The 72,089-nt window shown below is 37.0% G+C and overlaps 1 long non-coding RNA gene across 2 annotated transcripts; it reads right to left on the bottom strand.

Annotated features, from left to right (window-relative positions):
• Positions 1-50,745: 50,745 nt before the first annotated feature.
• LOC118642214 lies at positions 50,746-69,065 on the bottom strand. 2 transcript variants are annotated; one of them, XR_004961680.1, is made up of 4 exons: positions 68,622-69,065; positions 53,038-53,131; positions 52,023-52,125; positions 50,746-51,116 (listed from the first exon to the last, which is right to left on the bottom strand). It is a non-coding gene; the product is annotated as an uncharacterized LOC118642214 (long non-coding RNA). The 2 variants fall into 2 exon arrangements; XR_004961679.1 differs by lacking the exon at positions 50,746-51,116 and having other exon boundaries at positions 51,569-52,125.
• Positions 69,066-72,089: the final 3,024 nt, after the last annotated feature.

Genomic DNA, 72,089 nt, shown 5'->3' with positions numbered 1-72,089 from the left:
AAAACCTGAAGCAGGATCCAGGACCGGCCAATCCTATGGTTAAGCAAGTGGCAACAGCTTGGGTGGGCTTGAAAGTTGTGTGGGGCGGGGTGGGGCCTCAGGGAGTCAGTAGGGCGGGGCTACCAGTGTGAGCCAGGTTGCTGGAGTCCCAGATATGGCGGCTGTCTGCCGCCCCAGAGAAGGGCTCACCAAAGGAACAAAGGCCTCTTACAGCACGTTTGTCCCCGAGAAAGCCCCCTCTCCAGCCCTCGCTCCAGTGCCAAACAGCTCAGTTCTTCCCTGTATGTCTCTGGTGCCCCTCGAGCTGCCTCCCCTCCAAGCTTAGAGGGAGAGAGTCCCATAAGTCCGTGTGCGGGCCCTTTAAGGAGCTGCCTGGGGCTCCAGCCGCGTCAGCTTCCCTGAGCCTCAGTGCCCGCTGATTTTTCCAGCCAGAAGTTATGGGGACTTCTCTTCCTGGCACTGGAACCCTGAGCGGGGCACCTGGTGTGGGACAGGGACCCCTGAGTCCTCAGGAAGGACCTTCCCAGCCGCGGTAGCCTCCTGATTTTTATCCGCCATTGGTGTGGGACCAGCCTGTGCCGCCGCCTCACCGCCACCGCCACCCCTCCTGCCGCCGCCCCTCCTACCAGTCTGGATGTAGCTGCTTTTTTTCTTTTTAATTTCGTAGTTGTAGGACTTCCATTCAGCTTGATTTCAGGTGGTTTTGAATGATGGTTGTTCTGTAGTTTAGTTGTAACTTTGATGTGGTTGTGGGAGGACGGACACCGCGTTTACCTACCCGCCGTCTTGACCGGAAGTCCAACTATTGAATCTTAAAAAAACACAACAAAATAAACAAATAAGCAGAACAGAAAACAGACTCATAGATACAGAGAACATTTTGATGGTTGGCAGATGGGAGGGTGGTTGGGGAGATGGGTGAAGAAGGTGAAAGGATTAGGAAGTACAAATTGGTAGACATAGAATAGTCACGGGGATGTAAAGTACAGCATAGGGAATATGGTCAATAATATTCTAATAACTATGTATGGTGTCAGATGGGTATGCGATTTGTCAAAATGATCACTTAGTGAGTTATATAATTTCTAATCACTGGGGTGTACAGCTGAACTAATATAATGTTGTATGTCAACTGTAACTGGGGGGGGGGGGTAGATCCAAAAGGACTGTCTTATGAGGTTCTAACACCAGAAAAATTCCAGGTAGTTTGATATGAAGATAGAAACAGTGGGTATTAAATACTAAAGCTAAGAATTGAAGATGCAGAAAGAATATTAGTTGTAACTAGGTGCAAATACATTTTTCTTTTGTTTAATATCCTTTTAAAATACAGTGTCTATTAATAAACATATCACTATTTTAGAAAAAAGCTATTTTTAATAGAGAAAATGAATTGTGGAAAAACATGTACTCAAACCCTGTGGTAGGCCATGATAGGAGAAGCAATATCTGCCAGCTGGTTAGGTGTTCTAATACTGCCCACTAGAAAAGAAGTGGCCCTAATAGTACACCCAGACACACACAGTGACATATGATGGAGAGAAAGTATTTAAGCTGATATGCTTACAAAATTTGATGTCATGGTTTAGGAAAAAATACGTTGTGGGAGAAGTAGACTAAAAGGAAATAAACAATTTGGGAGAAGAGCTGTTGCTGCGTGAGTCTTTCTCTAGGAGGGGAAAACATGTACCCAAATTGAGACTTGGGATTTTGGTAGCACCTGTAAATTAAAAATCCATTGATGCCCATTGTATTGCTCTCCAACTCCCTTTTATTTATTTATTTTTAATTTTTTTCTTTATTGATGTTAGAGAGAGAGAGAGGAAGGGAGAGAAAGAGAGAGAGATAGAAACATCAATGAGAGAGGACATCAATTGGCCACCTATTGCATGCCTTCCACTGGAGATGGGGCCGACAACTTGGGCATGTGCCCTGAATGGGAATTGAACCAGTGGCCTCTTGGTGTATAGGTTGACGCTCAACCACTGAGCCACACCGACCAGGCAATCTCCAACTCTCTTTTAATTAATTCCCCATTAACTTTCCTCATCTCTGTTCCAGGGTCTTACTTGAATAAACATGTCTGTTGCACTATTGAAATATATTTATCTGTAGAGTCTTTAAACAGAAATCATTTCAGAGGGTTACAAATCTCAATCATATTAGTATATACAGTGCAGTAACGTGTACAAGAGGGGGTATGTGGTTTACAGACCTTTAGATATAGTTTTCCAGTTGACAGGCCCAGCCGACAGCATTAGTACTCCACATCTGCACATTTCCAAGCGGAGCTTCTCTGAGCTATTGCCTGCTGATACGTGCTACTTCCCTACACCTCGGCACTATTTCCTCTTCTCATTGGCATTTATAACTCCCAGGTTTGTATCACTTATGGATTTCATTCATGTGCCATTTACCTTTTTTCCAAATAATTAAGCCCAAAATTACATTAGAGCTTGCTCAAGCTGCTTGCCACTGGGATAAATCATCCATCATGACTTCTCCAGTCAATCACCATCTAGCATTTGCAACATTCTGCATGTTGCTTAGCTTTATTAGTTGTCTTCTCTGGCAGTCCTTGAGAAAATGAGGCTTACCCAGGGAATTAGAACAAAAAATGTGCATCAGTTGGTTTTTGTTTTCTTTTAATATTTCAACATGAATGTTCTTTCAGTGTGTAAAAACAATATTATCTTCTTATCCTATACTGGTCAACACTACCATTTTGGAAATCAGTAAGATGGAAAATCCTTTCACTAATACTTGGCGAATTTCAATAAATAAATTTGGAAATTATTTTCTTATATATTGCACCTTTATGAACAGTTCAAGTTTTAAAATTCAGGTAGATTACAGTTCTATTAATTATGTGCAAATTATTTTTTCTTCTTATTTGAAACTTGCCTAAATTGTGGTAAATGTGGGAGCATTTGTTTACTGCTATATTCTCATTACCTAAAATGTTATCTAACATAGAGGCACTCCATAAATACTTGTTGAATGAATGTTAATAAATTACTGAATAACAAATTTAAAAACTTTATCATCCTCTAATAACAAAAATTGGAATACAAGTTTTATGAATATAGAAGCCCTGGCTATATTGTCTACTGATGTCTATTCCTTAGCAAAGTACTTTGGCAATCCAGTGTGTGTGCTCAATAAATGAGTCTTGTCCACTATTCCAGTAGAAATCAACAATTACAACATGTCTGTCAATCTTCGTATGAGCTCCATAGCAATTTACATGGTCAGTTATCTGATCACTGTCATTGTTTCTCCAAATATTCCAGTGTATTTAATATTAAAGGAAAGGTGGGCAACATGTCTCCTATGACTTCAGACCTTGGCACACCCACCACTTCAGAGTACTTAAGTTTGAAACCATAATTTTGTCAGTGCAAAGACTCTTAAATAATCTTTTAAAATTAGTTGTTTCCATATTACAAAGTAGTACTTATTTATAGAAAATGTTATTTTCTTATTATAGAAAACTTACAAATTAGTAATAAATAAAAAGAAAATAGAGACTTCCGGTCAAGATGGCGGCGTAGGTAAACGCGGTATTGCGTCCTCCCACAACCATATCAAAGTTACAACTAAATTACAGAACAACCATCATTCAAAACCACCTGAAATCAAGCTGAATGGAAGTCCTACAACTACGGAATTAAAGCAGCAGCCACATCCAGACTGATAGGAAAGGCGCAGGCGTGAGGGGCGGGGCGGCAGCGGAGGCGCTAAGGACTGGTCCCACACCCACATGTGGCGGATAAAAATCAGGAGGCTCCCACTGCTGGGAAGGTCCTTCCTGAGGACTCAGGGGTCCCCATCCCACACCAGGTGCCCCGCTCAGGGTTCCAGTGCCAGGAAGAGAAGTCCCCATAACTTCTGGCTGGAAAAACCAGTGGGCACTGAGGCTCAGGGAGGCTGACGCGGCTGGAGCCACAGGCAGCTCCCTAAAGGGCCCGCACACGGACTTATCGGACTCTCTCCCTCTAAGCTCGGAGGGGAGGCAGCTCCAGGGGCGCCAGAGACATACAGGGAAGAACTGAGCTGTTTGGCACTGGAGTGAGGGCTGGAGAGGGGGCTTTCTCGGGGACAAACGTGCTGTAAGAGGCCTTTGTTCCTTTGGTGAGCCCTTCTCTGGGGCGGCAGACAGTCTCCATATCTGGGACTCCAGCAACCTGGCTCACACTGGTAGCCCCGCCCTGCTGACTCCCTGAGGCCCCGCGCCGCCCCACCCAAGCTGTTGCCACTTGCTTAACCATAGGATTGGCCGGTCCTGGATCCTGCTTCAGGTTTTTCCTAAATTCTTTCAAACGAGCAGCATCGGGGCTCAGCGAGCCCCATACCTCTCATTAAGTAATACACTGAAACAAACACAGGGAGGCAGCCAAAATGAGGAGACAAAGAAACAGGTCCCAAATGAAAGAACAGAACAAAACCCCAATAAAAGAACTAAGCGAAAGGGAGATAAGCAACCTAACAGATACTGAGATCAAAATACTGCTTATAAGGATGCTCAATGAACTTAGTGAGAACCTCAGTGAACTTAGGGAGGGCCTCAAGAGCATAAAAAAGGACCAGTTAGAAATCATGAATACACAGTTAGAATTGAAGGAGGCATTAACTGAAATAAAGAATAATTTACACAGCTTCAATAATAGAGTACGTAAATCCAAGGAGCAAACCATCGATTTGGAATATAAGGAAGCAAAAAATCCCCAATCAGAACAGCAAAAAGAAAAAGGAATCCAAAAAAATGAGGATAGTGTAAGGAGCCTCTGGGACAATTTCAAGCGTGCCAACATTCGCATCTTGGGGGTGCCGGAAGGAGAAGAGCGAGAACAAGAAATCGAAAACCTGTTTGAAACAATAATGGCAGAAAACTTTCCTAACTTGGTGAAGGAAACAGACATACAAGTCCAGGAAGCACAGAGAGTCCCAAACAAGATGAACCCCAAGAGGCCCACACCAAGACATATCATCATCAAAATGCAAAAGGTTCAAGACAAAGAGAGAATCTTAAAAGCAGCAAGAGAAAGGCAGCTAGTTACCTACAAGGGAGTTCCCATTAGGCTGTCAGCTGATTTCTCAAAAGAAACTTTGCAGGCCAGAAGGGAGTGGCAAGAAATATTCAGAGTGATGAAAACCAAGAACCTACCACCAGAATTACTCTATCCTGCAAAGCTGTCATTTAGAATCGATGGACATATAAAAACTTTCCCAGACAAGAAAAAGTTAAAGGAGTTCATCACTACCAAACCGTTATTATATGAAATGATGAAGGGTCTTTTTGAAGAAAAAGATAAAATGTATGAACAAACAAAATGGCAATGAATACATATCTATCAACAATGGAATCTACAAACAAAATGAACAAGTAGAACAGAAGCATTCTCATAGATACAGAGAACATTTTGTAGGTTGCCAGTTGGGAGGAGGGTTGGGGGAAGGGGTGTAAAAGGTGAAGGGGTCAAGAAGCACAAATTCATTGCTAGACTGACAAACCTCAAAGGGAAAGGGGTTGGGGGGGAGTGGGGGTGGGAAGAAATAAACCAAAGAACTTACATTCATAACCAATGGACACAGACAATAGTGTGGGAAAAGGTGGGAGGGGGGCGGGAGTGGGGAGGAGGGGGTCAATGGGGGAAAAAATGTGGAACATCTGTAATACATTTTACATCCAACAATAAAGATAAAAAAAAAGAAAAGAAAAACTACTAACATTCTTACCATTCAAAATAGCCACTGTTAAAATTTTGTTGTCTGTCCTTCTAATTATATGTGATGTACATATTTCTAGGTATTTTTGTATTACATATAATTTTGACACTTGTTTATTTCCCAATTAATTTGACATGAACATTTTTCATTGTTTTAGATATTCTTTACGGAATTATTTTAATGTTGGAATCCTCTTTCCCCAGTCATTGCATGACAGATTTCTTCTTATTTTTCAAGTCTCACCTTTTCTATTTCCCAGAGTGGCTTCCTTGATTACTGTAGCAAGTGGCTACCATTCCCCACCCCCAACTTTTCCCTATCATATGATCCTCCTTGAAGCATGGAATGTTTCTTTTTTTTTTTTTTTTTATTTTTTTTTTTATTGAATAATTTTTGTTACAAATGATTCTCCTTTTTTCCCCCAGTGGTTCCCCCCTCCCCCTTCCCTCCCCGCCCCTTCCCCCGATTGTTGTCCATGTCCACTGTTCATGCCTATATGCATATAAATTCTGTTGTTCATCCCTCTCTCAGCTCCCCACTCCTTAGGGGATTGTCCTCAAACTGTTATGTTCATTATATTCCAGAAATCAGTGAGATCATATGAAATTTGTCTTTCTCTGCTTGGCTTGTTTCACTCAGGATGATACTTTCCAGGTCCCTCCATGTAGTCTCAAAGGACAAGAGATCTTTCTTTCTTACCGCTGCGTAGTACTCCATTGTGTATATGTACCACAGCTTTTTAATCCATTCGTCTACTGATGGGCACTTGGGCTGTTTCCAGATCTTAGCGATTGTAAATAGTGCTGCTACAAAGATGGGGGTACATATATTCTTTCTGATTGGTGTTTCAGGCTTCTTAGGGTATATTCCTAGAAGTGGGATCACTGGGTCAAATGGGAGTTCAATTTTTAATTTTTTGAGGTGACACCATATTGTTTTCCATAGTGGCTGCACCAGTCTGCATTCCCACCAACAGTGTACTAGAGTCCCCTTTTCTCCACACCCTCGCCAACACTTGTTGTTTGATGATTTGTTGATGGCGGCCATTCTGACCGGTGTGAGGTGATACCTCATTGTTGTTTTGATTTGCATCTCTCTGATGATTAGTGATGATGAACATTTCTTCATATGTCTCTTAGCCATTTGTATGTCCTGTTTGGAGAGGTGTCTATTTAGTTCCTCTGCCCATTTTTTAATTGGATTCTTTGTCTTCCTTTTGTGGAGTTGTGTGAGCACTCTATATGTATTGGAAATTAACCCCTTATCTGATATATCATTGGCAATTATGCTCTCCCATACAGTGGGTAGCCTTTCCGTTTTGATGATTGTATCTTTCGCTGTGCAGAAGCTTTTGAGTTTGATGTAGTCCCATGTGTTCATTTTCTCCTTTGTTTCTATTGCCTTAGGTGATGTGTCAGTAAAAATTCTGCTGCGTATGATGTCTGAGATTTTGTTGCCCACAGTCTCCTCTAGGATTTTTATGGATTCATGGGTTACATTTAAGTCTTTTATCCATTTTGAGTTTATTTTGGTGTAGGGTGTAAGTTGATGGTCTAGTTTCATTTTTCGGCAAGTAGCTGTCCAATTTTCCCAGCACCATTTATTAAAGAGGCTGTCCTTACTCCACTGTATGCTCTTGCCACCTTTGTCAAATATTAATTGAGCATATTGCCTAGGGTCCATTTCTGGGTTCTCTATTCTGTTCCACTGGTCTATATACCTGTTCTTGTGCCAGTACCAGGCTGTTTTGATTATGGTGGCTTTGTAGTATAACCTGAAATCTGGTATTGTGATCCCTCCAACTTTGTTCTTCCTTTTCAAGATTGCTGTGGCTATTCGAGGCCTTTTTTGGTTCCATATGAACTTTTGAAGTAATTGTTCTAATTCTTTGAAGTATGCCGTTGGTATTTTGATGGGGATTGCGTTGAATCTATAGATTGCTTTGGGTAATATGGACATTTTAATGATGTTAATTCTCCCAATCCATGAACAGGGTATGTTCTTCCACTTTTTTACATCTTGCTCTATTTCATTTTTCAAAGATCTGTAGTTTTCTGCGAATAGGTCCTTTATCTCTTTGGTTAAGTTTATTCCTAGGTATCTTAATTTTTTTGCCGCAATGGTAAATGGGATTGTTTGCCTAGTTTCTCTTTCTGTGAGTTCATCATTGGTGTATAAGAATGCCATCGATTTCTTGACGTTAATTTTGTATCCTGCTACTTTGCCAAATTCATTTATTAAGTCTAGTAAGCTTTTGGTGGAGTCTTTGGGATTTTCTATGTACAGTATCATGTCATCTGCAAATAATGACACTTTCACTTCCTCCTTTCCAATTTGGATCCCTTTTATTTTTTCTTCCTGTCTGATTGCTGTGGCTAAGACTTCCAGTACTATGTTAAATAGGAGTGGCGAAAGTGGGCATCCTTGCCTTGTTCCTGTTCTTAAGGGAAATGCTTTTAGTTTTTGCCCATTGAGTATGATGTTGGCTGTAGGTCTTTCATATATGGCCTTTATTATGTCTAGGTATGATCCCTCAATTCCCACACTGGTGAGCGTTTTTATCAGAAATGGATGCTGGATTTTGTCAAAGGCTTTTTCAGCATCTATTGATATGATCATGTGGTTTTTATTCTTCAATTTATTTATGTGGTGTATCACATTTATGGATTTGCGAATATTGTACCAGCCTTGCATCCCTGGGATGAATCCCACCTGGTCATGGTGGATAATTTTTCTGGTGTATTGCTGGATTCGATTTGCTAGTATTTTGTTCAGGATTTTGGCATCTATGTTCATCAGGGATATTGGCCTGATGGAATGTTTCTTTATGTGTTAATGTATTCCCAGTGCCTCAGCAACATCTGACACTTGATCAAATATTTTTTAAAAAAAAGAAAAACATGATGAAGAAAATTTTATTTATAAATTCACCATAGTGACTTAATGCTCCTATTTTTATACACTTAGGATATTTACATCTTTTTTATTATTATAAACATTATTTTGATATATTTCTTTGAGTAAATTCTTGTGCACATCCATGATTATTTTATTAGTTTATGTTCCTAGAAGTAAAATTGCTGGGTCTAAGGATAACTAAAATGTTAAGATTTTTAATGCATATTACCAGAAATTTTGTGACAATGTACATACTTATCAACAATATTTTAATATTTCAATATTTGTAATTTTAAAACATTATTATTAGCTGAGAATCTCATTTAAATAAAATTTCTTTGTTAGGTATATTTAATATATTATTATTTAAGTATACAATTATTTACATATGCTTATTGGTTATTGTCATTTCTTCTTTTCTTTTCGGGAATTGTCTGTTAATGTATTTTGCCAATTTAATATTTTAATTGATTTATAAGTTCATTACACACTAAGAATTTATTTGATTTCTTGTTATTTATTTTGCAAATATTTTCCATAGTTCATAAATTCTCTATCAGTATTGTTTATTGTATTAACAGTATATGATGTAACTCTAAAACATACACAAAAACATAGAGATAACACACATATAAAACTCATTTGTTCATCATCCAGCTTCAACAAGTATCAACTCATGACTAATTTTCTTGTAATTCCTTCCACACAATTCCCCTACTTAATCTCTGCTCAACTCTTGATTATGTTGAAGAAAATCCCATACATTGTATTATTCAATATGTAAATATTTTAATATGTGTCTCTAAAAGACAAAGACCCTCCTTTTTCAACATAGCCTCAAAACTAAAATTATAGTTTATGATATAAAACAGAGAAAATTTAAATTTTTATGTAACTTTAATCTTTTCCTTAAAGGTTTTTGCTTTTATTGTTATTCTTAGAAAAACTTTCCTTACTTTATAAGAAAAATTAACTTATTTTGTTATAGGATTTTAATATGCAGACTTTGTCGAAAGTTTTGAAAATACAGTTGAATAGAAAAAAGATTTGAATCTCATAAACTCATACATATCACTCTCAATGTTATAGTATAGAATATGTTCTGGAAATATTTGAAAATGTATTTTTACAAAATTAAACTATATTCTTTTGTAACTTGATACTTAATTTATTATAAATATCATTCAATGTAAAGAAATATTGACTGATGTTATTTTCTAAATAAGTATAATACTCTATTGTAAAACCAGATCATAATTTATTTTACTTAATGCCTTAATACTAGATATTTAAATAGAATAAAATCATAATAGAGTAAAATCATTTCACAATATAAGTAATTAATTAAACAAATATTGAATTCTTATAGTAGGGAGACAGTATATTTGGCACTGAAAATACAAAAGTGAGAAAAAACAAACAGGCAGTTTCCTGTTCAGTGTATAGCTTAATGCAGTCATGAACAGTTTCATTCAAATAATTTTGCACAAATTTTAATTGTTTCCTTTGGATAAATTTTTTTTTTTTTTTATCCTCACCCGAGGACATTTTTCCATTTTTTGTTCAGGTAGAGTGGGAGGGAGAGAGAGGAACAGAGACAGAGAGAAAGATCGATGTGAAAGGAACACATCGAGTGGCTGCCACCCGCACAACTGACCAGGGCCGGGGACAAACTGCAACCGAGGTATGTGCCCTTAGCGGGAACCGAACCCGGGTCTCTCAGGACCGCAGGTCGACGCTCTAACCGCTGAACCAAACTGGCCAGGGCTGGATAAATTTTTAAAAGTGAGAAATACTTTTTAAAAAGTTATTTTTATATATACTGCTAAATTTTCCTACAGAATTATTGAGATATTTGACATTTCTATTTGCACTATACTAGTGTTAATATTAGGAATCATTACTTTTTTCCATCTCCGGAAAGCTGATAGGTGAAAAATGTTTTGTCATTGTTGTTTTATTTAGTATTTTATATATTACTAGTGACATTAACTACTTATTTGTATGCTTGTTGAGTCTTTATACTTCTTTTGTAAATTACCTGTTCATGTTCTTTGCACATTTTTTTTCTCATTGAGGTGTCCACCTTTTCATTTTTTACAATTTTGTTTTTAAAATTTAAACACTACGTGTCAAAACAATGGTTACATGTAGAGGACACATGTGTAAAACTACTAAAATTTTTGGCCAATTAAAATAATTGTAACCCCGTAAATTTGAAGTCTTCTACAATAATAGTATCAATACAATTTGGAGACTTTCCTAAATTGCTCAACAGGGCCTATATAAATATTCTTACACTGGAAGATTAAATTTAAGGCACCAATCCATGAAGAGGTCAAATTCTTCTTTAGAAGTAAATGTAAAACAACTATAGTTTTGTGTTGAAAGAAAAAAACAACGGGTCTTGAGTGGTTGTGGAATTGCTAATGGGTTATAGAGTCTTCTGGTTCAAAAATGGTAGTACTGGCAGTGATAAAAAGTCATTGCTATTTGCCAGCTGTTTGATTATACAAAATGATGTTGAAAACTCAAAAAAATTATTAATGTGAGTATAACAAAAGTCACCAATGCAATTAGCACCCTTGTGGGTAATCTCAAGAGAAAAACTAGGGATTGAATTATTGTGGAGTATAAAATACATTCTCACCTATGAGACAAATTGGTATGGAAACATAAACTTCCTTAGATTAGACTCTCTTTAGTTGGTGAACAGGGAACTGATTTCAATTTCTAGGACCATTAATCTCCTACCTTTTATGAGTAGTAAATTATCTTTAAATTAAAACAAACAAACAGTCTACCTGTCAGACTGTGTGTCAGAATAAACACAGGCTGCCAACAACTTGTAATTAGGACCTCTAACCTGATCTACCTAAATGGCTTTGACAAGGAGAACAACATAAAACCAATTTTCATTTTCAAAGAGGAAAATAACTTTTAATCAAAAATTTGAAAAAAAAATGACATACTTTCAATTTTTGTCTGCCAGTAGTGTATCACATTGAGTTTCTTTAACCACAACATTTTAAAACATAAGCTGAGTGATAACTCTTATGCTCACGCCACATCGTTTGTTGCTTTCATTTATATTTTTGTTTGAATGTCTCATACCCCAGTGAAGAGTAGTGGTTTGAAGGTAAAAGCACTGTCACTTTTGATTTTCAGCACAAGCAGGGTCAATAATACCACATTTAAAATCATATTAATTATCAACTTGAATGAACAATGTCATGAGAATATTCTGCTTGTCCCCTACCCAGCAAACTCTGGTGAAAAAGATCTCTAACCTGTGGGAAGTCGCCAGCCAAAAATGGCTAATACGAAAGAGTGGCAGAAATAATTTTTGCTATTATGGAAAACTAGATTTATTATTGTTGTTGTTCTGACTTTGCAGAGGATGGCCATTTTTATTTTTCCTGTGCTGTTATTTAAAAATTTAAGGAAATAAAGACTAGGGTAGAGAGTCAGTTAAGATCATTCATGGAACATGTGCTGGGATGAAAAACTTGCTTTAAGTTCAGGTCACATAACACAAAATTCCAGGAGTACTCTGGCTGCAAGTACAACTGGATTTAGGGATCAAAATTATTTCATTAAGGTTCTGTTTCTTTTTCTCAGGCTTTTATCTTCTTTTAGCTGTATTCACAGGCTAAGATACCTATTTCCTTTCAAAATTTTGGTCTTTGCTCTGAAAAGCCTGGCTTAAATCAGATGCTCATTATTGAATCAACATTGTGGTTAAGGAAATACTTTTCTGAACCTGGGCATGGATTCCAGGCACAGAATCAGAGGCTGAAACCCCTTTCAGTCCACATGGAACCAGAGTAGGGGAAAGGAGAATTTCCAAATCAGTAGATGTAGGAGGAAAGGGGAATCAATGATGTAGAGGCAAACCACACAGTATGGGGGTGGAATTTTCCACTGTTGGGCTCCTGTTCTTTTACATTTTGGGTGCGCCCCAAACAAACAGACATGCCCATAAGATTAAATTTACAGAAGCTTTCTTGTCATGAACCCACAAAGGAGGAGTCAGAGATATAGTGGCAACACTAAGGCAACACTAGAAAGAATTTCACTCGTATTGATGATGTCTAGGTCACCTTAATGTTCAACAATCCTTTGTAAAAATTTTTCTATTCAGTAACTTCGGTAAAATATTTTACTCTTCTGAAAGAGTCCTGAAACAAGTCTTGATTAGACACGAATATTACTATTTTGCAGAATCATCTTCAATCAATTAGCTTTCCTAGAAAAACTGCATAAATTTTTGTCCATGTCATGTATTTAAGGAGGATTACATTTATAAATGAGAGTATTTTTTTTTAAATTTCCTGAAAAATACCCAATTGTAGGTATAGTATTACTTAATTATAGGAATAAGAAACCATTTTATAATTTATGCAAGAAGTACCCCAAAATATTGACTATATCCTCTTTAAAACAATAGGAGACCTTTAAGATTTATTAGTTTCTTACAAAATGGAGATTAATTCTAAAAAATATGTGACCTCTGGTCAAGAAATATTGGGGTTAGAAATATTATCTGCAAACTGGTCTGAAATGACCAAATACTTAAGTGTTTATATTTCAGTACTTTTAGCAACTCCTACTTACTTGCCTGTACTGATTTTTCAGTTTAATGTAATCTTCAGGGCAAGAGTTCTGCAAGATTGTAGTAGTCCAAGACACAGAATGTTCACTATGAGCAAGAGAAGTCAACTAAACATACAGGCACAGTAGAAGATGTGGGGGCTTTCTGCTGTGATTACTTCTATTCTTAGTGAGAATTGAAGAAAAAAAGACAGTTAAAGGAGAGCTGTCCTTTGAAAACTAATCTTTAAAAAAAAAAAAAAGAGTCAGGATTTTAACATTGTTTCTTAAGTCACAAAGAGCTCTGGGTGGGTGAAGTAGGTGCCTATGCATTCCTGGAGAACGAAGAGAGAAAACAGAAAGACTTTCAAAAGGAAAACAAGAGTTAGATTCCTTTCACATTAGTATTTAAATATAAAACGATTATTTTGGATAACTAAAAATAACTGTTTTGACTACTCATTGCACCAAAGTATAACAAAAGTTAAAATTATACTTCAAAGTGATTTTTCCTATCCAGCAGATATGTGTTACACTTTTTCAGGAGAAATTTATTGGTTCCTTATAGAGACCAGGATAAGTTTTGTGATGCTTCAATATGACATAAAAACACAAATATTACCTTAGCAGTTATTTTTAGTTATTTTTTAGCAAAATCATGGTATAGTGAGCAATCAATCCATTTTTTATTCTTTTCTAGGATAAGTGTTAATATATTTTTTTGGATTGTCAGTAGCTTTTATAATATATGCTTATCAATGACTTACTAAATCTGAGGATTCCATCATGAAATTGGTTACCGTGATTTTAAAAATCAAACGCAAATATAAAAAATATATTTGAAAGAATTTTAATAATTTACTTTATTTTCCTCTTTTTTGGGGGGCCATGATTCAAGTAATGTGTTTTGGACACCTTTTCTCTTTAAGGACATGGCATAATTTGGGGCCTTAGGTAAGGAAGAGAAGAGGAGTTATCACGGTGTAGTGGGAAGGGCTGGAAGCCAGACAGACATGGTGTGGATATCAGCTCTGCCTCTTGGTAGCTTTGGTTAATTTAACTTCGTTGTTTTTTGGTTTGCTCATCTTGTAGGGTACACTGATCATGTCCAACTAAAAGTGTAGTGAGAAAATTAAATATGTTATCCTATATAGAGTGCCTAGCAGACTGATTGGCATATCACTGCCTGTGATTGTTGCTAGAACAATTAACAAATGTTAATTATATTATTTTATCATAATGCTTATTTAAAAAAAAAATACCAACTCAGTAACTAAATAAAACTTTGTTTAACCACACTAAAAGACACTTGATCTCTAATGTGTATAAAATATATAATGGATCTAAATGTACAATGGTTTATACACAGGAGACATTTATTTTGCACTCATGTAAGTCATGAATTTTCCTATTGATGGGCTACGTGATTCAGAAGCCTGGGCTCCTTCTATCTTCTGGATTCTACTGTCTCTAAGGCATGACTTCTGAGTATGTCATACTCATCTGTATAAATTCAATAGAATACAAGAACATGGAAGATAGTACTTGAAAAGTCTCTATGGGCCAAATCTGGAAGTGCACATCTACCCATCACATACCACTGGCTAGAATTCCATCACATGACCTCAGCTAGCTACAAGGCAAGAACAGGAATGGAGTCAAAATCTGTGCCCAAAAAGTAGGTGAGATATGTTTGAGGAACAGTTAACCAGTTTCTGTTACATCAAGAATTTAACAATAGCCGGTGTGGCTCAGTGGTTGAGCATAGACCCTTGCACTAAGAGGTTGCCAGTTTGATTCCTGGTCAGGGTACATGCCCAAGTTGTGGGCCAAATCCCCAGTGTGGAGCATGTAGGAGGCGGCCAATTGATGTTTTTTTCTCTCTCCCTTCTCTCCCTAGAATCAATAAAGAAAAAACAAAACAAAACAAAAAAAACAATGTGAGGATTAACATGAATAAAATATAATGAATTATATTATAAATAGATGAGTACATTTAAATGCTATATTTATAATTTTATAATGGGTTATATTACATAATTGGGCTGGTAAAAGAAAAGATGAACTTATTTTTAAAATAACTAAATTTTAGTGGAAAATGGTGTATGTGAGGAGGTTTATAAAAGGGGAGTGCACAAGAGATGGATCGATATCGATAGGAAGATAACGTTTTATTCTGGAAAATAGTTTGGGAATATCCTTGAAGTTGAAACGATCCAGTAATATCTTATGAGTGGAGTGATCAGAAAGTAGGGAGATATAAAGGAGATTAAATAAACAGCAATCAATTAGCTTTCATTCCAGTAGGTCACTTGAAGTCAAAGCAATCATTTTGAAGCACTTAAGATCTAGTTACAATGGTTCAATTGTTGAAATTACAAGGGTTTACTTTATGTTACTTTATTGCACATATAAAGTACATCAAAATTATGCACACAAAGTGAGTCTTTTTAAGGAACTTTATAACCTTAATTCTTCACTCAGGTATAGCTCTCTAAACTATATATAAAAAACAATTATAGAATTGTGGTCAACTAATTCCTTTAACCTCTTGTATATACAAAAATATTGATTTAAGTGGAGGAAGCAATTGAAATTTCACCTATACAACAAGGTAGACAACTCAATTTGTTGTTTCTCTGCAAGGCAATCTGTATCTACCAATGTATATGTTTAGGACCCCAGGGTTGTTATGATAAACTGAGTTATTGCAAAGAGAAATTTTCATTGAAAAGATGGTTTTTATTTTATTTTCTTATATATTTGTAAATTACTATTACCAAAATAAAATTTTTGTGCTTTTGTAACATGACCATTTGGGTCATATTTATGTGTGTTCCATTTTTATATGAATGGCTTCTGTTCAGAGAAACATTTTAGGCACATTAATGATTAAGAGCTTAATCTGTAGAGTAATACAGACTTGAGTCTGAAACTTAGAGAAGTCATTTACCAGTGTTGTAACCTTGGGCAAACTACTGAACCTTTCTAAGCCTTAGTTTGCTCAATTGTAAAATGGGGATAATGCTACTCACTTCAAGGGATGTTGTGAATATTAACTAAAAGTGATACGTAAGTAAAGCAAAGTGTCTGGCATATAACAAACCCCCAAGAAAGAATAGAAAATATTAAGTTTATAAACTTTATGAGAATTATATGGAGAGTAAATTTTAGTCCTCTATAACATGCACAGCTTACATGAAATAAAAGTTTCAATGGCTACTGTTTTATGGAGTCTACAATGATAGAGGTTATCAGATATTATATAATCCACTGATTCCCTTCCCCTCTCCTCTCTTTCCTTCCCTTTCCTTTCTTTCTGTTAACTTTTAGAAGTTCTTGTTTTACTTAAAACAACAACAACAACAACAAAACAAACAGACTGTTATATGCAGCGCGTCATTTAGATGTGTCCGGAGTCTTGAAAACCTGACTACTCTGCATTCTCCTTCAAATGGACTTTGTGGGCTTGTTTGGCGGTTCTAGCAGGGAAGTGCCTCTGTTCATGTACCCTCGACAAAACAAGAGCCCTTCTCTATTCAGGAAGGTTGTCCTCTTGACCCAGCGCACAGCTTGGGGAAGGATACACATGGAGCAGTGAGGGAGGAAAGGGACAACACCTAGCTGGCAAGATCAGTGGAATCAAGATTGGATCAATGGAGTGACAGATGTTGTAGTCGGAATGCCCTTACATTCAGAAATTTTTGTTTTAAATAGTCTTGGGAGAAAGTCAACTACGTAAAACAGGTGAAAGCAGAAGTGCTGTGGTTGAAGGGAGGGTATGGTGCCCAGAACTCCACCAACGCAATCACTCTTCTTCATCTTCATTTCCTGTCAGCCTGTGAAAGGGCACCAAAGAAATCCCAGCAAGTGGCTGGAAGACTTTGAAAGCCAGTTGCCAGTTCTCTACTTTACAGCAGAAGAAACTAAATCCAAAAGCCTGAGTTTTCCAATCATTAAGGTGGGAGCTCCAAGTGTATTTGCTATAGGCCAAACTGCCCGATTACTCCCCTACTTAAAATACCCGAGCGGAAAAAGAAGAATCTGAAATGTTGAGATACTCATCCTAGAATGACCACTAAAGTTGTTTACATGGACAAGAGAAAATCCACAGCTTGCACCTCAACATCATCAAGCAGTTCTGGAAACTTCATTGTCCATAGGACTGCTTTTAGTATTTGCATCAAGCCCTAGACATAAGCATAGAGATAACACAGGGTCTAAAAAAAGAGATTTTGGAGGGGAGTTAAGGTACGCAGAGTTGGGTTGTTTGGGGGAAACCAATGCAATAGTTCTCACTAAATTGCAGGTGAAGAGAAGGAACTAAGTTCAATCTAGACTTCTTGGCACTCCCAACACTAGTTAGAACCTGTTAAGAAAATTTATTCAACATAAAAATTGAAAAACAAATTTCCAATTCAGGTCACTTTTTATAATGAAAAGAACAAAGAAACAAGAGAATATAATAGTACGTGTCTTCAGATTGAAAAAGCAAAGATTAAGAGCTGAAATTGCAAAGGATATAGACAGAGTGAACACAGATTGCACACTAAATTCAAACATGTCAGAAACAGGTGGAAACTCTTAAAACTTGAACCAGGTAAATTTAAGACTGATAAAGGTATAGTTCATTATATTCCACAAATAAGTGAGATCATGTGATATTTGTTTTTCTCTGCTTGGCTTGTTTCACTTTGCATAATACTCTCCAGGTACCTTCATGTCATCTCAAAGGATAAGAGATCTTTCTTTCTTACAACTGCATAGTACTCCATTGTGTAATTGTTTCACTGCTTTTTTATCCACTCATCTACTGATGGACACTTGGGTTGTTTCCAGATCTTAGCTATTGTAAATAGTGCTGCTATGAACATAGGGGTAATAGAGGTAGGGTATAGACTGACAAACCACAGAAGAGGAGGTGTTGGGGGGGGGAGATAAACCACATAACTTATATGCATGTATGCATAACCAATGAACATAAACAGCAAAGCTGGGAATGGGACAGGGAGGGGAGATGGGGAGGAAGGTGTCAGTGGGGGAAAAAGGAGAAACATCTGTAACAAAAACAAAATAATAATAAAAAACAAAAAAACTGATAAAAGTAAAACCAGTACACCTTTCTTAGTTGTAGTTTGACTAAAATATTTTGAGAAAGTGCCCAGGTTTTATGGCATAGTGAAATGTTCTCATTTTCTACTTGTAAATGAATGTTTCTGTTTTATACTCACAGAACAGACAGCATTGTAATTTGGATCTCCCAACTAGCATAAATGATTTAAGGTTCTTGGACAATTAGAACGATTTTTCTGGAAATTTGGGAGCACACTAATCTGGTTGTTGTACTCCTGTACACTATGCTTAGTTATTTGGAGAGGCGTTACACCCTATATAAAATACTTCCAGTAAGTGCTGACTTTCAAAGCTAATTCCTTTAAAATACTTACTCAATCCTTTTGATTATGCCAGGAAGAAAATCTCATTTTGGTGTTAATATGTTTTTAACACCTAACACTTGCTAATATCCCTTTTAACAGAGAAAGGATTTCAGTTATCAGTTGAATCTATGATAGACCTGGGGTGGGTTTACAAGCCTCAAGAACAGGAATCAGTTGCCCTTTGGTTAGAGAACACCATAGATATTTGCAGTAGTAGGTCTGGAACCATAAATCCAAGGTGTTTCTCATGTTAGTTTACTCAAAAGGTAGTGTATACATGGAAATTTATATCATGAAAATCTAAAATATAGGCTTCAAGAAAGATTCATCTAAATTCACAGAAGTCAGAAAAATATCAAGAAGTCTTGAGGTGTATCCCTAACCTTTGAGTTTCACATGACAGAAGACCACTATCACATGGCATGCCCCTTTGTGCTCCGGGAAAAGACAGAATACTGGATGGACCATGGTTCAGACCCACTACACTAATTCTTGTGCTTTTAAGTAAAATCCTCTGTTTCTTTGAAAAGACCTCTTTTAAATTGTAGATGAAGCTGGTCTGGGGAAAGGTGTCCCTAAAGAGAAAGTAGCATTAAGTGCCCATGTTAGTACTATCTTACTGCATGCACAGGATAAATCTAATGCAGATTGAACTAATCTAAAGTTCAACATCTGTTTCATTCAAAGTAGAACATTTGAAATTCAATGCAAAGAAGGACTTTCAAGCCTGGCTTTTATTCTGAACAACTAATTGCTGTAGTCATTTTCCAGTTTTTGAGTCCATAAAGCATCTTAACTAGCCCTGGTACCAGTCTCATAAAGTAGCATCATAGTTTGACTAATGTTTTATAAGTTTCATTCTTTTTTTAAAAAAAGAATTATTTTATAATTTGATAAAATTTTTAATTTTGCTACATTGAACACCATGGTTAAGAACCTGTACTTTGGAGCTGGACAGCTGTGGGATAGAATTCACATCTGTTACTGAGTGACTTTGGGCAAGTTATTTAGCCTCTCTAAGTTTCAGATACTTTTTTTTTTTTTAAAGTAGGGATATAAATAATATGTATCTCACAGGTAGAATTAATGAACTACTCTTGTTGCACACATTAAAATAATTTAAGTAAGCTTAGTACAATACCTGGCAAAGAATAAGGAGTCAAATATATAAACTATAATTAATAATCATCATAGTAGTAGCTTTATTCAGCATTAACCTTTGATTTAATAACTTTGTTTATAGAACACAAACAGGTTAAAAAACATATTTGAAAAGTATCTTGATGTTTTCAAACATGCAAATGGTTAGCACAATGAATATAAGAAGAGTAAGAGAAATAAAAGCAAAGAATTTTTACTTTTTTCTGGAAAATTTGATTTTTCAACATCCACAATGGCAGTAAGTTCATCTTATTCTTTATTTACTCACATTTTCTGTGACACCTTCTTCAACTACCTTTGCTCTGGGCTGCGTTCTGTTCCCCATGCCCCTAAGAAGTAGAATGTTTAGAACTGGAGGGTGAAATCTTTAGCTGCACAAGTCCAACTGAATCCGAATTTAAACTCTGCTCATACTCATTTGATTGCATTATACTGGTTCTCAAAACTGAGAAGACTCAGCATTTTTTGATATCATTGTGGCCTATTTAAGAAAGGAAAATAAGCTTGAAGAAAAATGCTGCAAATAATTAAGAAATAGGAGCTTATTTTGGTTTTCTAGAGTCAGTAAATTATTATTTTTTTCCTTTATTGATTTTAGAGAGAGAGGAAGAGAGGGAGAGAGAGATAGAAACATCGGTGAGAGAGAACATCGATTGGCCACCTCCTTCAAGCCCCACACTGAGGATCGGGCCCACAACCTGGACATGTGCCCTGACTGGGAATGCAATGGGCGACCTCTTGGTGCATGGGTCGACGCTCAACCACTGAGTCACACCAGCCGAACAGTAAATTATTTTTTAAGCCATGTTCCTAAGGTTATATCCAGAATATCTATATCTATATCTATATCTATATCTATATCTATATCTATATACAATGATAATATACTAATATTTATTTAATATATTCATTAATAATATAATTAGCAAGAATAAAATAGCATAGTAATCATCGTTAATATATTAACATTTATTATATATTTTAATATTAATTTTAATATATAATTTTTCTTTCTATCTAAAGAATTATTGTAATGGTACAAAAGGCTCACCATTTTTATGAAATTTCCAATTAATATTTAGTTGGGAAAATATCTCTTTATAATGGCATACTAAACTTAAAAAAACAAACAAAAAAACAGCTCAACCCCCAAATTGTGTGGGGAAAAAATCCCGTTCTGTAATTCTGCGTATGATGCTGGGATTAGGCAAGCAGCTGATGGCTTGATCAGTCAGCAGCTAACCCGAAAACTGCCGACTTCCTGGATGTGAGCCAAGGGTTGCCCTTGGGGTTGAGATAAACCAGTTAATCTCCTGACTGAAACAACTAGTCTGGACATTGAATTGCTCTGGCACAGTACTTGTCAGTGATGTTGTGGATGACTACATTCTCCTTTTGCCCACTATGCCCTGGAGTTACAAAGGTGTTTTGGGCAAGAGTATGGCATAGTAGCTATAAACTTAATTAATTCAGCTGCCAAGAGGTTATCTAAGGTAGGGTGTTGGGTTTACATAAATTTTTTTAGGTCAGTTCCCAGTCACCAAAGGAGAGAAAACAGCTGCATAATAGGTTTAGCTTGTTTTATTCATGTGTAAGGATGTAATAAAGAATCTGTAAGCTGGTATTAGCTCTGCTTCTGATCCTTTGAGAGGTTCTTCTGGCTATGAAGATTCTTAAAAGTTGTTGAGAGAGTCATTTGGGAATGCTCTATGTTGATGACTCTGAACTAGAAGACACATAAAAATGCAAAGACCTTCTAAAGAGCCAGCACAAAATAAAGATAGTCATTAGACACCAAGCAGAAATTTGACACAAAATTTTACCATTATCTGATATTTTGATATAAGAAATGCTAAAAGAGATTAAGCAGCAAAATGGGCATTGCACAGGCCTTGCAGTCTTCAGAGCCACCATCTTCAGCCTAGAGAGAACTGAAGACCCCAACCTACAACTGGGACCTGCTCCATTTTGATATTTGTATGATACCCCAGTCAGTATTGAGCCTCTGCTTCATTTAAGATCATTTGGACTAAAGAGATGAACAAAATCAGTCCCTTTTTAAAATGACTTTGCATTCTAGTAAAGACAGTAATACCACACAAGAAAAGAATATCACCAACAAAAAGATAAATAGCCATCCTTTCATAGTTACTTGGAAATTGAGATTGCGGCTGAAATGACTGAAGCATTCTGGACCTGTTTAGGAATCTGTCTTCCTTAATTTTCCTTAGCTCGCTCAGTGCACTCTACTTGTAACTCATCTATACCTATAGCTACTACCCATACTCGATGAACACCACCTTTTCACTCTCTAGCCCTATTTTCACCCAGGCTCTACTAGCCAAATGTGTATATATATATATATATATATATATATATATATATATATATTCTAAACAAAAATGTTCTGTAAGAACTTTGATCAGACCCATTATCTCATCTTCAAAACATGTTCTTTGGATGTGACCCATTTGAGTTGGCTACATCATATTCTAACCAGCACCAACCTGAACTTGGGACATGCTCTGAGATTCCTTCATTTCTCTCACTTCGTATCTAACTGGCCTCTAAGTTCAGTTGCTTCTACCCCCACTTGACTCCTCTTCTGTTACAAGTCGGGTTCTTTTGGATGCTGATTCTGCTTTGAATCAACATCTGTAGAAGGGAGGAGAAGGAAGTAGGATTAGGCATTGGGAAGTAGAGCTGTGATACAGGATCTATAGCCTCAGTCAGGAGGTTCTTGGGAACTAGAATGGCTTCTGCATAGTCCCACATCATACAGAAATGCCAGAGCCTTTATCCTAGACGAGGTTCTGGGCTGTGCATCTCCATGTCTGTTATACCTGTCTTTCTGTTTCCTATACAACTGCCCTATTTTAAATTTCTAAAAATTTTTTGTTTGAACTTTTTCAGACATTTTCTAACTATTTTCCTTCCCCTCTTCCACCTCTGCTTTAGTATAAAAGAAATCCATGTCACTCCACTGCTTAAAATCCTCCAGTAACTCATCACCTTCAGGGTAATGTCCTGCCTTCGTAGCGTGACTTACAAGACACTTCATGAGTTCAGACCTATGTACATTTTCATACTCGTTGCCTACAGCTGCTGGATCAACCCTACATGCCACCAATATGGAACTCCCTGCAGTTCCCTAAACATACCACAGTCTTCTATTCCACTCACCTGGAGAGTCCTTTTCTTACCTTATCTGTCTGCTGAATTCATTCTTATTATTCCCTAAGAATCAACTCAAGTTCATTTCCTTAAAAATGCTTCCACGAACATTTCTAGACGAAATTAAGCACATTTATTTCTGTGTACTCTCATCATGAGCATTAACTATTATGATTTGTTGTTGTTTTGTCTCAACCTCTAAGAGGTGAAAACTCAAAGGGCCAGTAACATGTGTTGTGATAGATGATAGCATGTACATGATAGACACAAAAATTAATCTTGTATTTCCTATGCTTAGCAATTTCAGGCTCAAAAACATATGTTTGAGAATGTGAAAGGGAGAAATCCTTTTCTATACCAACTATAAACTATATTCTAATCAATTCCTATAATTACTTCATTAAAGTTTTCATGAACTCCATATCTAATTATTTTGTCAACATAACATTAAGATTTTGTGAAATTTATTTCTGATATTTTTTGGCTTCTGTGTGATTTTTGCACCTCTATTAAGAAAAACACATGTTCATAGTGATCAATAACAACTGTTTGATTAATGGTAAACAGACCTCCTGGTAGAGCCCAGAGCTGAGAACCCAAACAGATCTTTAGGGTAAGCTCCCAGGAGCAGCGCTGACCCACAGGTAGGCAAGAAATGTGCATGTCCAGCAGGTGACTGGGATAGGCATGGGGGGAGGAAGAGGACAGGGCTCGTTATGACATTGGTGGGAAAGGGTTGATACAGGGGGACAGAATGAAGGCTTTTCCCAGAGATCCAACCATATGTAGTGGGCATTCAGTCACAGCAACTGGCACTCAGAGGCCGCTGACTAACCTTAGAAGGCCTGGCATGAGGGGCACGTCAAGGAACCGGCGGGGCAGATGCAGGGTTGAAGCAGAGAACTGGGAAGACTGGTACCTCAGAAAGGACACCCACGGTGTTAGAACAGGGTGTGCGGCCGACGCTGGGCCACTGTGGAGGGAAGAGGAACTCGCTGAGGGAAGAAGCGCCTCACAGCAGGGCTGGCCGCGGAGTCTGCTCCTGCAGAGGCACTGCAGGCATGAGGTGCCTCTGTTGTCTCCTCGGGTACAGCTTTGGGAGCTGTTTGGGAAGGCTTGGAGCTATATCTTGTGAGAATTATCCTCCATGCTGGAGACATAATGGACCATAAATCAAACTTCACTATAGTCGAGATCCTGGGATACTATAGCTTTAAAAGTTTCCTCCATTAGTAACCATTAATTAGCAAGAAATACCTGACTCTCTAGTTAAATAATTTATTTTTTGACTGCATTGAAAACAAATTTCTCAAATAACCCCATCCTTACTGTGCTTTGACCTGTATACACCCTACAATTCAGAGGAGTGAAGAAAGACATCGTGGAAGAGAGAATGTGTTTAAAAATATATATTTAACCTGTTGGGCAAAAGCCAAGACCAAGGGGAGGAAGGCCCTGCCACCACGTGGAGGAGGGCCCAGGCTGACTTCTGAGGGAGGAATAAAAGTGTCCTCCTGCCCTGGCCAGTTTGGCTCAGCGGTTAGAGCGTCGGCCTGCGGTCCATAGAGACCCGGGTTCGGTTCCCGCTAAGGGCACGTACCTCGGTTGCAGTTTGTCCCCGGCCCTGGTTGGTCGTGCGGGTGGCAGCCACTCGATGTGTCCCTTCACGTCGATGTTTTTCTCTCTCTCTCTCCCTTCCTCTCTCTCCCTCCCACTCTATCTGTACAAAAAATGGAAAAATATCCTCGGGTGAGGATAAAAAAAAAAAAAAAAGCGTCCTTCTTCCAAAAGGAAAGCAAAATGTGGAGCTGTGGTGATGATGTCTTATGTTCACATCCAGGTCGTAACTAAATGACTCCGTTTCTAGTACTGGAGCGCGCAGCAGGGGCTGAGCGATGGAGGGAACAGCAAGTCTCCTCGACGTGCACTCATCCCACTCGCGACCGGCTGTGTGTGCTGAACACACAGATGTGCTGCTTGTCAGGAAGAATGGGCGCAGGAGACCGGGCCTAGTGGGAGCCGGCTGACAGGACAGAGCATGAATCCCTGGGCCATCTTCGGCATTTGTATAGTAAGCTGCTTGTATTTGTCTTCTAGGAGAGGAATTATTCTTATGGATCACGAGTGGCTTTGTGATGTCTCCTCTAGGTTGAACTACCTTCCCCAGAATTTCCTGTTTAGTATGTTTCCAGTTGGTGTCGGCTTCCAGGGAGATTCTCTCACAAGAGTTTGGAGAGAGGAAAGGAAGCAGCAGCCACTTGGTAGCACGGACACACCGTCTCCTAGGCATTTGGTCAAAGACTCGGAAACCTTACATCTGCATCTAAGATAGCCATTCCTTCTCCGTTAGAGAGGAGAGTTGACAGTGTCTACACCAAGTCTTCCAAAGTGTGGAGAAAAGTCTGCAGTAGGAGAGAATAAAGCTACATTGTAGAGATGAAGGAAAGAGAACATGGAAGAGGGAAGCCTGGTCGTTCCAGAGGGTGGTTTCAGCTGTCTCGGAGGCCCTATACCTCTTGGGGTAGCTAACTTCTGATTATTATAAGTTGTATTTTAAAGAGCCACCAAAGAGCCCTGGGCAACAGGCCTCTCTCTCTCTCTCTCTCTCTCTCTCACGCTCTCTCTCTCTCTCTCATTCTAATATGCAAAGTTGGGTCAGAGTTATGTCTGCTCAGGAGCTGGGCCAGAACTTGCACCTCTGTGGCCTGCAAAGATTTAGATAAAGTGGGGCAGTCCTGGTGATCAATCCTCATGCAAAATTGGTGGGACCACAAGAACTGGAAGTGAGAACTAATGTGTACTTGCTGAAAAGTTCAACGTCTTTTCTTGAAAAGGAAGGGCAAAAACTGGGGGAAATAATAAAAGGAGCAAGTATTTTCAGAAACTTTTTAATGGCTCCTATTATTTTGTAGTTGTAGGACTTGGGTTTAATTTGAATCAGTAAACTCTCAGAGGGCATCTGTAAGCATTTAGAAAAGGATGGTGAATTTGTAGCTTTTTTTCGAAGGCAGAATGATGTACTGTAACATATGATGCGGATCACTTTGGAGTAATTGAACCATGGCTTTTGCATGCTTTGGATCCTTAGCTTATCTCTATCTGAAGCCTGTAGAAAGTCTTTTCCATTTACATAGCAGTGCCAGAGATTATTACAACTAAAATTAGATCCACGAATTGCTATGCATAGTGCTTTGTAGCATAATCAAATTATGATAAAATAGCTTTTATTTCTTTATAGCTACATAATATAGTTAGGTTCTTTAGTAATTTGTTTAGAAGTAAAGCACTGGCTGTACTATCCTATTATATAAAGGCATCACTGATTTTTGGTCAAATCGACAACCTTGCTTGCTTGTTTTTTTTAAGAGATGCTTATTTGAAGAATGGGAAGGACACTGATAAGGTCTAATTTCTTTTCCTTTCGTTGCCCCATCCCTGCCTTTCAAGGATATGGGCCATGGCTCTGGAGTTCTCCCTGCTCACCCGTATCACTTAGCCTGATAATGCCATCCTGAGAAAGTGTTCCTGTTCATTTGATATGACCAGATAAAGTCAAACCTATGCTTTCCTAATGCTGGAGAATCCTTAGCTACTCTTTTCTTTTGGATTCTAAACAGGTAAAGATGTAGATATGGGAGGAGGGAAAACAATCCAATTGTTGAGGACAGAAGGGTGTGTAGGGAGATGGGAAAAGGGAAATTGAGACTGTGTAGTGGGAAAAATAACAGAAGGAAGAAAAGAAGAAAGAAAGAGGATATGGCTATGAGGGAAGAGAATAGGGACAGGACAAGATAAGACCCAATGGAAGCTTATAACATGGCTTAAGAGAAATTCTCCACACTGTTTCAAGGCTCAGAGTTTCTCCATGGCTCTACTGAGCAGCAGCCCACATCCACCCCTTCTCTGTTACCCTGAGTGCTGAAGGTAGTGGTAGCTGCAGAGTAACATTTTCTTCTAATTTAATTTTCAGTCACTCAACTCAGTTACCAGCTCGTCAGAGCCTGAGGGAGGACGAGCCTTTGGTAAAGCTGTGGCCGTTAACTTCCCTTTTCTTTTTAACCTCATTATATTTCCTGAGGTTTGGTTCTAGACCTTAAGCACCGTACAGTAGCTAAACTATGTAAAATAACGTTTCTCGTGAGAAGCAACACCTGCAAAAATGTCACACAAATTTCAACTTCAGTTGTACCCAGTGACGTCACTAAATGAAATCCCAGTGCAGACATCGCAAGTCATAGGGTATTAAATTTGTCACAGGTTTTGTGAAAACCACCGCCTGTGACTTACCTCATGGCATCCTGCAGTGCAATGATGAACCAGAGGGGCTTTTGTCTGATGGCATCTTTACCTGCATATCCCATGGGTACCACAACCATGCAGACATTAGCCTCATTGAGGCAGAATTTGAAAATGGGCTACTTACCTGGGTTAGTATACCCTGGGCATCAGAATCCCGATTTAATTGGTGTGGATAATCCATTTCCAGTGTATGGGGAGATTCATTTAAAAAATGACATTTTTTTGATTTCTTGAGAATGACTAAACCTTGGAGTGAGAACTATGTATGATTGAACAATAATGTCAATGACATTAGGTTATACAATGATACTGTGGTCCGTCTCTGCTTCAATGTTTTTCAGGGCAGTGTTTCTCTATTAGCTGGATTCGTGGCTCCTGAGTTGCTGACTTTACCCTAAATGAGTAGACCCCACAAGGAATATTTTACTGCCTCAGGACTCACTTTGCCACTCATAGAATATCTGTGCCTCTGGTCTTTGTGACAAGATGTTTTCTCTCCTCTGGTGCTGTGTTCTGTCCTTGACTTGACATAGAAAGACTTGTTACAGCCACCTACTTGGGACAAGTCCCCCTTTCAAGGAGTGCAAATCTGACTGGTTCAGGGACATGGCACTGCCTGTGCTGCACCAGTGAAGTTCCTCTCGCGGCAGTCAGTTGGGGTATACTGAGGACCACCTGCTAGCCTACATCACGTACACTTGCTTTACTTGAGATACCAGCTGCATATGAACCATTCTAAGGGGTGTATGATGATATAAAAGTTAACAATGAGAAACTTGGCTTGATATATGGCTGAAACATTTTATACTCTATTACTTTTAATTGAAGAGGTGATATAATAGAATCAGATTTATTTGTTGTAAGAAAATGTACCAGATTTCATTTGGGCTTGTTCTAGAGGAGTATTTTTACAAACTTAAAAAAATATATATACAACAAGAAATACATTTTACATCATGACCCATTTATTGCAATGTACACAGTTCTTGCTAAGAAACCATATGACGTGTCCTGATTATTTCCAGTCTATTCCATTCTATTTATTTCCATTGAAACTGTTAGTTACAACCCCTTACATTTATTTCATTACCCACCAAAGGGTAGTCATGCATAGTTTGTAAATGCCTTTTTGAGAATTTTGAGGAAAATAAGCACAAAAGATAAGCTACAAATTCAAATTAAGTAGTAGATACATGGAGCTAAATTCTAAACACAGAGTAGCTATTTTGTTCTTGTTATTTTAAGTATTAAATTTAATTGCTGATTATTATTTTTAATGATCTCTATGATAATTTGTTACACTGACTTCAATATGAGGTTTCAAACCAGTTGAGCGTAAATTTAACATTAAGGTTCTTTATGGCTATTATTTTCTTTAACCTTCAAAATAACACTGGGAGATAAATCATTTATCTGATGAGGAAGCTGAGGCTAAGAGTTAGGCAATTTGCTCCAGGTCATGATGGAGTTAGTAAGTAGAGTTCTACCCAGGTGTGTGACTTCCCTCCAGGGCACAGGCCTTTAGCTAGGGGGAGGGGCAGAGTATGGGGGAGAGCTCTTTCCAACCACACCTTTTCCCTCTCCAGCCCCTTAAAGTCCATACTGTACCTGGCTTCTGCTTAGATGAAAGGAAAAGGTAGTTGACATATCTTTGTACTCTGAATAGACTTCATCTCTACACCTCCTCGACCTGAAAAGTTTTATATTTATATAACTTTTCACTAATTACTCAATATATATCACAGGTGGATTAAAAAGTATACCAACTAGTCTGGCTTGTGTGGCTCAGGGGTTGAGTGTTGACCTATGCACCAAGAGGTCTCCGGTTCGATTCCTGGACAGGACACATGCCCAGGTTGTGGGCATGATCCCCAGTGTGGGGCATGTAGGGGGTGGCCAATCGATGTTCTCTCTCATCGATGTTTCTATCTCTCTCTCCCTTCCTCTCTCTCTCAAATCAATAAAGGAAAAATATTTTTTAAAAAAGAGTATACCAATTACTCTTGAAAAAATTTTTAATTAAATAAAAGCCCAATTTATAAAAGCACATGGGACGATTGTTTCCCCACCTCCTTGAATGTAGGTGCAGACGTGTGGCTTTCTTTGGCTAGTGTGCAGTCATGAAGTGCCCTAATACCAGGTGACACTCAGGAGCCTGTGTAGGATTCTTCATGTTTTCTCTTCCCTGTCCATATTTTCCTAGGTTGCTACATGCTTTATATGGTAAGTTGTTCAGCTGGTCATTCATGAAGGACAGATTCCCAGGACCTGCAGATGTAGGGTGCACAAAAAAAAATATTTGTTGTGTTATCCACTGAGGCTTTGGAGTTTTTTTGTTTTGTTACTGCAGCATAACCAAGACCATTCTATTACATTGGGTAATTCCAAAAAGCTGGTTAAAGTACAGAATTTAAAAATATAGTGCATATATAACTCTGAAAATTCTTTAAATTTATTATATATATATATATATATATGTGTGTGTGTGTATGTATATATGAAGTAGCCAATCTTTTTGTTGTTATTAGCCAAGGGTATTTTAAAATTATGAATTTGCTGACTGAAGTTCCATCTTGGCTTTTGTGCATCACCACCTGGATCATGCTTTAAATATGATTTTCCTTGGAGCAAGATTGTAAAGACATGGATCAGTGCAGATTATTCTGGCTTTTTCCATTGTTCTTTGCAAATCTTTTACAGTTGTCTCTCTCACTAAAACCTATTTTTATGAAGACTTAACTTTATTGTCTTTTCAAAACACTCCCCTTAATTTTCACACAAGTACTTCTCATTCTTTTCACACTCATTTTTTCAGTTTATGTTGCATTTTTTAAAAGGTGTAATTCTAATAACAAGTACAAATAGCAGAAAATTTTGGGAATAAACATAACTGATTCTTAGCAAGCATGTAATTCATCTGGTTAGAATAGAAGACTAGAGCATACTACAGAATAGTCTTCGTGTCATGGGTTTTGATGCAGAGCATCAGTCCAGCCTTTTACATAGGAGCCTAGAAAATCAGTGTGTTGGACACAAATTTTTTGCATCTTTTCATGTTTCCTACATGACTTTTCTCCTTCTCTCTCTTGGGAAGCACCCACTGACATCGAGTCACTTCTTTCCACTTTGGATTCGAATTATATATATATATATATATATATATATATATATATATATATATATATATATATATATATGGGATCTGGCTTCCTGAGTGCTTACCAAGGAGCCTAATGATGCAACTTGGAAGTGCTGGGAAGATATCTCTTTGTATGGTGAATCATCACCAATAGGAAATGAGAAATTGGAATCTCCCTCCTTTCTTCCTATGGGTGCAACAAAATGAATGTCTTCTTGCAAACTCTTAAGGGTAAGTTTTTTTTTGTGCTGAATACAAGTATCTGCACAGTGAACTGTTGCTTCACTTCTGAACCCAGTGAAAAGTAGCCACCATCATGATAATGATTTGCATTACTCCACATCTCTTATTTCCTCACTTCTCCCTTTCTCCTCATCTTCATCACCCTGGGCTGATGCATCCCAGGTGTCAGCATTTTAATCTCTGCCCTGGGCTCTGCCTTCTGCAGGAGCCATGCAAAGACAGTCTGGTGGGTCAATTGAAGAGAGGTGTATTTTTAAAGCTTCCATGGTACAGTAGTAGTGCCAGGCAAGGAAGAACTGGGAGCCTAGAGGACTGGTGGAATATCTGTAGTGATTTACACTCTGTAGGGCTTATCCAGGGAATATGACATATATTGAGACATCTGAAATTAATATGAGTCCTGCAGGACAAAGATGAAGGAATAGCTCGCTGGAGAAAACAAGCTTTCTATTCCATCAGGCAAGCATAGGCATACAGAAGAAATAATAATACTCTTACTAAAAATAATAGCTAGCATTTACTGATTCTCACTATGTTCTAGCAACCATGTTAGCACTTTGAGGCATGAGGGTGCAACAAAGTGAGCTTCTTCTTGCAACCTCTTAGGAGAAAGTCCTTTGTGCTAAGTAAACATGTCTGCCCAGTGCAATCCAGAGAACCAGAAACAATACCTCAGGCTCCAACTAGGAGGACCACTTCAAAAAACAGAACAGCCTGGGTGTGACTGCTGATACAAGGTCAGAGGCTAACAGTTGCTCAGGAATTAAGCAGAATCCAGGTAAAGCAAATCAGAGCTGGTGTACACCTGTTCTTTTTGAAAGAGCTTGTTTCTACCTTCATCATAATTTCTGCGATGGCGAAATCTTTCCAATCTCATTAATTCAATTATTCAACAAATATTTAATAAACATCTTCCCTGAGCCAAGCACAATTATTGGTGCTATGGATATAGAGAGATAATTAAGGTATGGTCCAAACAGTATGGATTCCCCAGCTGGTAAAGAAGACTTCCAGATAATCAAGCAATTAGAATTAAATAACAATAATCATGGAGTGTCAGGAGCAAAGAGGAGTGGATCAAACCCTCTACCTCTTGCTAGAAGAATGAGGACATATCCCAGAGACAAAAAAGAACTGAGGCCTGAGAACTGGACATATTTTTTCCAGGAGAGAAGGGAAAGGAAGGACATTCTAGGCAGAAGAAATAGCACAGAGAAAGAAAGTGAATCATGAATGAGAATAGTGCATTCTAGAAGTAGCTGATAGCATGGTGTGTTTAGAGTGTAGGCAGAGTGGCCATATTATTCACCAACAAAACCAGGATTATACTTTTGAGAGTTAAGAGAAATGCTTTTTATAATTACTCTGGGGCAACAGGTACTGTCCGGGTAAACCAGGATTTTTGGTCAGTTAGATTTGGGTTTGAATCAAAGCTTAGATTGTCAGAGGCAGAGTGACTATGTTCAGTCAGTTATTTAGCTGACTATATCTCAATTTCTTCATCTGTAAAATGGAAATTAATAATTTCTCCCTTGAGATTTGTGCAATGACTCAATGAGGTAACACATATAATATGATTAGTACAATGCATTAGTAAAATGCTGGCCTATAGCAGGTGCCCAATATATATTGTTTCCTGGTGTCTTCTCTACTCCTACCATGGACAAAAAAAGGGAGATGCAAGAAAAGGGAACTCTAGTGCACTGCTGGTGGGAATGCAGACTGGTGTAGCCACTATGGAAAACAATATGGCGTTACTTCAAAAAATTAAAAATTACACTGCCATTTGACCCAGTGGTCCCACTTCTAGAAATATACCCTAAGAAACCTGCAACACCAATCAGAAAGAATATATGTACCCTCATGTTTGTAACAGCACTATTTACAATAACTAAGATCTGGAAACAGCCCAAGTGTCCATCAGTAGACCAATGGATAACAAAGCTGTGGTACATATACACGATGGAATACTATGCAGCTGTAAGAAAGAAAGATCTCTTATCCTTTGAGATGACATGGAGGGACCTAGAAAGTATTATCCTAAGCAAAACAAGCCAAACAGAGAAAGACAAGTATCATATGATCTCACTTATTTGTGAAATATGATGAACATAACAGTCTGAGGAATGGGGTAGTTCCAGAGACGTGGAAGTGGGGTACAGAATGACAATCTCCAGAAGGGGGGGGGATAAACCATAGAACTTATATGCATGTATGCATGAACAATGGACATGGACAACAAGGCTGGGACAGGGCAGGGAGGGAGAGGAGGTGGGAATCAACGGGGGAAAAGGAGAAACATATGTAACAAAAATAAATAAAAAAATGGTAAAAAACAAAACAAAACGGAGATGCAGCTGGAGGATTAGGCAAGTGTGAGACTACCATAGATCTTTTATGTCATGCTAAGGAGTTTGAATTCCAACCTGAAAAATATAATTAAGCAGAGGTTATCCAATCATGTTTCTGGTTTAGAGACATGAGTCTGGCAGCAACATTTAAGATGTGTATCAGGCCAATAAGTCATATCCAGGACCTCCAGGAGACCTCTGGCACCAGGAAGTTTTGAGATTTTCAACTTTTTGGATGGGACTCACCCTCTGCTGATGTTGGAAAATGGGGGTAGGGGAAGCTATCACTGTCTGGAGGAAAAGGGTCGAGCCAGAGATGGTGGTTTAGAATTGGAAATTCTAACAACTTCCTAAAATCAGGTCCTCAAAATGTGGTTCTAGACCAGCAGCATCTGAATTGTGAGTCTGCTAGATATGAAAATTCTTGGCCCTAAATAGACCTACTGAATCAGAAATTCTGGGGGTGAGGGTTCAACAATCTATGTTTTAACCAGCCTGCCAGGAGATAACCACTGCACTAACTCAAAGTATACAAGCATGCCTCCGAGATATTGTGGGTTTGGTTCCAGACCACTGCAATAAAGTGAGTTGTAATCTCTTGGCTAGTAGAGTGTCTTGCCTTTAATTTATAAAACATTCAGCATTTGTGAAGCACAATAAAGTGGAGCGCAATAAAACGAGATACGCCTCTACAGCAAAGCTAAAAGTGAAGGGGGAGATCCAGGTCAGTGAGTCAGAGACTAGTAATGAATGTGTCACCAAATTAAGGGAGAAATAGAAGTGGATGTTAAAGTCAAAGTATAAAGTAAGGGATGTGGAGTGTCAAGGAGGTAAGAAGAAGGTACCCCCAACTGAGCAAATAAATGGTCTTGGAAAACGCCTAGAATAGGTTTTGTAGCTTATTTGGGTTTCCTAGGACTGCTGTAACAAAGCGCCACAGGCTGAGTGGCCTATCCAACAGAAATTTATTTTCTTATACTTCTAGGGGCTAGAGGTCAGAAATAAAGGTTTTTTATTTCTGGGTCGCATTTCCTCTGAGGCCCAAGGTGCAATCCTTTCTTGACTCTTTCTAGCATCTGGTGGTAGACGTCTCTCCTTTGTGTTCCTTGACTTGAAGCTGCAACACTCCGATCTTTGCCTCTGTCATCCCACAGGTCTTCTCCCTGTGTGTCTCTCCCTCTGTGTCTCCTCTTCCTTTTATAAGGATACCTATAATATAATATACCCTGCTCTGATGACCTCAGGTAAACTAATGGCATCTGCAACATCCCTACTTCCAAATAAGGCCACATTTTTAGGTACTGGGGGTCAGGACTTGAACATATTCTGGGGGAAGAGCAGGGGACATAAATCAACCCGTAACAGTCTACCGTTGGTTTTTATTTAGATGACACTGCTCAGTTTGGGTTCCCCCAGAAACAGACGATAAAACAGAGATTCATATTTAAACAATTTATTTGGTAGGTGATCCCAGAAAACACCCTAGGGAAGAGGGGAAGTGGGGCAGGCCAGGGAAAGCAGGCAATAAAGGACACAGACAACTGGGGCTTAATTTCACTAGAAAGCTCTGGAAAATGTGTAGAACCCATGCCTCAGAGGGGGCTCAGGTGTTTGTACAGACTTGGATGAGAACTACTCAGGGGACCCATTAATTCTTAGGCATTTCCAATCTGCTCCAAGCTGAGAACGAACAGGCCTCACTGGCTGGGAAAGCCCTCAGGTGAAGAGACGCTGGCAGTTGTGAATCAGGCCAATGTGCACAGAAATGGTCAAGATGAAAGGCACAGGGTACCAGAAGCATCTGTCGTTAGTGGCAGGGCTGGCTTTCGGAACATAGGGGAGAAGAAGAAAATAAATAAATACAAACCCCATCTTTCAATCAGTAAATTAATTGTGTCAGATCGATGCAATATAAAATGGCCAATTTGACTTTTTAAATTTCTCACTCAATTGAGTTGAATTTGTTTACTCTAGGCTGAAACTTTATGGTCACTGAAATGTCAAATAAAAGTATTGTATTACTTAATTAAGTGTTGTGAAATATTAATGAGACTATTTGGAGCATTTCAAGGAACTTTAATTTTCCAGGTTTGTGAGAATTTTAAAAAGAAGAAATTCTGATAGCTCCCTGATACCATAGAATAATAACCCTGGACAGAGAGAATCTGAACGACTTGCCCATGGTCCCTTAATGTAGCTTAGAAAGAGCCGAAAAGACCACTTCCAGTCTTGGCCTCTTCTCTGCTTCTTCAGCTACTCAGTTGCATCTAATTTGTCTAGGAGACTAATATAAACCGATTGTTACATGGTGCTCTTTCTAAAAAGGCATAGTGAATTTCTTAGTATTAAGATTTATTTTCAAGGTAGACATCCTGAATTTTCACATAGGTAGAGGTTAACGCTACTTTTATTTTAAAATAAAGAAACTGAGGTTCAGAGAATTTCCTTGCTCAAGTCATGTGCAAGTTTTTGATAGAATCAGAATTACAATCCAAGATTTTTTTCTCTCTTATCTGTGTTATTTCTTTTTACACAAATACAACTATTTTCTAGTTATTTAGGAGATATGTACATATTGTGATCTAGCCATAGATATTGCTACCATAAAATACACTTCACTGGAGATAGAGGCGCCACAACATAATTTAACCTCATATTTAAACTGTGTGTCAAGAAAGTTGACATGGCTCAAAAAGAAGTGTTTTTTCCCCCTTACATTTTGAGCTTTGTGACAAAGATTTTGCATACATGTTTTTTAAATATCTAATATAGCAACATAAAATCTAGTGTGGTTAAACCATCATAACTTTGGACGAAACTTAATTGAAGTTATATGTAAAAAAAAGTTTATCCAACAAAGAATAATTTTCAACATCCGAATAGCTAATTGGTCCTGGAATAATCAAGGGAGGAAAGAAAATGCAATTATTACTTTCCCAACATAGTATTTAGTGGAGAAATCAAAGATTTATAGACTCATAATTTATAATTGTCTCATGCCAAAAAAACCATGAAAATTATACTTGTGAAAAAATTTTAGCAAAGTTATAAAATAAATGTAAATTTTATGTTTTCTTTTGCCAATAATTAAAGTTCGAAGGAAGATTTTGTACGGATTCCCATAGATATGGTTTCATATCCCATCTTCTACTTACTAGTGGTATGGCTAGAAAATTTATTGACTTGCCTTCTAAGTTTTCTCTAACTTTCCTCCTCATCTGCTAATGTAATGACTGCCATACATTATCTACACATATATTAAGTGTAATTAAGAAGTCTTATTCTAGCCTGACCAGTGTGGCTCAGTGGATTAAGTATCGTCCCATGGACTGACAGGTCCAGGTTTGGTTCCCAGTCAGGGCACTTGCCAGGGTTGTGGGCTTGATCCCCAATAGGGGGCATGCAGGAGGCAGATGATTGATGTTTCTTTCTCACATGGATGTTTCTCTCTCTCCCTTCCTCTCTCTCTAAAAAAAATCAATAAAGACATTAAAAAAAAGTAAAAAGTCTTATTCTAAATAAATTTACTCTAAAGGATTATCATTAAGATAAATGACAAAGTCTGATACATTAAATAGACATTCAATAAAAAATATTTTTATTTCCAGTCATGGTATATGCTGTTTGTGCTACATTGGGCTACCTATTGGAAGAAGTTTGAAAAGACAGAGACTTTGGAATTGGACAGTCTGAGATTTGTAAACCCCAACGGTGCTGCTCACCAACTTAGTGACAATGGACGTGGTATTTAACAGCTCACATTATATTTTGTTTCCTCCCTAAAATATAAAACAGGAACAACTACTCTTCAGTGTTGAGAAACAAATGAGTTTATGAATATACGTGGTTTTCTATTTTAGTTTTTTCATCTCTAAAATGGGAATTCTATATATTACTTACCTTAAAATGTTATGAAGGCCAACTTAGATAATGCATTTGGAAATAAATTTTTTTTAAAAGTTGCTATTATACAAATGTTTATTTTTGTTATTAAAATGATTAAACATATCATTACTACCATTAAAATGTTAAAATTAAAATATAATTTGAAAAAACTTATTTCTAATGAATAATAATTTATCTATAAAGTATTTTCTTACCTCCCAAATGTAATCAAATCATGAAATAATTGAATATTATAAATCATGATCCAATATTTTTAAAAACTTACTTGTGATTATTTAAATTTAAAACAAACCAAATAACCTGGCCGGTGTGGCTCAGTGGTTGAGTGCTGACCTGTGCACAAGAAGTCGCAGGTTCAATTCCCGGTCAGGGCACATACCCAGGCTGTGGGCCTGATACCCAGTGGGGGGACATGCAGGAGGGGGCTAATCGATGTTCTCTCTCATTGATGTTTCTATCTCTCTCTCTTCCTTCCTTCCTCTCTTTATAAAATCAATAAAGAAAAAAATAAAACAAACCAAATAAATCTGCTAATGATTACTAACATAATTTTATTTTCATTTTTTAAATGATCAGTCCATTTTACTGTATGTTAAATATAAAATTTAATTAGTAAGATTTTGTTTTACATTATTTTTAGAGTCTTACTGCTTTTTGAAATCAAAATAGGCTAAAACATTTTCCTGTAATTAAAAGTTTTCCTGTAATTAAATGTTTTCCTGTAATTAAAATAAAGAAATTAGAAATATTGATTAATTTATGTGGATAAAGCCCCACAGGTGATCTCTGAATTGCAAGGTCCCTTCCCTGATGAAACTTAAGTATGAAGTAAGATTGAGTACAGACGGGACTGATACTAAAGTGTCCGTGGAGGAACCGGGGTTGGAGTAAGACACTGAAGGCAGTGAGGATGGGAATGGAGAGTGTAGTGACCTGTGTAAAGGAGAGCTGGGAATGGCTATCCATTTTCAGAGATAGGCCTTTTGAGTTGTGGTCAGGCACTAGCGATGAGAAGATACCAGAAATAAGTTGCTTGTGGAAGTCATTTTTTCCTGGCTTAGGAAGTGAACAGACATTAAAGGTTTTTAACAAAAGAGTTGACAACTAAAAGTGAAGTTCTGGGAATGTAGAACTTGTCAGTAGAATCAAGAGCTGAAGAGAGTGGAGAGACAGAGAAGCTTCTTAGGAGAATATCAATAGTTTGGGTATGACTTGAGCATAATGACAGTCATGTATAAATGATTAGGAAGAAAGTTATGAAAAGTTAAAAAACACTAATTGATTTTACTTGTCAGCTGATCCAACAGGAATACAGGAAAATCAGAAAGGGAAGGAGATTTGAATTTTCTTTCTTAAGGGTGCGGGGTGTGAAGGTGGTAAAGGCATTGAGGATGGTATGGCCCACTCAAATATAGAAATGTGTGTTTAATCTGATGGGGTATCCAATTAGACTAGTGCTGTAGCAGACTAGGGCTGGAGTCTTGAAATGAACTAGTTCTGTGAAGGAGAAATGATGGGCTTGTATAGCTCGCCCTGGTCTTGGATACAGAGCTCAGGGAAGTAGACTTGGTATGCCATTCCTCTTCCATTGCTGTTGCAGTCCCATTGTATTGAAGGCTTTTCTCTAAAAAGCCCTATTGTTCGCATTTTCAGATAAACTTCCTAGTTATGAAAGTCATTTCAACCTTCACACTTTCAACCAACACACTTACATCCTGTTAAGTTAAACACCAAGAAAGTTGTAAGTTTTCACATTTATTGTAATGGAATGTTCTTTGCAAAGCTTTAGCTATGGCCACTTAAATGTCAACATTGTTAACAATACTGTCTCTAAATTAGATACCTACAGGAAAGCTCTTTTAGTTGGAAGACCATGTACGTTATAATGCCTCCTATATTTGAATGTATTATTAATAAGAGGTAGCTTCCAAAGTATATGTGCTTCCAGCATTGAAAAGACATTTCCACTATTCTCATCACTGGGTTTAAATTCAGTTTTGTACTTAAAAACTTTATGATCAGTTAGAAAAATAACCCTAAAGGGGAATGCATCTACAGTTTTTTTTTTTTTAGGATTTTAGGCCTTTAAAATATCTTTCACCAATCTTAGAATTGACTGAAAGAATCATTTTTAACAATAAATTTGTAAGGAGGTTTCTGTCTAAAAATGACATAAAGTATGTATCTGCATTCTATATCTTCACCAAGCATTCTAACTTGTTATTGGCTTCAATCATGAAGAAAAGGGAGCTGAACAGTATATCACTGTATATATATTGGGGCAGCTAGCCCCCAAAAGCAGTTGCTAAAATCAGTCTCAAATGTAAAGTACAGGATGCTTTTCCTGAAGTGCATGCTTTATTGTTTGAGATTTCACCCGTGTGAGATCAATTTCATGATTTAAGTCCTGTATTTTCACTTTCTTTGCAGGATTTTTTGCTGGCCTCCAAAAGTTTGCAACTTCTCCATGCAATTCTACAGAATATCTCCTCCCCTACCACCTCTAATAATTACTGTTATGTTCAAGCTATTGTAAATTGAGCACAGCATCATTTATTCAGGAAAGCTCTCCTGGCTTGTGTCACTTTAGACACATTGTTCTCTCTGGCAGGTAAGACTAATCCTGTAGCTTTTTAACTTTAAACCTAAAAGAGAAAAGCGCACAGGCAAGACACACAAATATAGCTCATCTCACTTAAAGGGCCACATTGCCATTAGTACAATACAGTCAGCAGTGCTTCCCTTCTGTTTAGAAGAACTATTTTCACACACTTCATGTCAAAATCCACCCTGTGACTGGCCCCTCTGAAAGAATCGTGGGCAAAGTTGTAATTTTGCTTAGTTAGGTATCTGCTCCATTAGACGTACAGGAGTCACTTTTGTTCTTTTCTTTTTTGTCCAAGGCTCCCATTCCTTTAGATTCCTTTTCTCTGTTTAAAGTGGGAAGTCTGTCTGAACTGTTCCCACAATGTCCTCAGTCCAATAGGTTACAAAGGTACTAACACACTAAATAGAAGTGGTACCCTTGGGAAAATCCATTTCTTCTGAGGTTGTCTCTGTTCCAATGAATGAAGACTTCTTTGAGGTTACAAATATGTTTAGCAACATCCCCACACAAATAAGTGCAGGTTGTTTCATTCAGACTCCAAGGGGAAAGCCTTCCTATCCTGGATATACATGAGGTGATGAATACACTCTTGGAACAAGGAAGCTTTCTTTAAAAGACTCTTTGTATTCTGCTGCGTACCCTAATGAGCTATCTAGGGTGGTTCATCAGTGTGGGAGCAATCAGAGAAGGCTGTACCCTCTTTTCACTGGTTCTGTTCTCCTTTGTAGAGCTGTGCTTGTTGACTCGCTGTCCTCATCATGCCCCTGACTGAAGAAAAAAACATGACCTACATTTTATGGCCCAAACCACCAAAATCATCAGCTTTTGTATATACCAAACACTACACATAGCAACCTGATATTTTGCCTCCATGCCCATGAGAGAATCTACCTGGGCAAGGATTCTGTTACTTCAAAGATAAATGCAGAAAATACTAATCTGAAAGCTTGAGGGATATGCTTGTTTGTTAAGTTCATGATGTTTAATGATCCTCAAACTATTGGTGAATCAATTTGGATATAGTCAGTCAGGTTAGATCTATAAGAATAAAGTGAATAATTGAGACACTTATCCCGATAACTTGGGCCCCAGTGCATATTTCAAGATTAATTCAAATAATGCTGCAATTCTTCATTTCATGCAACATATGTAGATTTGGCTTTAATAGGAATAATAGTCATGAACTTAAATTCACACTGCAGTTCATTTATTTGAGACATAATTTATAATTACACACATACAAATTCATAATGTTTTAGTAACATAGAGCCTGTGGAGAAATAAAATCTAAAATTAAATCAATTTTTAGATAAATGCGAATTAAGTTTCTTGCTTGAAATGTGCAGATATTGAAGGCCGGATGTAAGAGCCCCCCCCCCCCCCCATGAGTTATGTTGACCATTGCCTTGGGTTTCTATTATTCTTTGTATAGGTAATAGTAGCCTAACCTATACACTGGCACCATACTCAGAGACACTGCTACATCTACCGAGATCCGAGAAATATACACGTCTTAGATCACAGGAGTACAGATAATTTATTTTTGTAGAGTGCCATTTGTGCCAAAATATCCTAAAACACCTCATGGTTGATTTGATCACAAGGAAAAGAAATAAGTGTGTCACACTATTTCCTGTATCTGGTAGCTACAGATGGATGAAGGTAATTCAAGGCAGAGAGCATCCTCAGTCCTAGAACATAATTTTCCTCAGTGGGACTGAGAAGCTCAGTGACTGTGTATGGCACTTGGCCGTCCCTTCCCTTTTTGCTAGCCTCACCTATGCAATACTTTTCTTTTTAAACAACACGTTGAAAACTTTGGGAGGAGAATAGAAATGAATTACCCAATTCTCATACTTCTCAAAAAAAAGAAAACTACATTAGGGTTCAGTCTTTGAATATTGGTTCATCAGTTGTAACAAATATATTGCAAAATCTTACAAGGAGAAAGTGGGGCATGGATAAGGGGCGGGAGATGGGAACTCTGTACTTTCTGCACAATTTTTATATATACATAAAACTACTCTAAAAATGGGGGAAAAAAACAACAACCCTGCCAATTCTTACTTCAACATGAACCCGTGAGTATAAATTGCAGGATGTTTTATAATATATACCTAAAATCTATACCTTTTGAGGTAAGAAGACAAAAGCTGTTTTTCCGCCAGCCCCTCTGTGTTTTGGTCCTCCATGCCATTTGTTTTTAATTGAAATCTCAGTTATAATTAAACCGTTGTGAATGGGGGTAGAATATCACTACTTGAATCCAGATCAATTTGCCTGGGGTGCATGTGCAGGAGTATATTATGAAAGATCAAATATCACATTCTGTACTAGTCCTAGTCCTTGGTAACTGTTCACTGTTTAAAATTTGAGTTAGTGATTTAAACCTTTGCACTTCTAAAGTAACTAAAATTGTGTTTGAGGGTGAAGTAAAGGGGCCAGTACCAAAATAGCGTACTAAAGTAAGTTCCCTGTTGTGAATTCCTGTTTGTGACCAAGGTGCTAACTGCATGAAAGACGAGAATTAACAGGGAGAAAATAGATGGTCCAGAGCTTTGAGTGAGGCCTAATTGTATTTACACAGATAAAGAGGGGCTAGATGAGAGAAGAAAAGAAACAATGGGTAAAAAGTTCTTAATTTAGTCTTTGTAATTAGTTAAGAAACATTTAAATTAATAACACAATCTGAGTAATGCAGTATGTGTGGCATATATCACATTTTAAATTAATTCTTGAAATAGTTACTGGTGTCCTACTTTATTTCAATTTTGATAAATTAGCTTACAGTTACTTTTTGATGAGTGTCCCATAAAGTAAAATTAGCATCTCATCTGCCATTAACAACTCTTCTTGTAGTAAAATAATGTTAACACATATAATGTTAACATAGAAAACTTAAAATAGATATTGAAAATTTATCCTATTAACTTATAGATTTATCTGTGGCATTAGAAGGGAAGAAGGGAAGAGGAAGTTTTATGATCTTTCTTGTATAGCCTGCAATAGAAAAACCCCTTCATTGCCCAGATTTGGTACAAAATTGGTCACTTGCGTTCATTATTCTTCATTGCTATGATAGAATAGTCATCTCTAGTATTTTGGAGTTCGAAGAAAAAGCTTCAGATTATAGGACTGCTTTTAAATGGCTAGCTTTTGTACTAGAATTATGTAAAGCTTTACAATCTGCTGATTACACTATTAGGGAGCTGCAGCCTCATTGACCTGATGTCATCGTTACCTTTGGAATCCTTAATGTTTCAAGACAGACGTTCCTACGTCCAAAGGTTATACTTCTAAAAATTCTCTAATGTGACTTTTTGCCTGGATCCATGTGTATTGTTTGCACATGCACATGTGTACATTTAATCTTGAACAATTAGGAAAACAAACTTTTGTATGACCTACTTTGAAAAGCCATGATCTTTCAGCCACACTTTTCTTTGTGTTAATTTTTAAAAAAATTTTGTATGCTTCCCCATCAAAAGAGGCAATTAAACCAAGCATATGTAACAATCAGAGAAGACCCAATATAAACTAAATAGCGATCACCTCTAAAGCTCAGACAAATGATCTAGACACAATAAAGTGAATTTGAGAAGTAGCTGGAAGACTTCTCACTTCATTTCAGAGTTTTCTAATTTTTGTCCCTAAAGGAAAATATTACATACAACTCGAGTATAAAAGCACATTTTTGTTAAATTGATGAAAAATCAATCAGAAATGTTTCTTTTAATTTACAACTCTGTCATCAACACATGCATGTTTATCAGTTCATTTGTTTTAAAATATTTCTTTGAGGACTGGTTAATTATCTCTCAAACTCCATTCTCTTTCCCACCACCCCATCGTCTTACCATTAATTTGTCTCTCCTAACAATAAGTGTTTGGTTTAATCATATATATTTTACCTACTCAGCCTTTTATAAAGGACATATTTATGTCTCAGAAAACCAAAATGATTCCACTTTGTTTTGACAGAATAACTTACATTTCATTCAAGTGTCTCTTTATAGGTGATATTCTTAGCAAGGGATTTTATTTACTAAGTGGCATTTTTGCTAACCTGGAGAGGGAGATATCCATTCTTCAAATGCTGCCATTACCAAGCTTTGAAAAGACTTGATTGTACCAGGTTAGGGGAACAGCATCCGATTTTCCATCTAACTTTCTCTCACTGTAATAACTGGGCATGAACATGAACTTCGAGTGATAAAACGACTACAAAGCAAATTAATGCAATCAAGTCTTTAGTAACAACTCTGTCCATATCTGTTAAATATTTTCAAACTATTCTAAAAAAACACACCCAGAAGGCAAACTAACAGTGAATAGAAACAAAATGGTCAGCAGCGTGTGTCGCATGTTATTTGAATGGAAAGTAATTTATCGTGTCTGAAATAAAAGCTGTTTATTCTTGTGTTTCACTGTCTGTAACAATCTTTACCATTTATCTGTGGAAAAAGTGAGAAACTGTACCGTTATTAGCATATGAATGCTTGACACATCAAATTGGCTGTACTATAACAGAAGGACATTTGCTATTGGTGTATGCACACAGACAAAGCAGCCATTTTGAAAAAAATGGAAATGGTGTGGGGGGTTTAACCCTTTGCTTCTCTTTTAGGTTTCCCCACTCCTGATTTTGACCGAAACAGTTTGGCAGTTAGAATCAGAATATTTTTATAACAAAAAAAGTAATCAGGGGCCATTATGCTTATGATAATTCTATTGATACATTCACTCTACTAGAAAAATAGAAGCAGGGTGACAATAAAGGAGTTTGTGAGAGTGTGTGTGAGTGTGTGTGTGTGTGTGCATGTGTGTGTGTGCGTGCACAAGGTGGGGGAAGGGAGTGGAGTCTGGCAGTGTGTAGAGGGTACAGAAATGAAACAATGCCTACATACAGTTTTATTTCATGGCAACAACATAGTGGTCCTTGGGTCAGATGTGTGAAACGATTTCTCAAAGAAGCTGCATACATAATTGAGGCCCTCGGAAGGGTTCCCAGTTGAAGTTGCCAGGCTACATTCATTTCAAAAGCAGAACCATTTGTTATCAAATTTAAATTAACTCTCTGCACACTGAACTTGAATTTTAGAGCCCTGCTTACATACAATTCTTAAAAGTAGTTGAGAAAGGGGCAAACATGGATCAGGAAAATGGAAATAAGATAGTCCCCACTAGGAACTGCAGTGATTTTCACGCAGGCCTTCAGTGTAACAGTATTTTACAGATTAAATTTAGAAAGATCTGTTTGAAATGAAACAAATCTGTATTTTTCCCATGTAATTTTTGTAGATCCAGATTTACTGCAAAATCTTTTCATATGTACTTCAGCTGGATTTTTACCTTCATCAGGGTGTAAGTCCATTCCCTCCCCCATGCCCTGCACTATAATTACTCTTTGCTGGGAGACTTAGAGTAAGATAATGTATAAAGTTGTAGAATATTCATACTGTTTTAAATTAATATCTCAATTTCAACTCTTTGCTATAATAGAATACAGTTTTTTCCCCTAATCTGCATGTGTGTTTTGCATTATTTTAAACATGTCCATGCAACTCACTAAATGAGCTTGTTGGAAATTTCACCAGTTGTTGATATATTAATTCAAACAAACAAACAAGCAAACAAATAAGCCAACCCAGTGAAATGTGTAAAATTACTTGTGTTGGGATCTTTCTACAACTACATAGAGGAAAAACTTTCCAAAAAATAAAAATAAAAAAGAATAGTGTGCATATTTTTTCCACAAGATACACAGACATAATTGCACATTATTCTCTATCTGGCAAAAATGTTTAAAGTTTAACCTACCTCGATTATCAAAACTTTTCCATTGCATATGAGTTGGAAAAGTTAATTATGAGACAGACTTTATTCTTGCTAAATTCACTACACAGAACTAAATACCTCATTCTGAATAATCCATATATTTTTTCTCTCTTTTGAAACACAACTTTAAAGGTTTTAATCGCCATTCCTTCATCCTTACATGATACTAATTTGCTGTAATCAAACGAATTTGTTTGGGTTGTTGTAATGCAATTTTAACTTTTTAGTCTGAAATGCAGGGTAAACTTTGCTTTGAAAGAAATACAAACACACAAACGCAAATAAAACAAAACAAAGCAATTAAAAACATAAAAATAAAATAATCATTAAGGGCTGCGATGTTAAATGTAATCTTCCAAATACCTGCCAAAAGACCCCCATATAACATAAAGAACATTTTATTGTGCTCTTTATAAATAATTAGTACTTGTGAAGTATTATTATAACCATAGAAAACAGGAACTGATAATTCTAATGACAGTTACTGTTAATGATATAAGAACAAGTGATATGCAATATAAAAGTAGAGAAGAAAGGAAGTTATGCACTTTTAAATTCCTCTAAAATTCTTGAATGAACATATACAAAAAATGGCTTATTAGTGTAGCTTTCTTTTCTTCTACTAATATGTGTTATTTTATTTTGTTTATTTTTAATTTATTAATTTGAGAGAGAGAGAGATGGGGAGAGAGAGAGAGAGAGAGAGAGAGAGAGAGAGAGAGAGAGACATCATGTAACCGGACGACGCTCTAACCAACTGAGTTACCCGGCCAGGGGCTAATATGTGTTCTTTTAAATCCACAAATCATTTGCTTATTTAAAGCTTTTTGCAGCCAACAATACTACAAGGTTAGTATGTCCTACAAAGTGTTTTTTGAGAATTTTGTTTACTTACTGGTGGAACTGATGTCCCATACTCGTGTATCCATGACAACACCACAACATAGCAGAGAAGTACTAGATCTTTTCCCTTTTTTTTTCTCTAAAACTACAATATGAGATCAAAAGTAAGAAACCAAATCTTATTAAATAGCATAAGCTTTTCAAAACATAATGCAAACTTTATGGTAACACATAAGAGTTGCTTGTGGTTACATATTTCTGCTACTTCAAAGCTTTATCCAGATCTACTCATGGTAGAAAAATTAGAATAGATAAAACTTTACAAATTCTCTTAATTTTTTTTATAATCAAGTAATGTGATTTGACTGTGTCAAGACTGAACAATTAACAATATCAGTTTTATACACAATACTCCTATTAGACTTTTTTCCTTTTGAATACTTCAAATTACTTTTCTTGTGTAAAAATTCTTTCAGATAAAAGTGTTATATACTCCAGGGGATTAGCAACATATTTGTTTATCAGAAGCTATTTACTACTAACAGTTTGCCCCACTAATATATTATTATAATATTTTAATGTGCAAAACAAAATTTTGAAAAATAAAACACAAAATTTTCTGTTTCAGCCATGTGATTATTTGCTAAAAGGATATGTTTTATAAGTCTTCAGAATTATTTAAAAAGAAATAACTATTTCAGTGAGTATAAGTATTATGGGAAATAGTGAAATAACAATTTTTCCCCTTTTGATGGCTAGAATTACTCTTTAGGTCTTAGTATGAATATATTGCATTTGAGGTTCTAGAAATATTTCAAAATATGTTTTTTCTAAGTCAAAAATTAAAATTTAAACTCAAGGGATTATTAACATTTGTTTCATTGATCATTTTATCATGCATCATAGAAATAAATTTGGAGATGACTATATAGCAAAATATCTCTTCTTATGGCTCACCTACTTGGTACCCTAATTATTTTGACACTCAATATCTTTGGAAATTACCTAGCAGTAGAAAAACTACTGCAATATGACTGGGAAACTTCTAATCAACATTCACTAGAAAAGGAGAAAATTAAGTTTTCAAAGGACAATGAGAAATAATTCTCTTTCTCTTCCCCTTTCTCTTTTTTTCCTTCTCTCGCTCTTTCCCCATCTTTTTACTTCCTTCTCAATCTGTTTCTGCTTGTTTCTCTTTTCTGAGGCTCTTAAGCCAATCAACTCACATGCATCATGCTCTAGAGAAACTGTGGCACACATATGGCAGTGAACTGGTTTGGTAAACATATGTCTTTGCAGGCATTGGATGTCTTGCCAGGAATGAGATATTCCATTTTGGGGAATGAGGGTGGGAAATGCTTAACCACCTACAGATGTTTTGCAGCAAAAGCTAAAGAATTGCAGTCAAAGAGCTGCAAAATGTGTAATTTGGAATTTTTCCAAGGTTCTTTTTTTAATAAGAAAAAAGTTAACAGCTTTCCTATTCATCTCTTTTGAGAAAATTTACAGTCGTTTCCCAGTTCTGCCCCATTCTGAAGTAAGGACAAAAGACTGAAACCGAAGCTGTCCATCTGCTCCATAACAGTAATGTTATAATGGGTGCTGTCCATTTTTATGCTATTGCTCATGTGTGCCCAGGGGACTGGAACTATTTAATTCACTGATTTCACAGCTCTGTTGTGTGTCACAAAAGGTTAAAAAAAAACCAACACACTTTTTAGCACCCTGTTTACAAGGACTCCCTGTAAATCTAACTGAAGTAAAAGATTCCCACCCTGCCCCCCAGGCTAGTCCCCCTATTTTTCCTTCTAATTTGGTACATTCAGATATCAGGTAATACAGGGAACTCACACCATTAACTTGTTCTTTACAAAAAGTGGATATTTCAAATCTTCTGTGAATGTTACTTTCAAAAGCTCACAAATTCCAGAAGTAGATTTGAAAGAAAGATGTTTGCCTTTAAGATTTTAGGATTAAACAACTCTGTTTTCCCAGAAGTCCAAGAATTAATGCTCCAGATTAGCAGAGAGTTAATGAAAACCTGCAGAGGAAGACTGACGACTTCTATTCCTCTTCATCGAGCAGGAGGCTGAGCAGTCCCACGCGCAGCTGGTGTGTGCTGGTGCTTTGCCAAGGCCGTAACGAACCCTGTGCACCCTGGGGCATTTCCCTGGAGAGACAGAGGTGGCCAGGCAATGCCCCCTTGGGTCCATTCTGTGGTCTTCTCAGAGCAGCAGCACGGGGTGTTGAAGCTGGCACTCATGTTTGCCACCAAAGAGAGAACGTGAACGTGAAGTGGAGGATGTTTCTACGCCCATCAAAAAGCGCATCAACCAGAATGTTTCAGAATGTCATATCCTTCCTGCAGCCCATTTCTGGTCATATATTACTCTAATGTTTTGGATAGTTAAAATATTAGCGACAGATAATGCACTATCTAAGTGAAATCATTTTTATGTTATTAACCCAACTCACTTTCAACTATGGTACCTATATAGTCTCTTGAAAACTAGTTTGTGAGTGTAAAGGGCAATGGAACTCTCCTCATATGCCATTTGAAAGATGTTGTTGTTCAATGGAGGGGGAAAGAGGGACATCTGTGATACTTTCAACAATAAAGATAATTAAAAAAAATAAAGTATTACCACTACAACTAGTGGGAGACCACCACACAACTATAAAAAAGTTATTGTTAAAAAGCCAAATATCTTCATTTCTGTTTTCAATGACATTAGCAAATATTTACTTTGTGTTCATAGGTTGCATGAAATTACTGGATGCTTCATGCACCTGAAAAATATAAATTATAAATGCTCTTTGACCTCAGAGAAGTTTCCGAAAATAATATGTCTGTTAACACTTAAACTCAATTTGTTCGTTCGTTCATTCATTCATTCATTCATTCATTCATTCATTTATTCATTCATTCATATATTCATCCAAACATTTCTTGAGAATGTGTTGTGTGCTAAGCACTGATTCTGAGAGATGTTAATTTTTAGAAGTATCTCAAAAGATGGCTTCTGTTGTAAATTAAGTTTAGGAAACACTGCCCACTCTGAGTATAATGAGCATCTTCATGTACGAGGAAGGCCTGTTCTATTAGATCTGAGAAATCTTTTATTTCACTCATATTTTCCCATAATTATTAGAACCTTTGTTTCTCCCAAGCCCCCTTTGCAAAACAAAACACAACAAAACAAAGTCATAATACATGGAACCCTAGATAACTGAAAGATAAATTGGCAATAATCAGTGTAATATGGAGAAGAGTGGCAGGTAGGACTATTTTTGTTGCATTCATTTCTAATGGTAATTCTAGTAGACTTGTTAACCAGGATAACAAGTTTCTCAGTTCTGTCCCATAGGAAAGTTACTGCTTTATAATTCTTGAACATGGATTCCTTAAAAAATCAAAATCTGGCTTCCCAACTTAGAAGCCTAGAGTCCTAGAACTACAGGGCACTTTGAGAGAGAGAATAGTGCAGGTGACTAGACTAATTTTTACATTAAAAGCAACTGATTCTACTAGGTAGACGAAGGTGAAATATATTTCTTGGAACAATTGTTATGATGTTTCTCTGCTGACATAGTCCTTAAATAAGATATTAAGCCCCTCTTTAAAATGCAGAAATGTGGCTTTGACCAGGTAGTTCAGTTGGTTAGAGCATCGTTCCGATACACCAGGTGTAGGTTCAGATCCTGGTCAGGGCACATACAAGAATCAACCAATGAATGCATGGATGGTGGAACAGCAAATCCATGTTTCTCTATCTCTTTCTCTCTCTTCACCTTTCTCTTTAAAATCAATAAATAAAATTCAAAAATTTTAATGCAGGAATGTGTTAAATTTTAGAATTTGAGGTTTGGGCAACAAATAAAATATTCCTGACTGATCTAGCCAATATATCTAGATACAGGCTTAGATAATAGCATATTCTCAATCTTTTATTTTTAAATTTGAAAGCATTGCTTTTACTCTATAGGAGTTAATGTTGCAATGAAATATGTCTTCTTTGTAGACAGCTATTTAGCTACTTTTTTTCTGGATTACACAGATTGTTGCTTCGGTATAAGTTATAGTTCGGACTGTCAATTCACTTATGATGCTATGCTAAAAATAAATTAAAATATGTTTAATAGAATGTGACAGTAATGACAATATTCTACAGATCTACATATTTTACGAAGAGAGAAAAAGCCACTGGAGAAGTTTATGAATCTCCAAAAATAAAAAAATAAGGATTCTCATCATAGAACCATTACTATTATCTTTCTAATATTCTACTGAAAGTGAGACATTCACCAATTCTCCAAAGGCAATTTTTCTTCATCTCAATTTTTCTTCCTTACAGGACATATAAGTAGAATTAAACTAGTTTATAATGTTTCCATGTTTTTCTTGCAGAATAAACTCATTACAGTTAGTTCATTAAGAGTTATTATAGGATTTAATTGCATATGCATATAAAATATGCTTAAAATACATGAAAATAAACACTTGAAATTGAATAAATATCCTGAAAAAATAGAAATGTGAATGCAGACAATACAAATCCGTAAGGTGGTGTGGATATACATCACTACTATTAATAATATGCACCTCTATAAAGCATGTGAAAATTCTAGATCAACGAAGGGCAAAAGCCCATTCTGGGTTAGACACGTGGAATCACCAACAGATTATAAATGGCAATTTAGTTTATTTAGGCAATATCCTTGGATCAAATATCACATTTATGATAATGAGGGGAAATTTCCAACAATTGGCATGGTGTTCTGTTGGCCTGGGAATTCATCCCCAAGGGAGAACGTGCATTTAAACACGTCTTCACACTTTCAGAATAACATATTTCAAATGTACATGACTGACAGCTGCCAGTTATCAAGCGTTTCTGTGAAATGAAGAACCAAGTTAACAATTTAACAGTAATTAGGCTGATAGACACAACAAATAATCTAGTAAACTTAATCAAATCCCAAAGTCTTAGAGCTGCTAAGGAGCTGATCCTTGCCTTAGTTCCGGCTTCTCAAAAGCTTCTGAAAGGATCCTCTTACATTTTAGATATGATGGCCAGGAAATAGTAAGAAGGAAAACTTGAAACCACTTTTGAGGTCAGGTAAGCATTTTTATACCAACCTATGTTTATCCTCACACACCATCTATGCAAGACTGGCTAATATATTTGTAAGAATGGAACAAAATTGCCAGAATAAAATGGGTCCAATTCAGAAAAATAAATCCAAGCATAACTTTGAAAGGTAATTTTTTGTTTTGAAACAGGTTTCTTTAGTTTGAGTGTAAAAATGAGTGATTAATTGAATTCTAATATTTTTTGTGTTCTTTACTAGGAGAAAATTTGAAGGAAGAAACCTTAAAAAAATATACTTGGGGAAATATTGGATTACAAATATAAATAGGTAATTTTTCTCTGGAAAAACATTAAACCACAGAGACATACAACTTTGAAGATGTGGCTTTTTAACAAAGCCATATGTTTTCTCTCTTTAGATTATTCTAAAAAGCAAAACAAAACAAACTTCATGAAGTGAGATGGGCCAGTTCCTGTCATTCCTGCCAGCTGACACTGAGCCTACTTTAGAAGGCAAAAGTTTCTGTTACGTAAGAAGTTCTGGGTCTAGTGTTCCTTTGATTTATATATTGCTGGATTGGTTTTTGTACTTTTTTACCCCACTTTTTTTCTGTATCTCATTTCACTGAGTAGAATACTTATATACTGCTTGAGGCTACTTAAATACAACAATAGCCAGGCTTCTGTCATTTGATCTGTCATACTCACTTTACTTCGAGTCTTTAGTGGCTTAGCCACAGGACTTCTCGAGGTGGTGGGCTCTTTGAAGGCGGACATTGTACCTTGTTTATTTCTGCTTTCCCAATAACTCCTATGGCACATACAATATAGTGGATGCTCAATAAATGTTTTCTGAATAAATCAAATACATTTAACAAAGCTTATAGAGTAATTCACTTAAGCCTGGGGAAAAGGGACAAGGGACAAGGTCCCATGCTTTAGAGCAGCGTTGGTGCTGTCCACCAGAACATCCTTTGAGGATGGGAAGGTTCTATGCCACATAGTGACTAATATTGTAACCACGGGCCACATGTGGCTACTGAACATTTGATTACAATGGCTTTGTAGATAACAGGTATTGTGATCCCTCCTGCTACTCAGCATTTGAAATGTAGTGCAACTGAAGAATTAAAATTTTAATTTCACTACATTTTTATTATCAAGTTTTAATTGAAAGAGCCACAAGTGACTGATGGCTGGCTACATAGCTTTAGAGGGTCCCGCTTCTACTGTCCTTCAGCCATGCTCATTCCATGTCAGAGGACATGTGTACTATAGTCCATGACCTGCCCTTCGAGACCATGCTTCAGACACCGGGAACTCCAGAATTCCCTTCCTGAACTGCCTGTGCTCACTTCCAGGCCTGTGTGGCCTTCTTCCTGGGTGCTCCCCCCCAGGGCAGACCTTGCTGTAGGTGTACACACCCTGGATCAAAGTGTATTCAGGGGTAGCAGTTTGCTGCAAGAGGTGGCTGGTAGAGGCAGTGTGACCAGGGACTGCCCCTGGACTGTCCTTTACGTCTTCGTGAGGCTCCTTCCTGTGCCAGAGGATGGACCAGGGAGCTGGGGGTGGGACAGGGAAGGCTGCCAAGCTCCCGCAGGTCTTTTAGCATTTCAGTGATTTCATTGCAAAACATAAGCAAGAAATAAAACAGTTCTTAGTACATCATTGGCAATATCATCCACTGACCATCAGTTCACCCGTTCAGTCACCAAATATTTACTGAGTACCTAGAGTGCTCTCCTCATTCCTGTTCTAGGCACGAGATGCAGCAGTGAACAAAATTCGTGGCCTTCACGGGGCTTATAAATAGTCTTCTGAAAAAGACAAAAATTAAATAAGTAAAATAGATGTGTGTGTGTAAGAAAATTAAAGCATCCTGAAAGGGTAGAGAACAATAGAGGTGCTTTTAAAAAATAGTTTGTACAGGGAACACCTTTCTGAAGAAATTACTTTTGCAGAAAGATCTAGATGAAAGGGAGAAGCAATGAAATATCTGGAGAAAGAATTTTCCAAGCAAGAAACAGCCAGTGCAACGGCCCTGTGATGGGGACATCTCTGCCATGTTCCAGAAATAGCAAGGAGGTCAGTCTGCTTGGAGTGCAGTGAAGTTGATTGGCATGAAGGAGGGGAAATAGCTAAAGTTCAGGTCACATAGAATTGTATAGGCTGTACTAAGGACTTAGCATTTATTCTAGGTTTGATGGGAAGTCACTGGAAGGTTGCAATCAGGGTTATGATATTTGCATTTAATAAAAACCTCTCTGGCTTCTTTTTGGAGAATAGATGGTAGGGGTGCAAGAGTGAAAGCAGGGAGACAATTTCAGTGGCTCCTGCAGTAATTCAGGTGGCAAATGCAGGGAATTTGATCTAGGCTGTCAACAGTGATGTCTTCATGGCAATGCATGAGTTTAAAGTGACACAATGAACTTCTTTCAGTCCGGTCGGTATAGCTCGACAGCTGCATGTGTGACCTCATTTGGAAATAATGTCAAAAGTCTACATTTGAGATCTTTGTGACTGTGAGTCCAGGGTCAAAGTATTTTCCCACTTATCCCCCTGTAGATCCTGAAACTGGCTATTTTAGCTTGGAAGCAGTAGTATCTCAATCCATGTGCCATGACAGTTTTGTTGACGTCAGTGGAACCTGGACTCGCTGCTTTAAAACACTCAGTGAACCTCCTTGAAGTACTGCTGTTTCCAGTGCAAAGGCCCTGTGGCTCTTTCTTGGTGGTGACATAAATCTCTTTTCATTTAGTCACAGTTACATGTTCTCCTGCCCTATAGCTTCTTCCTCTGCCCATGGTTCTGGCCAAGGAGGAAGCCAAAGTCATATTTTGTGAAGGAAGGGGAGGAGTAAGCTACTCCTGGCCCATACTTTCCTCTCCAAAGTCAGTCTTATCCAAACAGACACTTGTAGTAGCTAGAAGCAGAAAGACATTTCCCTCAGTTTTTTCAAACTCTCATGAAAGACAAGCAAACTGGTACAAAAAAACCCAAAACAAAACAAAACAAAACGGGGAGGGGAGAGCAGTTTTGTACATACATTTCTATGCCTTTCCTAAAGATTTTGTTATATTAATTTTTTGTATTTTTTGAATCACTCACTGTGATGTGACTTTTTTTCCCTTCCCACTTTCCTCCAAGGACATAATATTATTGCAGGCTTTCCACTAAAAGATAAAATTACTGCTACAAGTAGTTCAAAGTCACAGAGAGATCATATTTCAGATTGAATAGTTTCTGAACAAAGAGGATGCTTTTTAGAGATTCTAGCAAATGTGACTTTTCAAGGGCCAGTGTCAGCAGTCTAGACACTAAAATTACCTAGCCCATCAACGGATGGGAGGGGCCACAGCTCTCCAGGAAGACTTGAACCATGCATAGGGTGGTCTGCTGATAGTTGGAAAGAGCTTACTGGGGTCAAACTTCAGAAACATTAGTTTTCTTTCCTGTCCTATTACTTTGATTCTCAGTGACTTTCATATATAAAATATGTTGTGAAAAAAAAAATGTTCTCTTTAATCTCCTAGTTTTAGTGTTTCAAAGTAATCTCACATTTACTGCAACTGAACATATATAAAAGCATCTTGTGAATTGTAGCGTGCTATGCAAAAGGATGTTGTTAAGATTATTACTGCCTCATTTTTTTCCTGTGAAATCTTAGCAAAGACAATTGTTAATGCAAACCTCATCACATAAAGAAAAAATCAGGACACGATCAGCTGTTAGCTCTATGTCCTTTCAGTGAATGATTTAGGGATTATGAGAGCCAGTTAAACATTCTTTGTACCAACTCTCTCATAACTACACAACAGTTTTGTTGATAGATCTATTTGTGAATAGAAGAAGAATGCTGGGAAGCGACATAATCCAATTTGCATTTGCATGGGCACAGAGAATACATCATAGAAGAAGAAAAAATAAAACAAAAAAACCCCCCAAAAACTGGAGGTAGGAGAACCAGTTAGTAAGTAGTTGCAGTAGGTCAAGAGGGAGAAAATGAACTTCCGGTCAAGATGGCGGCGTAGGGAAACGCAGTATCGCGTTCTCCCACAACCACATCCAAGTTACAACAAAACTACAGAACAACCATCATCCAAAACCGCCTGAAATCAAGCTGAATGGAAGTCCTACAACTACGGAATTAAAAAAAAAAAAAGCAGCTACATCCAGACCGGTAGGAGGGGCGGCGGCAGCGGCACCCGCGTGATGGGCTGGTCCCACATCCAAGTGTGGCGGATAAAAATCAGGAGGCTCCCGCGGCTGGGAAGGTCCTTCCTGAGGACTGAGGGGTCCCCGTCCCACACCAGGTGCCCCGCTCAGGTTTCCAGTGCCAGGAAGAGAAGTCCCCATAACTTCTGGCTGGAAAAACCAGCGGAAACTGAGGCTCAGGGAAGCTGACCTGGCTGGAGCCACAGGCAGCTCCCTAAAGGGCCAGCGCACGAACTTATCGGACTCTCTCCCTCTAAGCTTGGAGGGAAGGCAGCTCAAGGGGCACCAGAGAAATACAGGGAAGAACTGAGCTGTTTGGCACTGGAGCGAGGGCTGGAGAGGGGGCTTCCTCGGGGACAAACCTGCTGTCAGAGGCCTTTGTTCCTTTGGTGAGCCCTTCTCTGGGGCGGCAGACAGTCTCCATATCTGGGACTCCAGCAACCTGGCTCACACTGGTAGCCCCGCCCTGCTGACTCCCTGAGGCCCCACCCCACCCCACCCAACTTTCAGGCCCACCCAAGCTGTTGCCAGTTGCTTAACCACAGGATTGGCCTGTCTTGGATCCTGCTTCAGGTTTTTCCTAAATTCTTTCAAACGAGCAGCATCGGGTCTCAGCGAGCCCTATACCTCTCATTAAGTAATACACAGAAACAAACACAGGGAGGCAGCCAAAATGAGGAGACAAAGAAACAGGTCCCTAATGAAAGAACAGAACAAAACCCCAAGAAAAGAACTAAGCGAAATGGAGATAAGCAACCTAACAGATGCTGAGTTCAAAATACTGCTTATAAGGATGCTCAATGAACTCAGTGGGGGCCTCAAGAGCATAAAAAAGGACCAGTCAGAAATAATCACTGCACAGTTAGAAACGAAGGAGGCTTTAACTGAAATAAAGAATAATTTACATAGCTTCAATAATAGAGTACGTAAATCCAAGGAGCAAACCATCGATTTGGAATATAAGGAAGCAAAAAACGCCCAATCAGAACAGCAAAAAGAAAAAAGAATCCAAAAAAATGAGGATAGTGTAAGGAGCCTCTGGGACAACTTCAAGCGTGCCAACATTCGCATCTCGGGGGTGCCAGAAGGAGAAGAGAGAGAACAAGAAATCGAAAACCTGTTTGAAACAATAATGGCAGAAAACTTTCCTAACTTGGTGAAGGAAACAGACATACAAGTTCAGGAAGTATAGAGAGTCCCAAACAAGATGAACCCCAAGAGGCCCACACCAAGACACATCATCATCAAAATGCAAAAGGTTCAAGACAAAGAGAGAATCTTAAAAGCAGCAAGAGGAAGGCAGCTAGTTACCTACAAGGGAGTTCCCATTAGGCTGTCAGCTGATTTCTCAAAAGAAACTTTGCAGGCCAGAGGGGAGTGGCAAGAAATATTCAGAGTGATGAAAACCAAGAACCTACAACCAGAATTACTCTATCCTGCAAAGCTGTCATTTAGAATCGATGGACATATAAAAACTTTTCCAGACAAGAAAAAGTTAAAGGAGTTCATCACTACCAAACCGTTATTATATGAAATGATGAAGGGTCTTTTTAAAGAAAAAGATAAAATGTATGAACAAACAAAATGGCAATGAATACATATCTATCAACAATGGAATCTACAAACAAAATGAACAGGAAGAACAGGAACATTCTCATAGATACAGAGAACATTTTGTTTGTTGCCAGTTGGGAAGGGGGTTGGGGGAATGGGTGAAAAAGGTGAAGGGATTAAGAAGCACAAATTCATTGCTAGACTGACAAACCTCAAAGGGAAAGGGGTTGGGGGGGTGGGAAGAGATAAACCAAAGAACTTATATGCATAACCAATGGACACGGACAATAGTTTGGGAAAAGGTGGGAGGGGGGCAGGCGTGGGGAGGAGGGGGTCAATGGGGGAAAAATGTGGAACATCTGTAATACATTTTACATCCAACAATAAAGATGTGGAAAAAAAAAAAAGAGGGAGAAAATGGTGGGCCTGATGAAATGGATAGATATTGGGATGCAGAGAAACGGAGGTATTGAAAACATATATTGACAATAGAATTCACAGTTCTTGTGATAGATAGGGTGAGGGGATAAAAGGAGAGCTTTCTGAACATAATTGCATTAATGGTGGCACTACGTCCTAAGAACAGAGGAAGAGTTACCGAGGAGAGGAAAAGAAGAGAAGAAGTTACATTTTGGACATATTGGGTTTGAGATGTCTGAGGGACACATGAGCGGAGTCTAGTAAGCCATTGATATATGAGTCTGTCATATAAGACAAACAGATCTTGAGTGAGAATATAAATTTGGGAATTAGCATATTGATGGTAAGTGGAGAAGATTACATTATTAAATTGCATGGAGCAGGGGAGGATGTCTTATCTTGCGAACTGGCTAAAATAATGCACCAGATTTTTTGTATGTTTCTGTGTTGATCATTCTGAAGAGTGAATGTGTTGCTTTGCTCAGATTAAAAAAAAAAAATGAATTAGTTGAGAACTGCCAGTATAAAATGAGAAGAGAAGAGGGCCTGGGACCAAACACGGAAGCACCCACATGTGTTTTAAAAAATGTCTTAAAGGAGTATTTTGAAGGAGTGGCTAAATAGGTGAGAGGAAATCTTGAATCATATAAATCAAGGGATAAGAATGTTTCAAAGATACGGGTGTAGCTCGTGATGTCAAATATTGCCAAAAGCTCAAGTAAAAGGAGGATGGAAAGGGCCCATTGCATTCATCTTTAAGGTAGTCTTTGTGACTTTGTCAAGAGTGCTTTAATATGAACTGTTGAGAATAGAAATATTTATGCTGAGGAGTAAATAGGTGAGAAAGGGGAACTCAAACTTTAATTATTTTAAAATATGTTTTATTTTTAAATAAGTTTTATTGATTTTTTAGAAAGAGAGGAAGGGAGAGAGAAATAGAAACATCCATGTGAGAGAGAAACATTGATCAGCTGCCTCCTGCACGCTCCCCACCAGGGATCAAGCCTGAAACCCAGATATGTGCCCTGACCAGGAATTGAACTGGGACCTCTCAATCCATGGGATGATGCTCAATTCACTGAGCCACATCAGCCAGGTGGAACCCTCAAACTTTAAAATAAGAAGAGCCTAGAGCTTAGCTAATTCCAAGGTTAATACGTGGGATTCATTTTGTAGTTTTGAAAATAAGTATAACAATTTTCAACCTCTCTTGTACTCATTTTCCTTTCATATGTCTTGGAAATTCTACTTATTTTCTCATTATTTAGTGACATTCTGTTTCTTCTTAAAAGAAAAGTCAGAGAAAAAATCAGCAAAAAAAACCTTGTCCTTGGGACTACTTAAAAACAAAAAGCAGTAGAATTTACGTTGGGTCCTGAAACACAAACTTACAGATGTATATTTTCTTTCCTCCCTCCCTCCCTCCCTCCCTCCCTCCCTTTTTTAATCCTTACCCCAGGAGAGGAAGGTAGGGAGAAAGAGAGAGAGAAACATTAATTGGTTGCTTTTCGTACATGCCCTGACCAGGGATTGAGCCTGAAACTTTTCAGTGCACAGGATGATGCTCAACCAACTGAGTCACTCCAGCTGGGTCAGATGTATATTTTCATAGATACAAGTTAGCATCCAAATAACTGAATTGAATTTAATTATATTGAGGGAATCATCTGGCTGGACAGTGGCAAGAAAATCTGTAACTTCAAGAGAGTATTGGGCTTCCAGTCAAGTATCTAGGTTATGCCTAAATCACACCCAAACTAGTAATTTTGATTACCAACCAAATGGTTTAGGGAAAGCATGTTGGTAAACCAAAGAATGATCATTTAAAGTTTTATTGTTCAAAAGATGCTTTGGCATTATAGAGGCAAAAACATTGTTAAAGATAGCTTTTTATTTATTTTTTCATGCCCTGACTGGGAATCGAACCGGTGACTTCTTGGTTCTTGGGTCAACACTCAACCACTGAGCCAAATTGGCTGGGCAAAGATAGCTTTTTAAAAGATAGAACTATTCATTAAAAGAGATGAAGATTATGCTAAAAATGTTGTTTGCTTTTCTTGATAACACAAGGCTTTGAAAGAACACCTTTCCTATGAAGCCTATTATGGCAGAATTTAAAATTCTTCTCTCACTTCCTCCACATATTACCATCATAGTTCATGAAACACTTTGGTGTGCTTGCTCTTTTATATGCTTATTTCTTGCTACTACATTTTAAGACTCTTGGGAGGAGGGACTGTATCATATTCATCTTTATATTCCCAATCACTTGCACAATAATTGGGACTTAAAAATTTGTTGAATGAATACATGACTTTTTACTATTTGCCCAAATATACCTATCAGTTTCATTTTGAATTTCCGCTTAACGCAATAGGAATTAGAATTTTCTTATTGTCTTATAGCTAGAGATAACTTTTTCCCACAATGCATTCAAAACATTATTAATGAGACAATGGCAAAGAAAATGTCATAATACATTTGAAATTCAAAAAAACAAATAAATAGCAGTTAAATAACAGATATTAAATGTATTTTTGTCAATGAAAAACCATAATGATTTTCCTAAAATTTGAAACATTGATGAGTGAGATTGTTATGGCATTAGAATTTTTTAAGCTAAAAAGGAAACTGATACAGATTAATATCTATGTTCATTAAAAGGAAGAACTGTGAATTGGTAGAATCAGTTCTACTGACAGAAGCCTCCATAACTTTAAAGTTTGTTACAAGAGTGATTGGGATGCATATGGCTGAGGAAGAGAATAAGGACAGTTTTCTTTGATTGCGGTAGGTACACTTTTTATGGTTTCCTACCTCCTTGGGGGTCACAAGTGAACCCTCTCAGGAAGGACTTTCTACTATGCTAAAACAAAACATAATTCAACAACAACAAAAGGACACATATTCATCATTGGATAAATTCATTGAACTGGATCTTTATTTATTTGTCCAACTCTATCTTCAGTTATAATGAAAGGGGCAATGAGAATTTTCAAAGTGATTCAGATTGAATTATAATTAGCAAATCATAGCATTGACATGAAAAGATGAAACCTCATTTCTACATTCCAAGAACTTTTAATATGGCAAGATGTACTTGGTTAATGTAAAAAAAAAAATGCACTCAAAAATTCTTGTGGATAATATGCACACAAAAATTTTTGTGGGAATTTAAAATATGAAATGATGGGTCTGACATGATTATGTAGGATCACCAAATTATACATCTCTGCTATACTTAAGAGATTTTACTAAAATGTGTCAAGGAATAACAGTGGTCATTTTTTTATTTATTATGTATCATATTTATCTGAATGCCAGACCCTGATATCACTCCTCTAGTGATAAGAAGCAAAGAGGCAATTTTAAAGTTATAAAATGGGTGATTTATTTATTTTTTTCTATAGAAAACCAAGTAAACATACATCTGCTTATTGAAATTCTGAGTGAACTTTTCCATCCATAACATCTGCCAGGAAATCTTACAAGAATAAGTGTGCTTATGGAATTTCTTACCCTTGTTCTTGGATGATATATTGTGATTTCAATAATATTTGCAGCTACTGTATGAACAACTTTTCCTGCAGAATTCTTAAGTCAGAATCTGAGAGAATGACAAGGTTCTTTTCCTCCTGATCATCTAAGCACATCAAAATTAAGTTGCTGTAATTAATTTTCCATCCTTAGAATAAACATGCTTAGAAAAAAGCTACCTCAAGGGGATGGCTTTGGCATGCATCTCAATTTTCACAGCAGAATGAGTCGACTCTCTTCCTAATTCTCCCCACCCCCAACAGAGAAAACAAGAGATCGTATTGAAAGTTATTTTAAAAATTGAAGATCTTTATCTCATTTATTCTTTCATATTCATATACCTAGCCTTGACCTCCAGACTCAAAGCCCAACTTCCTGCTCCATATCTCCACTGAAAGATTAATAGGCATTTCAAACTTAACATGTCCAAAACCTATGCTTGGTTTCTGCCTCTTCCAGCAACTTTCTTTTCCACAGTCATCTCCCTTGTATGCAGGTTGTTACTAGCACCACCATTGACCCACCAACCCAGGCCAAATATCTAGGAATCATTCTTTGCCTCATACTCTCTTTATACGCAAGTAATCCTTCAGAAGTCTTACTGGAGTTATTTTTGAAACATATGCTGAATGTGTCCACCCATCGGCCTCTCCACAGCTACCACTTCAATCAAAACCACCCTCATCTTTCACCTGAGTGATGATCAAGACCTCCTAACTGATCTTCCTGCTTCCACCCTATGGTCTATTCTCCATTCAGCAAACAATCTTTCAAAAATATAAATCAGCGTGTACATTCACTAAATAAAGGCCTCCAATGGCTTCCCACTGCTATCTCCTTCCACTGCCCGCAACCTTGCCTGTCTCCCAGACCGCGGTGCGTTCTATTCTTCCCCTCACTCACTGTGTCCCAACCCTAGTCCAACCAGAGGGTCTGCTGTGGAACGTGCCAAGCTCATACCTCCTTAAAGTGGTTGCATCTTCTCTAATGCCCTAGATCTTCAGGTTTGACTGTGGGGTTGTGTGTGTGTGTGTGTGGGGGGGGGTTGTCATTTGGTAGTGAAATCAAATGTTACCTCTTCAGATGTCTTCCATGACCACCTAATCTATACTTAACTTGGAAAGTTTCTACCCATTACCTTGTTGTTTTTCTTTTTTCTTAGCTCTTATCACAATCTGATATTTTCTTTTTTAGATTTTTTTGTTTAATTCTCCCAACTAGAAAATATCTTCCATGAAAATCGGCATTTGGTCTTCCATGTTAACCACAGTATCCATAGCAGCTGAAATAGTGTTGGCCCATTGTAAACACTTGCTAATATTTGTAGAATGAATAAATAAATAAATTCAGTCCCAGAAGTTTTAAATAAATTTATTTAAAATTTAGCAATTAATAAGACTATACTGAAAGGTTGTGTCTTTGTGGAATAATCATTAATATTTCAACTGCAAAGGGCCTAAGGAATTCAGGTGACAGTATGTCAGTAATCAAAATATGTTGTACCAGGCCTGGGAAATAGTTTTTGAAGCATAACACCCAAAATCAAACCTTTTGAGGTTGTTTATTGAGATACATTCTTTAAAATAAAAAAGTCTGCCCAGCTGGTGTGGCTCAGTGGTTGAACGTCGCCCCATGCACCAAGAGGTCACCAGTTTGACTCCCGGTCAGGGCACATGCCCAGGTTGTGGGGCCTGATCCCCAGTGGGGGCATGCAGGAGGCAGCCAATTGATGTTTTCTCTCTCATCAATGTTTCTATTTTTCTCTCCCTCTTCCTTCCTCTCTCTCTAAAATCAATATTAAAAAAAAGAAATTAAAAAAATAAAATTAAAAAGTCTGGAGTTGGGGTAAAAGAAGCTGACAAGGGATCACATGTATAGAATGAATGGAGTGAGAACTGGTCAAAGTTCTGATAGTGACTGATAACCAGGGAAGTGGAAATTCACCAGGTCAGAAGAGCAGCCTTTAAGAGCATCTTTACCTAGGCTGACCTGAAAGAAATTGAGTTGAGATTACAATGAGGATTTAGAGGAGGGTTAAGAATTATTCTTATATAATAATGCCTTGTAAACATAGTATTTTTAAAAATACTTTTTAAAAGGCTCTCTCTCTCTCTTTGTCATGATGGGTAACTGTTACAGAAGCAGAGTAGATAATACTCATAGAGAGTATAAAAACAAAGCCTCCAAAAGCAATGCACACAGTGTATACAATTTGCAAAAGGAAAGGGGAGATCCTGACAAGGTCCAGAAAAGGTTATAAAACAGTAAATGGTAACCTTGACTCATAAGAGTTGATACCAAATTTAGAGTTAAAGACACACTCAATTGATCCTAATCATCATGGCAACATGGCAAACATTAACCCAGAGATGCTTCTCCTCATCACCCAGCAAACAGAATGTAATGTGTAAATTTGGAATAGAAACTCATTTCGCGTTCACACAACATAATTATGAGGTAAATTTTCTGGAAAAACAATGAATGTAATAGATTCCAAAGTCAAGTGGAAGTGATTTTTAAATTATTTGCTATTTTAGGTTATTCAAAATAACCAAATGTTGATTTTATAGCTATATCATCACATATTTGAAATGAATGAAAGAATAAATGAGTTTATATACAGTGAAACATTAGACTGGAGTAGTAATTGGCTGCAAATAGAAAGGTGGGGCAGTTTGATATATAAGCTCTCATCACTAGTATAACTTTATGCCTGAAAATTTATAAATGTTATACAGATAACATATACATATATAAAATCAAATGAATTTCAGGCTACAATGCACCTGATAGGTTATCTAGTCCATTCTTTCATCATTATGGGCTTAAATAGTCAGTTTTACCATTAAACATGTATTCAAACATATGATTAAAATTATTGTGTGAAGTGTAACTGAGGAAGCTTAACTTACAGGGTTCCTAGGTTTTGCTCAAGGTCACAGTATTGGTTTAGGGTGGAACTGGCCTGGCTCTTCATTCCTATGGTAAAAAGTCTCCTAAGAAAAGCATATTACCAAATCCATGATTAGACCTTTCAAACCAATTAAGAATTATTTCTCTATCAGGCAATTATTTTATTATTTATATATATTTTTTCATTGTCTTTTAAAGCACCTGTTTGGAAATAAAGCAAGAAATTTAGGCCATTTTCCCCAACACTATACTTACAATAATTTAATAAAAACTCTAATAGTAGAGGGGAGTATTCTCAAGTTCCAGACCTGTCTTTATTTTCTGGTCCACATAATTATGGAAAAACTGGTATACTTAACAAAATTATGTTGTAAGTTCAGCATCTTCAAATTAAAGAAACATATTGTAATAATGCTACAAGAATTTGTCACTTTTTCACAGATTTTTTTTGAACCAAAATTTGTCTTTATATCTTTTTAGAACTTTGGAACTCAGAAGCAACTGTTGACACCTGATTTCCCTTTGGCAGATGACCAGATAAAAACAGCATTAACAAACGTGGGGGAAATGACAAATGTGTCAGATGATTGAATATTGAATATAGTTGAAGGTTGACAGAAATGATCTTTCCCTCTTAGTTTGCAAAATAAGTTAAAAGTACTTTTTTGCCTTTGCAAAAATCTTTACAAATAATAGCATTAAAATATAGTGGTCTTTATATATGTTCTGTAAAAGCACTATATGTATTATACACCTGATAGTCATACAACAGTTTTGATCAGAATACGTTTATTATTAACTGGGGGATATGTAAGTCCAACATTTGGGGAAAAACAAAATAATGATAATCAGATGATGAGTTTCTTCAACGAGGTTGAGCAATCATAATAAAACCTGAGACTGTTTCAGGTATAGGCTCATCACCAGTCCTCCTTGCCCTTACTTGTCACCAAGGGAGCTTGTCAATAGAGGGGGACAGATGAGCATGAACCCAGCATCATGCCGACAGAAAAAGCATACAGGCTTTTGCTTCTGCATTCATTTTTTCTTCTTTTCTTTAATGAGGATATCATTAAAGCTGTCTCTAATTTCAGAAACAATAAACAGCCAATGCAGATAATTCAGAAACACAGAAAAACCAAAAGGAAAAAGGAAAATTTAAAAAACAAAAATCATCACCATGCTGACTGCTCAAATATAATCACTGTTAAGATCTTGGTATATCATTAAGTCATAACATATATTCTGTTTGTACTTTTCTTATCAGTTTTGTTAAAACCAATTTCTCATTTCAATACATATTCTACAACATTACTTAAATAGCTACATACACTATTCCATTATATAGGTAGACTCTAACTTACTTAACATAATTAGAGATCTAGACTCTTATCTTCCATTTTCTATTATTATTAATAATATCAGCATTAATTTTTGTTCCTTGGTTTTCCTTAAATTTTTAAAATAAGAATACCAAGTAAAGGAAGAATAAGGAAGAAGCATCTATTCTATTTTTATGAATAAATATCTTCATTCAAATAAAGAGTTATAGAAATTATTAAAAGTATTTTTTGTCAGTTCAGTGCAGCTTGATATAACATTGAATTAGTCATTAAATTAGCTCTAGTCTGCTAAAAGAAAGTGTTACATATTTGTTTTAGATCCTGAGTACTGTTCTACTCTGTAATCATAACACTAGGAAAAAAAATGGCACATTTATTTTTGCAAAAGTTTTTATTGTCAAAGATAGCTGTAAAGTTTACACAAGAATCTTTCTTAGCAGCCTATTAAATACAGAGGCATTGAGGTTGGGCTTAAAATAAAATAAAATTGGCAAAAAATTATATATTCTTATAATTTCCTAATAATAAAGGTAGTTAAATGAGAGCCATATTTTGGTGCCAGTTTTGTATCAGAGTATATAATTTTACATACAATTTTGAAATGCTCAGTAAAAAGGAAGCATTTAGAAGATTTTGACAGGAAGAGGAATGGAGACTGCTCAGCTATGACAGCGGCTGTTAACGGTGCCTAAACACAATGATGCGGTAGAGCTCTATTCAAATGTGGATTTAGGGGAAAAGTTTTAAACCCACAGAAATACATATTCCAAACTACAGTGACAACACAGGCGGACTGATCTAAACCATGAAGTAATTGAATTTGTTAGCAAACAAGATTCTTTCTAATGAGTTTATTGTATGTAAAACTACATCCTGTACTCTTTTTATCCTAAAAAAACAAACAAAAAAAAACCCACAACCAAGACACCTCACTTTACTACCCAGTCTTTATGGACACTAAACTATAAGAACTGAACACGTACACAAATTATCTGAAATTTTGTAAACCTTTCTTTAGTACCTTGATAAGTTCAACTGTAGTCAATTATCTTTAAAAACTAGAACATTATGAGTAGAGGTGTCCTCATATTAGAGTTATGAAACAGGTTAATAATTTCATTTTAGATGCTATTGCTCTTCTGGGCAGGTATATTTCATAGCAAATAATGTAAAATCAAGAAACACATCCAAACCAAAACACATTTTGTTACTATCTTTTAAGAAAGGAAATATTATTTATTTTCCCTGGAATTAATTTCTTGACTCACAGCTGTAGTAACTTCTATTTTTCTTTCCCCAAGCCTAATACAAATTCCACACATGTTATGGATCAGAACATAAGCCTTTTGAAAAATCTATATAAACCAGCTGTTTACAAGTTTCCTTTTTTGTTTTATTGGTTAGATGCAAATGAGTTTTTACATAGACCGGGAATACAGAGAGAATTCTCTATAGCCATTTTCAGCACACTGTGTGGTACAATATTGTAAGAAATGTACATATTGTTTTCAAGATCAGAATCTTTAGAACAGATGCACATTACGATAATCAGATAATAAATACCCAAACAAAGCTGTACATTATCACATCTTTGAACACTTTTTCCACTATACAGGTCATAAAAATGCATTGTGGATTTTGAGATTAACATGACCAGTGGATAATTATGTCAGCTGCATTATAATACTGGAAATGTGAAAAAAAAAAAATTCTTGTTGCGTTTACTCTCAATTTGAAGATACAATGCTAGCATCAATTTTAAAAATGCTATATTTTTTGTTACCAGAGTGCATCTTCACAAGCAGCCACTACTTAAGACACTAAAATGCCAGATTGGCATATATATGCATGTATATCATGCCACAAGTTAAACTCATACTTACTGTTTTCACAAAGGAGTTTTAAATTATGGTGGAAGTTTCTTAGATTATATGTATGGTGACTCCCCCACCCCCGCCAGTCTGTCCCAGTCTTCATGTTCTCTAATCATATGAATAGAATTACATGTGATACACAGTAAAATATTAGTTATAAAATCTGAGACAATTCTTACGTCTTGATAATCCTGTAGTTCAACACAAAACTAATACATTCTTCTCTCTCTGGTCCCTGAAAACCACAGAACTCTATTAGCCCTCTCAGTACATCAGTGTGCTGAAGGTGGCTATAGAGAATTATCTCTGTATTCCCAGGTCTATATGAAAACCCATTTGCAGGAAGCAAGATGTGTCATTTTTAAGAAGTATTCCAAAATTATAATTGATTTAATTAGAAAGATTCTGTATGAAATGCAGTAAGAAACTTAATTTCTACTTTTAGATTCTCATTAAGCCAAAGATTATGTAGTTTGAAAATGAATAAATGAGTCAATGACCATAGTAGCCATGTAGTTTATAACTGATGACCTGGAGTCACATAACCTGAATGTAAATTCTAGGTAGAGAACAGGGGAACAGGGAGTTATTGATATTGATTGTGCTCTACTCTGTCCTAGTTGTTTGCAAATCTTATCTCAGTTCATCCTCACATCTGTATAAGGCAGATATTACGTGTTTCATTTAACAAATGTGCAAACAGTGTCTCAGTGGTTTGATACAACTTGCTCCTCAGTGACAAGTGCTAGGATGGGCACCTGAATTTGAATTTGCAGGTGACATTCATCCTTGGTCCATTACTACGTACATTTTCTGGCTCCGTCACTTAGCATTGAACTTTTTTGCACATTAGTTTCCTCATGTGTGAAGTGGGATAAGAATGCTGTATTACCAATCTCCCAAGATGTTTTAAGAGTCAAATGCAATGTGAAACAACTTTTAAAACTATGTGGAGCTTTATGAACGTAAGAATTAACAAAATAAAAATCTAGGTTTTATTAGCCATAAAAGACATAACCCATATTCCACCACAGTTCCTTCTCTTTCCTCTCTTTCCATTTGTTCTTTTAATGTATCTTCTCTGATTCACCTTTCTTCCACAATGAAAATCTTTCTTTCTGGCAGTTTAAAGTTGCCCTGATAGGAGTACTGAGCTTATACCATAGAAGGTACCCTCCTTCTCTCCTCCTGTTCAGTCTTCAAATCACTGTGATAGGGCTTTCCCCCTCCACGCCACTGAAACCACCAGTTGCTTCACAAGCACATCTGATGCCTTTGTCCTAACTAGGAAATATGTATCCCCTCCTCTTGGGGATGATTTAATGAGCCACATGTAGGCTGGCATCCATGTTAAGTCCACTACTGTACAACTATATCTTGAATTAAAAAAAGTGTAACCTTTTAATACTGCTGTTTCCTGAATGCATCCTGAGGTTGACAACTGTGCTTACCTCTGTGCGTCGTTTTCCCGAGTGGTCCATGGAGCTCGTGGCTTCTGCTCTCACCTTGTGCTGCTGACAGAAACTATCCCCATCTGGCTTTTGTGGCCACAAATCCTCTGGATTGTTCTCATCAAGGTGAGCAAAACTTCCTCCAGAAGGATTACAGCCATGCCAACCCATTTTGGACCTCTGACCTCCAGAGCTATAAAATAATAAATTTGTATTATTTAAGCCACTAAATATGTAGTGATTTTTAACAGCAACAACACAAAAGTAATACATTTGGAAAACATTAACAGTATACTCTCCTTCTTGGATATTCATTATGTATATTATAGGCCCTAAGAAATCCCGGTAGGTAAAACTGGTTACATTTGCTTAATGAGAGCTTTCCAAACTAGTGAACACTTTTTGGGGACTGTCTAAAACTAATTCTGCTATCTGTACCCTAGTTACTTTTATGGAAATCTCTCCTGCCCTGTCTCACAGCATATGGTTTGAAAGCGGCTTATCTATTCTTAACTCTAACCTATTCTAGAAATAGGCATGTGGTTTATGTCAGTTAATAAATTCACCCCCAGCCACAGTCACTGCTCAAGGATAAACATATGGCCCACTTCTAGTGAGTGGAAATCAGGCCAAGAACCTTTCTAGTATTTACTGGGAAGAGACCCTTTCTTTTTACATTTGTCTTTAAGACTAGGAGAAAGAGGTTGAAACTGCTGGAACCACCTGGCTCATGAAAGAAGCCAATAAGAAAGCCAATAAGAACCAGGAGGTGTATTAATTTTCTGTTGCTGTTATAACAAATTACCAGAAATTCAGTGGCTTAAAACAGCACAAATCTGTTTGACAGTTCTCAGTTCTGGAAGTCAGATATATGGTGCAGATCACTGGACTAAAATCAGACAGTCAGCAGGGCTATGTCTCTTTCTGAAAGCTCTAGGAATCCATCTTCTTTCATATGTGTTGTTAGAATTCCGTTCCTTTGGTTGTGGAACAAGGTCCTCATTTTTTTTTTGGGCTGTTCAGTAGAGGGTTGTTCTCAACTTCCAGAGGCCACTATAATCCTTGGCATGTGGCCCCCTTTTTCCATATTCAAAGGTAACAACAGCAGGCTAAGCCCTTTTTATATCACCTTTCTCCTCTTCCACTTTTAAGGATTGTGTGATTAAATTGGGCCCAGGATAATCTTCTCCATCTCAAATGTTAATCACATCTGCAAAGTCCTTTTTGTCTTATTCGAAGTTTATAGTGACTAGGGCATGGACATCTTTGGGTGTCCATTATTCTGCCTAATGACATTACTTAGATCATAGGAATCAGCCATTGCAAAGGCCAGCTCTCCTCCCGGACTTTTAAGCTATGGAGAGGAAAAATCCTGTTTTTTTATTAGGCCAACTTGAGTCAGGTATTTTGTTATTTGCAACTTGAAGGACTATAATACCTACTTTGACTCGAAACTTCTGCTATTTATTGTGTGTATTTATATCCCAAAGAGCTGCTATTCCAAAGCATACTCTTCGGGAAATGTTGATTTTTCCAACTCCCTAACTTTGTAGAGGAATCCAAGACTAAAAGAAGAAAAATAATTTTCTAAAACTCATGACTGTTCATTTCAGAATGAGCAGTGAGTCTCCAAATTCCAAACTCTCATTACAACTGTCTATATGAATATTTTCACCTGCATTGTAGATGTTTAACTTCCCCTACAATGGCCAATGTCCATACCTCCTTTTACAAAGACGTACCAATCCCTACCTGTGCAACAACAGGCTGCCTCTGATTTTTTTCTAATTACAACTACTGTTTTTCTGTCTAGCTAGAGGGCATCATCTGACCACTTGCCTGTTGGACTGCTTATCTATCTACTCACTCATCATTCTTTCTTTAACAAAATTACTTAGTGGAACTAATAAATCATATTACCATCTCATATTTGTTAAGTATTCATCAAATATCTACATGTTACTATGTGTTTTTTTTTTTTTAAAGAAATGTTAGAAATCTTTAATTGCAATATTGTCATCTTCCTGTAGACAAGTATTTGTTCCTGACAACCTGGGCCAAGGTGACCTTGTTCAGTTTCCAGTGGGAAAAGGTATCCATTTTCCTGTCAAGGATATAAGAATGTACAATGGAAAAGAATTTCTAATTTCTGGGACTGAGAACAGCTTAGTCTCATGGCCACTTACGGCTTGCTCAAGAAGTGTCTGTGATGTTTGATTCTGTTCCCAGCTATAAGCAATGGATTAAAGAAATGAAGTAATACATTAACATTAAATAACTTTAGGAATTCTTACAGATCATCTCATGGTTAACAAGAGATGTGATACAAAGTCAAACTGCTTAAGTTTAAATTCTTATCCTGTCATGTACTAACTGCATGATTCTAAGCAGGTTATTCATCTTCTAAATTCCTCAGTTATCTCATCTGCAAATAAGGGTAAAAATAATGCCTTACATTTAGGGTTGTTGTGAGGATTAAATAAGATAATACAGAATACCTCAGACTAGCATCTAAATTGTAGCAGCATTCAGTAAATGTCAGTTATCTATTACTGTTATTATTATTTTAAAAGTAAGTTCTATGTCTCTTGTGAACCAAGAAAAGAGATAAACTATAAGCAGAAACAAAGGGAACAGTGGTAGGAAGAAAAGTAGATATATCTGTGACACCAGGAAGAGAACAAAATGAAAAAGCTTAAGATTTTTGTTCTCAAATCAAGCCACAAGAAATTATAGCACATCATTCTGCTAAGCCTCTTAGATTTTCCCACAAAAGGGTGTTAGAGTCTGTGGCTGGAGAATACTAAATTGAGGAATTCTGATGATATCGGTGGACAAATACATTCCAGATTACAGACAATCCAAACTAGAAAAGAATTTTTGAAATGAGAATCATCAGTGCCCTAAGACAGTCAATAGAGTACATTCTGGTTGAAGAGAAGCAAGAAATGTAGGAGACATTTAGATGGTTATGGTCTTGTTACAATCATGCTAAATGTTTTCTGCAGCTTTATGTAGAAAAATAAATCAACGTGAATTTTTAAATGTTGTTTAATTTCAAACAAGGATAGAAGTAGTGTCTTTACTAAAATTTTGTGAAATGAAATACTTTGTTATATTTGCTTTTTTTCATAGAACAATAAAAACTTGAAACTTTCCTTCAAATGAGAATTCTTAAAGTATATAATGAATGTCATTAAGATAAAACTCAAGAAATATTTCCAATTTTAAAGGCATGAGAAAAGGAGGAAAATTAAGATGATGACTATCTATCATTGCAGAGCAATCTGAGGAAATAATTTTTCCAAAAATATACAGTTGCAGTGGATAGTAAGTGCTATACAATGTAAATTGTTTTTCTTTTTTTAGATTTTACTTTTAGAAAATAAAAATTCAACTTTTTTTTGGTTAATATATTTTGATATTTACATGATAGAAAAATACTGTACTTAATAAAGAAACACTTAA

Source organism: Molossus molossus, unplaced genomic scaffold, assembly GCF_014108415.1.
Source record: "Molossus molossus isolate mMolMol1 unplaced genomic scaffold, mMolMol1.p scaffold_m16_p_3, whole genome shotgun sequence".
Lineage (NCBI taxonomy): Eukaryota > Metazoa > Chordata > Mammalia > Chiroptera > Molossidae > Molossus > Molossus molossus.
The sequence above is the reverse complement of the archived record's forward strand: the minus strand, read 5'-3'. Positions and strand labels throughout refer to the sequence as shown.